The sequence below is a fragment of the Durio zibethinus genome, chromosome 20, assembly GCF_047325235.1.
Source record: "Durio zibethinus cultivar Kanyao isolate XHJ-2024 chromosome 20, ASM4732523v1, whole genome shotgun sequence".
Classification (NCBI taxonomy): Eukaryota; Viridiplantae; Streptophyta; class Magnoliopsida; order Malvales; family Malvaceae; genus Durio; species Durio zibethinus.
The window spans coordinates 5,953,756-6,025,634 of NC_143181.1; the positions used below are offsets into that span (position 1 = coordinate 5,953,756).

Below are 71,879 nucleotides of genomic sequence, written 5' to 3' on the forward strand. Positions count from 1 at the left end.
GGCTAAGATAATATAATCAGTAGATCTATATACCTATCGTGAGAGATGTGTTTCAAATCAAAGATGTAAATATCACAGTAGGGTTCTAAGACACTCTATTAAAACATGCAAGTAGTTTTATGATGAGGTGCAAAAGTTAATAACTTTTTACTAGATAAAGTTGTATGAAAAGACAGAAACCTTGAATACTGAAGTGGTTATGACAGACAAATGGGTGCCGAAGTTGATCATTATACTCTATGATGAGAAGTTGAAATTAGTTAAGGATAAATTTATTCCTAGGTCAGTGATCTTCAAAGTCTTAAGTCTATTCCCCTAACAAGGATGAAAAGGCTGTACCATAGAATTATGGTTGCAAAGTAACAATTTAAGGGTAAAAAAAAGTTATGCCTAAATTTGAAGCCACCAATATAACTAATGTAGGTGACATGACCAGAAGTAGAAGATGCTATACTCCAAAGGCACTAGAGAAAGTGAAGAATGAGAAAATAAAGGTAACAAAAAAACAAACTAAGCCAGAATTTATTCTAGAAAAAAACATCCCAAAGTATATACCACAAAAAGAAGCTTGCGAGTTTTTTAAGCTAATAAAGCATAGTGAATATTATGTGGTGGAGCAGCTAAACAAAATGTTGACCAAAATCTTTTTATTGTCACTATTACTAAATTTAAAACCACATCGTAACATTTTATTAAAGGTGTTAAATCAAGCTTTTGTAGCACATAATGTATCTAAAGAATATATGAATCACTTGGCAAGGAACCTAGTGGTACCACATTATATATCTTTTAGTAATAATGAGATTCTACCTAAAAGAAAAAGATGTACAAAGGCTTTTTATATCACTATTAAATACAAAAGTCATATAATAGCCAAAGTTCTTATTGATAATGGTTCGACTATTAATGTCATACCTATGTCTACTTTGACAAGATTACCCATTGATATGTCTCATATCAAAAGCAGTCATATGGTGATACAAACATTTGATTGGACTAGTCGTGAAATATTATGAGACATTAAGATACCCATGCAAATTGGACCATGTGTTTTCAATATAAAATTTTAAGTTATGGATATTTTTTCATCCTATAGCTATTTATTGGGAAGATTATAGATTCACACGATAGGTGTTATTAATTTCTCCTTACATCTAAATGTTAAATTCAATATAAAAGATCAATTGGTGATCATGGCCAAAAAACAGACTTACTGGTAACTCAACCTATAAATGCCCCATACGTAGAAGCTACAGAAGAGTCATTAAAATGCTCTTATCAATCTTTTGAACTTATTTACGCCATAGGTGGAGGACTTAAAGGGCACCAACCAAAGTTTAATAAAATCATGATAAGTCATATGATTAATAAAGTTTGAAATATTAGAGTTGGTTTAGGCAAAAGTTTGCAAAAGATAAAAGAACCATCAATAATTGAAGACAACAGTAGAAACCTGGGCTTATGATATGAAATGAAAGGAATACGAGATAACAAGAAGAAGGTAGAAAATATGCCAATGGTTGTCTTCCACTTGTATGAAACATTTAGTCTTAGAAGATATATATACCTAGGAGTTAAGGAAAGCATCGAAAAAGAAGCTTTCGCTGAGTTGTTTATCTAGATTGTAGGCAAGGATAGCCGAAAAAAAAGAAGTGTTGGTTTATCCATGCCCACCAAATTTTAAACTAAAGAAATGGAATGTCATTTAAATGCTTGCTATTTTTTATACTCTTTCAATGTAATTACAACTCTCAATTGCTTATGCCTAAGAGCATTAGGATGATCTCTTATGTATGAGCCTTTTATTATCCATTATTTCAATTAAAGATAAGAGCATGTATTTTATTCATTTCTTCTATTCAATCCATATTTTCATCAAAACATTTTACCAATATTTTTATTTTATTTAATTTCAGATCCCTAAATGAATATGAAGATAATCATGATAATGATTAAAGATTTAATTTTAAAAATTTAATTAATACTGATGATAGACAATGATTAGAAGATCTACTTTGAAAAATTATCGATGTGTTTACTTAGTCCTACCAAGATATACCTAGGCTCAGTACTAAGATAGTGGAACATAGGCTACCCCTAAAGCTTGAATGTAAACCAGTTCAATAAAAACTAAAAAGGATGAAACCAAAAATGTTGATAAAAATTAAAAAAAAAGTAAAAAATTAGTTTGATACTGACTTTCTACAAGTGGTCAAGTATTTTGAATGGGAGACTAATATAGTACATGTCTCCAAAAAAGATAAAAAAAGTACACATATGTGCGGATTATCGTGATTTGAATAAAGCTAGCCCGAAAGATAATTTTTTTTTCTTTCATATTGATACATTGGTAGACAATATGACTCAACATGCAAATTTCTTTTTATGGATGGATTATCTGGCTATAATTAAATAAATATGTCTCAAGATGACACGGAGAAAATTACCTTTATAACTATGTGAAAAACTTTTTATTATAAGGTTATGCCTTTTAGATTGAAAAATGCTGGGGTAACATATCAAAGGGCTATGTTGGTACTTTTTCATAATAGATGTAAAAAGATATTTAAGTGTATGTGGATAATATGATCACAAAATCTCAAAAAAAAGAGGACCATGTAGCTAACATCGAAAAATTGTTTGAAAGGTTAAAAAAATTTTAGTTCAAGTTGAATCTACCCAAATGTACGTTCAGAGCCAAGTCAGGGAAATTATTGGGTTTTGTAATTAGTGAAAAGGGAATAAAAGTCGAGCCATTCAGAATTTGTCCTAGCCAAGTACATTAAAGAAAGTTCGAGATTTATTAGGCAGATTAAACTACATCTCTCGATTTATTTCCTAATTTACTTTCAAATACGATCCTATCTTTAAACTCTTCTAAAAGAATAATCTCAATGAATGAAATGCAAAATGTTATAGGGCTTTTGATAAGGTTAAGCAATACTTATCAAATCTCTCAATAGTAGCACCACCTGTTTCGGAAAGACCATTGATTCTGTAAGTAGTGGTGCATAAGAAATCAATGGGATGTATACTAGGACAGTATGATGAATCTGACAAAAAAAAGAGCTATTTACTATTTAAGTAAGAAGTTTACAAAGTACGAGTCTAAGTATTCATCATTAGAAAAGATGTGTTGTGCTTTAGCTTAGATAACTAAAAGACTCAGGCAGTATATACTTTATCACACGACTTGATTTATAGCTAAACTAGACCTAATCAAGTATATCTTTGAAAATTCATTATTATTAGGAAGAATCACAAGATAACAAGTAATGCTTTCGAAATATGACATAGTGTATGTGAGCCAAAAGGCTATTAAAAAAAGTGCCATTATCTAATTTCTCGAGAATCGGGCTGTTGAAGATTATGAACCCATAAAACTTAATTTGTTAGATGAAAAATTAATGACCATCTTAGGATTAGAAATAGATAATGATGATAGAAAGTCATAGAGAATGTATTTTGATGGCGCTGCCAATGCTATTGGACATGAAATTGGGACTATTTTAATATCTCCAATAGAGCATTATTTTCCTGTTATAGTAAGATTGAACTTCATTTACACCAATAATGTGGCTGAATATAAGGCTTGTATTATGGGATTGCAAGCTGTTTTAGATAAAAATATCAAAATAGTAAAGGTGTTCAGGGATTCAGGTTTGGTTATCTATCAACTAAAGGGTGAATGGGAAATGAAAGATTCAAAACTTGTCTCATACTATAAATACATTTCGGAGTTATGCAAGTAGTTTGAAATAATTCAGTTTGAACATTTACCTTAAAAACAAAATTAGATTACAAATGCATTGGTCACTTTGGCTACGATGATACGAATTGGGAATAATGCTGAAAAATAGCCCATCAAGTTAGATATCAAGTATGTGCCAGTACATTGTGCCAATATGAAGGAGGTAAAAGATGGAAATCCTTAGTGTTATGACATTATACGATACCTAAGGAGTTAGCAATACCTGGATCAGGTAATGAAAAATGATAAGAGAGTCCTAAAGAGATTGGCTATGGGATTCTTCTTAAATGGTGATATTTTGTATAAGAAAAGTAAATATTAGATGTTATTACATTGTGTAAATGTCTTTACGGTAAAAAAAATTATTGAAGAGGTACACGATAATGTATGTGGAGCACATGTCAATGGGCACATGATGGCAAGATAAATTATGATACTATTGGTTAACAATGAAGAGCGATTACATTGATTATGCTAAAAAATACCATAAATGCCAAATCTATGCCAATAATAACCATGCTCCACCTACTGCATTGCATGTTTTGGCACCACCTTGGCCATTCTCTATGTGGGGGATGAATGTCATTGATATTATCACTCTAAAAGCATCAAACGGGAATAGATTCATTTTTATGATAATTGATTACTTCACTAAATTGGTCGAAGTAACTTTTTTTATAAATGTAACTCAATCAGTAGTCTATAAGTTTATCAAGAGAGAAATAGTTTACAAATATAAACTCCCCGAGAAAATCATCTCAGATAATACAAAGAATTTAAATAGCAAGATGATGTAAAAAATATATGTTCAATATAAGATTAAGCACCATAATTCAGCTCCATATTGCCTAAAGATGAATGAAGCAATAGAGGCTGCAAATAAGAATGTCAAAAGAATTTTGGAAAAGATGACTGAGACATATAAGGATTGGCACAAGAAATTACCTGTTTCTTTGCATGCTTATCGAATGCCAGTATGTACCTCCACCGAGGTAACTCCATTTTCCTTAGTTTAGGAGATAGAGACGTATTGCCAGTGGAAGTAGAATCATATATCTAAGAGTCCTAAGGGAAGTGGCATCAGAAGAAGATAAATGGATCCAAGATCGCTATGAGTAATTGAACTTCATTAAAGAAAAAAGATTAGCGATGCTCTGTCACAACCAATTATACCAAAAAAGAATTATGAGAGCTCAAGACAAAAAAGTCCAACCTTATCAATTTTGAAAAAAAGATTTGGTGTTAAAAAGAATTCTCCCAAGTGAACATAATGATAGAAAAAAATAGACTCCAAATTGGACATGATCATATATTATGAAAAAGACATTTTTAGCAAGAGCCCTAATTTTGTTAGAGATGGATGGAGATGACCTTTCTAATCCTATAAATTCTGATGTCATGAAAAAATACTTTGCTTAAATAACAAAAAAAATAACAAAAAAGAGTTTAAATTGAAAACTCTAAAGGGCTACTTAAACTAAATGGAGGTTTATCTAAGTTGAAAACCTATAAAGGCAACTTGGATAAGGAGGATATCGCATCATTCGAGAGGTGCACCAAAATCAGTGAATTTCAAAGAGTGCTGAAACGCTGAAAGCATTATATGGTTACGTTTTTTAAAAAATCCAAGATTTGTTATTATGATAATCTGATTGTTTGTTTTGGGGCATCACTATCCCAAATAGCCGTTTTTATATGCCTTTATTTTGTTCTTTTGTTGTCATCTGTAATTTAATTTTTATCCAAATAAATGATATTCATTTCATCCTATCTATGTCCCGTGTGCAATACTTGCCTTTCCCTTTTTATGCTTTGCCATGAATAGAAAAAATGCATAATTCACATCTTGTATTTTGAAATTAGGATAATGATTAATAATGGGGTAATATCATAAGAGATTATGTATTACTTTGAGAGAGTTGAAAAGGACAAAAGCCAAAGATGATAAAGTCATTGATTTTAAAATTCCCCTTGGGACTAAGATAAGTACTTATCCTAACTAATGAAAAATGGATAGTAATATCCTTGTGAGAAGTACACAGAAATGAGAATACAGAAGGAAGTCATGGGAACTTTAGTACCACAATTGAAGTTTCATGCATTTATATCATAGATAGGACATACACTTGCATCATTGCATTATTATCACTTATTTTTTATCTGATCGATCCAGATCATCTTTTTGACTCATAATTCAATCCCGATCACTTATTTTGATCTCGACTCAGTCCAAATTATCTTTTTAACTCATGGTTCAATCTCGGTCACTAATTTTAATCTCGCTCAATCCAGATCATTTTTTTGACTTATGGTTCGATCTCAATCATTCATCTTCGACCTAAACACAGTCCAAGTCAAATCATTTTTTGGACCCATGGTTTAATTTTTGATCATTTGTTCTTATCTCGGCTCGACCTAAAGCATTTTTTTGACTTACGATTTAATCCTGGTCACTCCTTCCGATCTTGGTTCGATCCAAATCATTTTTTTAATCGACGTTTCAATCTTGGTCACTTATTTTATTCTCAGTTTGGCTCAAATTATTTAAATTATTAGACTTGCAGCTCCGTCTTGATCATTTTCATTATTTTTGCTTACTGATTTGACTTTCGCTTTATCGGCCCTGACGGAATTGATGTCTAGGTCTTTGTATCTTCTTTGTTTAATAGGGATGTGTAAAGAGAAGCAACTATAGACACCCATATGTATCCAATCAACTATTTATTATTATTATTATTATTATTTCCTTTTTCTTAATTTGTGTTGAACAAGGAAATCAATTTGCATAATTAACTAGTCATTTATTTTGATCTTAGTTAGGCTCAGATTATTTAAATTATCAGACTTGTAGCTCAATCTTGGTCATTTTTGTTATTTTTGCTTACTAATTTGACTTTCGCTTTATGGGCCTAAATAGAATGTATGTCTAAGTCTTTACATCTTCTCAGTTTAATAAAGAGGTGTAAAAAGGAGCAACTATAGACACCTATATATATCCAATCAACTATTTTATTATTATTATTATTATTATTATTATTATTATTATTATTATTATTATTATTATTCCTTTCTTTTTCTTATTCTGTGTTGAAACAAGAAAATCAATTTGCATAATTAACGGATCTTTAATTTAGAATCGAATTAAAGGGCATTTCAATTAGACAAATTTGCAATACCTAGGCCTAAAATCACGTTGGATAAAATCCAATCCGAAGATTCAAGCCTAAATTGGTTCTGTTCGAGCCCTAAAATCTCTTCTAAGTTAGACTATAAATTGAACACATGGTCATAAAAAAAGGCAAAGTTTGGAGGGAGGAAATATTTTTGGGTTTCGAATTTCTGGATTTAAAGATTTTAGGTTTGAAGTTTCTAGGTTTGAAATTTCTATGTTTAAGTTTGAATTTCTAGGTTTGGAGTTGAATTTCTAAAAAATTTTTCAAAAATTTAGAAAAAATCTGGGCTTGGGTTTGAATGCTTGAAATTTTCGATTGAATTTTTCAGCAGAGTTTGAATTTTTTGATCAGATTCCGATAACGTTTTTTAGAAACTGATGAGTTACCCAGTTTTCGATGACTAGTTTGCAGTCAGAGGAAATTTTGGCTAGAGAGAAAAAAGAGTAAGGCTATCTAAGGAAAAACCAATCCTTTATCCTTTTATAAGGCCCCAATACGACGTCATTTCTAAAAACCCATGATCTGTGTGAACCTACTTAAGATCCGCGTCGCCCATAGAATAACTCGATTCAATCGCAGGTTTTTTTTTATTTTCATTTTTTTATATTTTTTTATTTTCATTTTTAAGCTTTTTCTTATTTTATTTTTATTTTTATTTTATTTATCATTATTGTTTTACTAATTTTAAATTGAAAAATTTTTTAGTTTTTAAATATTTTTGTAAAATTCCTTTTTATTTTTTATTTCTGAAAAAAAAAACTCTTTTCAAACAAATTCATTAATCCTACCAAACTATTAGAGGATTTTTCATGAATTTAAATTTTTATAAATTCTACCAAACTATTGGAGAATTTCATAAATTAAGTAATTAATAAAATACTTTGTATTTTATCCTAACAAACTATTGGAGTATTGCATATTAAGTTAAATTTTACCAAACTATTAGAAGATTTAATGAATTTTCTCAAAATTAAAATTTTATAAATATTTTACGATAAAATCTCACCAAACTATTGAGAGATCTGCATCAAAGTAAACCTTGTCAAACTATTGGAAGACTTTACTAATTATTTTCTTAAGAAAAATACATTAATAAATCCGACAAAGAAGACTTTTCAAGGTGGGACACTATTCTCCATGAATACTTTTAAGGTGAAAAAATTATCTTAAATTATCACTAAACATTAGAGTAATCTTAAGATCAATTTTCAATAGTAAATATTTTGGTAAATTATAAACATATCTAAGGTTTAGATAATTTGAAATCAAACGGGTATCATCCTTTGGATATGCGATGTGAGGGTGCTATAACTTTTTTTACGTGTAATTGTACTTCTGAATCTGAAATCTAATTTTGTGAATTAAAAGATACTATTTAAATATATCTAAGTTAATTTTGAGACTCCTCTTTAAATATGATAAATTTAATCAGGTGATCAATCACACTCAAATAAAAAAGATTTGTGGTAACTTTATCAATTCATATCTAGTGGTAGATCTATGAATCTATTCGTTATGACACTTACAATTATAAGTATTAAATATATGTATAATAAAACAAATAAATTAAGCATGTAATATTATTTTGACATGCAACAATTTAAAAAAATACATGAAAGATATAATATAAAAAAGGTTGGTTGAAAAAAAAAATGATTACAATTGAATATTTGTCAATTCACTTTTAATTATTATAATATTCATATATATTTTAAGCTTAAATCTATATGTTTATAAAAATATAGGGATGACAAACATATTTAAAATCATATATAATAAGTAAACCCAAGTTAAAAAGTTGTGAGGTTTAAATATAAATAATTTTTTTTTACGATATAATTAATAGATATATAAAATAAAAAATAATATATATAAATGTAATAAATTTTGACGGATAGTTTTTTAGTTATTTAATAGTGGGTTGTCCATTTTTTAAATTGATGAATTTGTGTTGAATCATACTCATAACTAAAAGATCTGAATAGAATTTAACCAAAAATTAAATTAAATAATTTTTTTTCTTTTCTATTTTTTGTATTTCACTCATATTCTTCTAAAAATTCTATTGATTGTAATTCAAAAATTAATTGATTAAATTTTGGAGCGTGAAGAGTTTAATTGAATCGAAATAAAATATTAAAAGTTTGATTGATTATAAAAAAAATATTAAAAACAAATGATTATTAAATTATAATTTAAGAATATTTTGCAGCCTTTATTAATAAACTCATTTTTTTTTCTGATGTTAGCATGAAACTTGCTTCTTCTTTTTTTTCTTTTAAGTTTCAATTGATGCAATTAAATTTGTTTTACAAAAAATAAGTTGCAATATCAGGATAGAGAAAGAGATTGTAGGCATTGCAATTTGAACTTTAGATTTATTAGATATTATCTTTTAAGAATAATCATATAAACTAATTAATTTAAATTCCAAATTTGATACTCAATTAAATTAAATTCATAATTGTAATTAAGGCAATGATTTGATACATGCCAGATTTAAATTTGTGTAAAGTTCGATTTTTTTTTCTTCATTATAAAAAGGAAAATGAATGTGATGCTATACATGCTAGATTTAGATTAGTGTAAAGTTCGAATTTCTTTTCTTCATTATAAAAAGGAATTTTTATAAAATGAATGTGATGCTTATATGTCATGAAGTGAGAAGACAATTTTCTACAGTTGGAAACTTGGAATGTTCGAATCAACAATCAAATTGAGAAAGAAAGGAAGAAAAATGTAACTAATCCATTCTTGTAACATATGAGGATGGATCCTTGAAGTAGCAAGATTTAAGACTAAAGATTTAAATCAAGAAAACGAACCAGAGCCTGGGGATGGGGCCATAGACCGCCCCTTTTTAAGTTTTTAGGCCACTTGCTTGTTCATGGCAGAAGTGTATCTATGTGCTAAGCGTCAAAAACTGATACAATTATTATTCTGTTTTCTAGTAGGTCGAGTAGGTACAAATGCCATGTTTGGTCGTTGTCACAGATATTGTCGACAAACATCCAAAGTTTGTTAATGATAGGTTTCAGCAATAGCAGAGTAGTAAGAAAATACTGGTGGTGATGACAATCCTCCCTTGACCTTTAATATAACAAAAGAGGATTTTAGTATATTTTTGCTACATCCTTGTTTTTTAATATTGGGGTTCTTGTTCAGGTTTAAGTACTTTTGGGGTGATGGAATTTCACGAGCTTTGATAACTATGGTTTACAGTGGAGATTAGAACCTGGAAAACCGTTTGGGCAATTGCGATGGTTCAAGTTCTGATGGGGCTCGGGCCGGATGATATTCCGGAAAAGGGTCAGGTTTGCTGTTGAAAGCCCCTGCCATAAATAACCCAAATTTAGAAAGACAAAAAGGCCGGCAAGATGAATCGCTGACCAAGTGGCCCTACAGAAGAACACAATGCACGTGACATGCTGATGTAACATTAATTATTTATCAATTATTATTATTATAATTATATATTTCCACTTCCGAAGCGCAGACGGTGCCCTATCATCTGTTCTGCTCCGACCTTTTTAGTTGTTCTGCAAATCAACTCCCTTTTTTTTTATTCTTGCAGGTTTCCATCACTTTCCTTAGAAAATAAAAAGAAATAAAAGTTTCCCTCATTACAGACAGAATGAAACCGACAGCCCCGATAACCAGTACTACAACCGCCACGGCATCTTCGACGACGATGATTGATATCCTTAAAACCCCAAAGTTCGTTAAATATACGGCCATTGCCGTCCTATCTGTTTCCCTCGTTTTCCTTGCCACTCACTTCTCCTCCTCTTCCTCCTCTTCTTTCTCGTCCTTCTCCTTCAATTACTCCTCACTACTATCGCAATTGCCGCCTCCGCTTTCACCTCCTCCACCGCCACCTCTACCACCTCCTCCTCCTCCTCCACCACCACCAACTCCTCCTCCACCGCCTCCCCCGGCGGTGCGAAGAACGGGGATAATCGATGAAACGGGAGCAATGTCGGATGAATTCTTTGTCGGAGAGTCAGACTCGAACTCCACGAATGCTTTTACAGAGTTCGGTGACGGCAACGAGGAAGGAATAGAGGAAGAAAAGGAAAATAAGAATAAGAATGATGGTGAAGTTAGGGTTAGGATTGAGAAATTTAAGGCATGTGAGGAGAGTAAAGTTGACTATATACCGTGTTTAGATAATGAGGAAGCAATTACGCTGTTCAATGAGAGTGAAAAGGGGGAAAAATATGAGAGGCATTGTCCTGGAAAAGATAAAATGTTGGGTTGTGTGATTCCGAGGCCGGAAGGGTACCGTAGGCCTATACCGTGGCCTCAGAGTCGTGATGAGGTAAGTTTTTGCCTGAAAAGTATTTGACTTTATCTATTTACCACTTGTTTAAAATTAGATTCTAGGCTCTGTAGTAAGAAAATTTGATGATTTTAACAAGGTGTATATGGAAGTTTGATTGGGGCTTGATTTCAGGTTTTGGGGTGTAAAGGTTGTTGTTGTCTTGTTGATAGGTGGTAGCTAAGAAGTTAAATGTCAAATGCATGCCCCAAGGGTTGGGGTTGAACCAGGTAGAGAAGAGGGGTTTAGTGAACTTGGTCGAGTGACTAAGGTTTGAGAGAGGAAATTTTCATGGACAGTATGTTTATGAAACAGGTTTTTTTTTTATTTTTTAAGTTTAGTGGAGTTTAGTAGCATAAAGTAGTAGTAGTCTTGGTACAAAATTATTAGGAGATTCTATTTTAATACTACCATTGGCTGGGTGATAACATCTCTCAGATGCATTAAGATTGCCGCTGAAGTTGTCTAAGAATAATCTAGTTGTCATATTTTCCTCAATGAGATGCAGTGCAGATTGATTTGGTGTGATGGGGAGCTTTGAGAGTATTAAAAGGATAATCGTCTTTGATTTATCTAAAACTTTTGAAATAGAAATAATGTAACTACTATTCTGATGAAAGATGATGGCTACAACACAATGAAATTGGTAGAGAAGGATCGGCTTAGACCTTCAAGCAAACATCTCTACTATCTGAATTGATTTCATGATTGATACTTTAATAGTGGTGAATTCATCAAATATGTGGCCATTGATTTCTTAATTATTATGCAAGTAATTTTCCTTCAACTGAGTTTTTTTGTCTGTTGGGGATATATCTTGACTTTGACCTGGAGGTGCACTTTGATTTGTAGCTTTTTTATTGTCCCATTTACCCAGAACAGAGACATTATGATATTTTAATATCCCTCTTCTAAGAATTTATAGTTTTAAAGTCTTATTTTTTGTATTTGCTCTCTGCCTATCTAGTTATCATTGTTGCTTCTATTATGAATGCAATTGGATACTAAAACCTTATTTGGTGCTATATCTCAAAATAACTGTTTTAACTTGTCAAATTTTCATTAAAGGTTTCTTTTGGCTAATTGTGAGTTATAATTGCAGGTTTGGTTCAGCAATGTACCACATACTCGTTTGGTTCAAGATAAAGGTGGGCAAAATTGGATATCAATAAAAAAAGATAAGTTCATTTTTCCAGGAGGTGGAACACAATTTATTCATGGTGCTGATCAATATTTGAATCGGATTTCACAGGTTGTCTGCTTTCACAACCCCTGCCTGGTAGTAGTACTTGTTTTTGGCATGGGATTGATAACCATTGCTTTGCATGCAGATGGTTCCTGAAATTTCTTTTGGCCACCATATCCGTGTTGCATTAGATATTGGTTGTGGAGTTGCCAGCTTTGGTGCCTTTCTTCTAAAATGCAATGTCACCACACTATCAATAGCACCGAAAGATGTTCATGAAAACCAAATTCAATTTGCACTAGAACGTGGAGTGCCTGCCATGGTTGCGGTATTTGCTACACATCGCTTGTTGTATCCAAGTCAGGCTTTTGACTTGATACATTGTTCAAGATGTAGAATTAATTGGACTCGTGATGGTACGCTTCTTTTTCTTTTACATATCCAATAAACAAATATTACATCTTCAAATATTTGAGAACTATTGGTATCAGATCAAGATTCAGTTCTCTATAATTGACTATTAAAACCTGATAATGAACTTTAAATTCTTTCAACAGCATTCTGATGTGGTTATTTGAGCCTATCTAAATCTTTCAATGGTTAGAATTGCATGCGTGCAGGTGTGTACCCGTACGTGCTCATGTGTGTGTTTGCATGCTTAGTAGGTTGAGTTATTAATTTTATCTATATGTATGTACATTTATGCTGCATGTTTTCCTTAGCTCTTTGATCTTGATGCTTCTTTCTATTTTTGCCTATGATGAAGATGGAATTTTGCTTCTCGAGGCCAACAGGATGCTTAGGGCTGGAGGATTTTTTGTATGGGCGGCGCAGCCTGTATATAAACATGAAGAGATTCTACAAGAGCAATGGAAAGGTAGCCATAGCCCCCCCATGTCATGTTTTTTATGGCCCTCTCTTTCACTCTTTCTCTTTTTTTATTTTTTATTTTTTATGGTGCTTGATATCCTGATACAGTGTTTTAGATGTTTTGAATACTTTGCATGGCTTAATCCATTTTAAAAAAAAAAAATTTTCAATTGCATGTATAAGACCTTGATCAGCTATGCCCTTCCTTCCACCATTATTGTCTTTCATTGTGTTCAAAATTAAGATTGATACCTTGCAATTGCTCAGATTCATTTGTAAGCTGATTTATCTACAGAAATGGAGGATCTTACTACTCGCATTTGCTGGGAACTAATAAAGAAGGAGGGATATATTGCCATATGGCAGAAGCCTTTAAACAATAGCTGTTATCTTAATCGCGATATCGGAGTGCTACCTCCACTCTGTGATCCTGATGATAATTCAGACAATGTTTGGTATGTCTTGCATCAATGCATACACTAAAAATCTTACATGAACGATTTCAATGTATTTGGCAGTGAACCAATGTTTGGGAGTCACTATTCCGCAATATTGTGTTAAAATGCTTTTCAGATCATGGCCCTGGTGTAGGGACGCACAGATAGTTTGATGTTTAGACTTTTGAAACCACCTTTACGTTAAAAAATCTGTGTGTTTTCTTTTACTTGGTGCGCTAAAAACCTGTAGCTTAATTTTTTTAATGAATTGTTGTCAAACATGTACCTGAAGTTTGTGCTTCAGAGAATAGAAAATATTTAACTTCTGTAGCCATTTACATTTTTACAAACCAGGAAGGAGACCTTCAAAAGTTAATCCAAGTGCTTAGACCAATCTCTTTCATTTTCATATAAATAGTTAAACCCAATAAATAAAGTACAACTAAGGATAGCGTAGAAGGAGAATTGAGAGATCCCTGTTTAAGACTTGGCAATTTAAAAATTGAGAGTGGGGAGGGTTTGTTTTTTTTTTTGGGTGGGGGGGGGGGGGGTTAGGAGAATTCACACCATTAGTTTGCTTAAGTCTCTAACAATTAAGTAAATAAAGATGCCGAAAGAGAAAAGCCATAGTCCCTGACAACCTTGAATGATATTCTTTTAGGGAGTATTTATAGCTGGGTGCCTTCTTGTCTCCATTTTTTTTGCATATATTCTCTGCTCCTTTAAACTTTGTTATGGCAGAAAAGCTTATGAAACTAAGCCAAAGTTAAACAGCTCATAACAAGTTGCAGTGTAATGATGTTTGCAGGGATGTTGATTTGAGGGCCTGCATCACTCAATTGCCAGTGAATGGCTATGGCTCTAATGTTAGCTTATGGCCTGTGCGTCTTCATTATCCACCTGACAGGCTCCAAAGCATAGAAATGGATGCCTACATATCCAGAAAGGAAATCTTTAGAGCAGAGTCAAAATACTGGAACGAGATAATAGACAGTTATGTACGTGCATTTCGCTGGAAAGATATGAAACTACGTAATGTGATGGACATGAGAGCTGGACTTGGAGGGTAACATCTTATGTACCATGCTACTGCATAGATTTTTCTGATATTAGAATGCTTTTTGTTTTGATAAGAATGGAAGAAATATATTGCATTATTTTGTAATTTTTGTTTATTTCAACTCTGACAGGTTTGCAGCAGCATTACACGATCTCCAGATTGATTGCTGGGTTATAAATGTTGTTCCTGTTAGTGGGTTCAACACCTTGCCTGTTATTTATGACCGTGGGCTTGTAGGTGTTATACATGACTGGTATAGATGATGTGCACTAACTCTAGTTTTCATATTCTTCTTCCAACATCACGTGCTTGGTGGTATTGTAGCATTTATCTAGATTCTATTTACCCTCGTACATAAAATATTTGAAGTTCCCAATTTGGGCCATGAATCCTACGGGCACATTAAGCGTATTGCTTATGAGACTGCAATGAAACTTTGCAGCTCAAATGACGTGCTTGACCTGGAGGAAACAATGGTAAAAAAATAACTAAATGTGGAAGGGATCCCATTTGATGTTAATATCAAATTTTCTACTCAGATATATTTTCTATAAGCCATGATGTTTGATTTGAGGAAGACAAAACCTTTCCTCGCTCTACACTTTCTAAAAGTTAAATACATTGGTTCCCCAAAAACTGGGTTTCTTTGAGCTTTGGCTTAAGGCTTAATCTGGGCTTAGCTAATCCACTTAGCACGTTCTGTAAATTAGCATGGGCAAGGATGAGGCTTGAACTAAGTCAAGCATTTGTCAAAAATAGAGCTTAGTAAAAGCAACGTTACCTTATGATTTTTTGGTTGGGAAAGTAAGAGGAACTGCCACCACGTTTATGTCAGAGTAATAATACTTGCACACTTTCACAATTGCTAATTTTGTCAAGGTTTGCACAGTCTCCCATTGGGGCGTTTATAGTTGTTCACTTATGACTGATGGTTTCTGAATGCTGTCAATTTCATCTGCAGAACTTCCACATGATTTTATCTTACTCTTGCATTAGATTTACTTTTTATTCTCAACTTTTTTTGCTCAGGTGTGAGCCATTTGATACTTATCCAAGAACATATGACCTATTGCATGCAGCAGGTCTTTTCTCTGTTGAGAAGAAGAGGTATTATTCATCCTTTTTCCTGCTTGTGCCCTAGCATTTGTTAATAATGAACATTCTTCAGGTACAGGTTGTCATGTTCCTTATCTGGTCGATGCAGGTGTAATATGTCAACCATCATGCTTGAGATGGATCGTATGCTGAGACCTGGTGGACGTGTATATATACGGGACTCGGTTTCTGTTATGGGTGAGCTTCAAGAAATAGCAACTGCAGTGGGATGGGTGCCTGCACTACACGAAACAGGTGAAGGTCCACATGCAAGCTGGAAAATTTTAATCTCTGAGAAACGCATGTGATGTGCTTATTGGATGAATATCAGTGAAAACAAGTTTTACCATACCAGTGTATCTTGCCCACCTTTTAGATATATGAAATCTCCCATAAAAGAAGCTGCAACTCAGTCTACATAATTTGGTGTAATCTTTTGTTTTATTTTAGTACCTAGGACATTGATAGGATGATACTGCTTTTGGATAGAACCTGTGGTAGAAGAATTTTTTTACCCCTTTTGCATTCTAAATGCGATTTGTACATTACAAAATTTGCCATTGAGTAAATTTGTCTTGAAATTGTCACTGCAACCTTTTATCTCCTTACTGGTCCTGATATTCCATGCACTCCCTCTCTAGTCTCTGCCCTCCTCTTTGGTTCTTGTTCCCCTTTCTAACACCATTTCCAGGCCAACTCAGAGAGTAACTTAGGTTTTGGACGATTTGTTTGGCGATTAAAGTTTTTATAATTTGCTTACGAGGCAATGGATACATTGAGATGTACATGGGATTTAATGATCTAATCCATGATTTTAAGTTTGACTTATTTATTTCGTTTCGGTAACAATCGTATTGTTAATACATTTTAGATATATCGAAACAAGATACATTTAAAAGTAATTTTTTATACCGAATTTGATATCAAATAATACAAGTTATTTTTATTGGTTTTAGTTAATTTTGATAAATTCGGATGAATTAATTTATTTTAGTCTATATGTGAATGTAAAACAAGTTTTATTATTTTTAATTTATTATTTTAATATTTGACTATTTTTAATTTAATAAAATAAAATGAATTAACAAAATAACCATTGAAAGTTGAATTTTTTTAAATTTTTTATTGTAAATTGTTTTTCTTTTATATTTTATTTTTCAAATCAAAATTCATAAATATTTCTATCTCTTTTAAAAAAATAATTGTGTTCCCTTTTTAAAGTTTAATAATCATAAAATCAAGATTATTTTTTTTCATCTTTTTATTTTTTTGACATTTATATAAAAAATATATTTATTTAAATATTATATGATCAAATTAAATGTTTAAAAATATCATGATAAATTGATAATATTATTTTTTATACTTTTAGATTTATTTATTTATTTATTAAAAATATTATATATTTATTTTATAAATTATTAATAATATTATTATATGCAAATTCGTATATATTTATAAATATATTTGTACTAAATCAAAAAAATCTGATATTAAATGCGAAATCAATCGAAATTAGCATATACCACATTTTTAAAAAAATCAAAACATTGTGCGATACGACACCCTTGCATAAAATCCTTCTAACGCCAACGAAGGCTACACTATAAAAGCATCTAAAAACCACTTCATTACTGTCATCTTAAAAATGATCCCAAATCATGATAACTTCCACAATTTAACCAAAACATTTTGTGGGTTAAAAGGAATAAAAGGCTCCATACTATGCATCCATTGTAATACAGATTTCTCCAACCAAAGATTATCGAACTTTTTTCCTTTGATATATACTAAAAGTTCATCCATTAGCAATGACCAAAAACTCATTATCCAAATGATGAACAAAACAATCTTTGATCACAGTTGACTATGATTTCATTGAAACACCCTTATGAGCAGCAGTATTAACCTGTTTGGAGAGATAAGCTTCATAAATTTCCACAACAAGTTGAGGATCCTTTTCCAAAAGTTCCATATACTCTTCCCTTTTTGTAAGCTTATACATGTTGTCTGTTATCAAACACAAAGCTGCATCAAGCAGGAGCTTGGCGCTGTGCTGGTGAGCAAAGGCATAGCTCATAAGTGAATTATCCCAGTTCAATTTGGATACCAGAAACTTTTCGCAAAATGCCTTGAGATGTTTGACCTGGTATTTTTCAGCCAAAACCAGAAGGTCACAAGCCATTTGCTCATCCAGCCATGCTTCCGCCGTGTACAAATAGTTTACAAAGGCACGGAGAGCATCGTATGATACATCACTGATCTTGATGGTTCCACTCCTGCTTTCTTCCATCTCATTCTCAAGCATTGCTTTGAACACTGGTGAACGATTCACCTGGTTTCACATCAAAACATAAATAGTTAAAAGAACGGAACAAATAATACTCCCTGAAAACACATTTTCCAATTTGGGTATATAGCAAGTGTGTTTTTTGAAGCAGCTTTCGATTTTAGCTACTATAAAATCTGAAATGCGTTTCTGAAAGCTAAAAGCCAAAGTTCCATATCAAAGCTTCTGAAAAAGAAAAAAGGGTAATGCAGAAATTAAAAAATTTTCCACACGGAAACGAAATTCATGGTCGCAATTTTCATTTTTTTAACATTAGAAATTTCAAAACTTTTGCATTTTAGATAAGAAATTAAAGCAATTCAAGCAAATGGGTAGTACCAAAACGGCTTTATGGGCGGGTACAGGCACAGGCGGCAAGCCCGGAGACCCGTCATCGGAAGCAACCAAAATGACGTCGGGAAAGAAGAGACCAGGCGAGAAGGAGCCACGGTGGGTGTGATCGAGCGGAGACCAAAAGCGTAAAAAGGCAACTTTGGATTTGAGATCTTCGATCTCTCGCTTCAGCTCTTCCTCGGTCTCGCTTGCCTCCTCGTAGCACTCTTTACACGTGCCGGCGTCACGTGATCCGTACTCTTCCTTGCACGATAAGCACCTCATGGTCTCGGTGTCGCTCTCGCTCTCCGTCTCGTAGTCGGATCGGGCCGCCTGGTGGCACCGGTGCCTTCGCATTTTTCTTTTACCTTTAGGCCCAATTGGAAGAAAAATGCAGCTCTTGCTACCGGCTGGGTTTTGGTTCTAATATAAGGTTTTAAAATTTTTTTTATTTAGTTTTTTTTTTTCTTTTTCCATTCGGTGAATTTGTTTTTCTTTTTTTATTATTATCTTTTGTTTTCAGTTAAGTTTTTATTTTTAATTTTTATTTAAAAAAGTAAAAATTAAATTAAAATTTATCAATGGAAAGGGGGACTTCTTTTTCAATAGTAATTTATATTTATAATTATTTAAATTTAAAAATTAATTTAATCAATTTCTAATAATCTTAAATATAAAAAATGTATATTATCAATTGGATTATGAATAATAGAATGTTAGGGTTTTAATTATTCCCTGATCTTCACATTTTCAAAATCCAATAAAAACCAATTAAATTTGGGTTTAAATTTTATTAAATAAAATTTTAACAAATAAAAATCATACAAAAAAAAAACATCGACAAGAGTAAAACTAATAAATTTAGAGCATGTCAATTGCTTAAATGAGTTTAAATTTGGAGCTGACAATTTGTTATATATATGTTCAGATTCATATTATTTGCATTTGAATATTTTTAAAAAAAGTTGTAATCTAGGATTAAGAAAAAAATTTTAAGTGTTGAAATTTAAACAATAAATTGATTATATTGATTAATTATTTAATTATTTGAAATTTAAATTATTTTAGATATCGATCACTTTAAATAAAATCAATTTTAAATCTATATTAAAGCATTTTCTAAAGCGATTATTTTTTCAATAATCTAAATTTACAATATTGAGAACCCTTATGGGTGGGAATATTAATCATTTAGAAGTTTGGAGAGATAAGCCTCATAAATTTCCACAACAAGTTGGTGATCCTTTTCCACAAATTCCTTATACTCTTCCCTTTGGGTAAGCATATTCATGTTGTCTAATATTATACGCAAAGCTGATTCAAGCAGTAGCTTCGCATTGTTGTGATGAGCTAAGGCATAGCGATTCAATGAATTCTCCCAATTCAATTTGGTTGATAGGAACTTCTGACAATAATCCTTGAGATGCTTCACCATGTATTTTTCAGCCAACACTAGAAGAGCACAGCCCATATTCTCATCTACCAATTCTTCGGCTGTGTACATGTAGTTTACAAACGCTCTGACAGCATCATTTGATGCATCACTTATCTTAATGGTGCCAGTTTTGCTTTCTTTCATCTCGTTCTCAAACATTGCTTTAAACACCGGGGATCGATCCGCCTGTTTTTACACTAAGATAAGCATTCATAAAATTAAATTTAAAAATAAACCAATCTCTTTTGTGATTTCTAATATTCTCATATATATATATATATATATTAATAACTCCGTAAAAAAAAAAAAAAACTTCAAACTCAGCTATATCCAATTTTTTTCCCGTGTAAGAAATTAAAAAGAAAAATAAAAGGAATTTAGTACCAAAATGGCCTTATGGGCATGAATGGGATCGGGAGGTGAGCCGGAAAAGTCATCACTGCAAGAAGTGACCAACATAACATCGGGGAAGAAAAGAGCGGGATGGGTGGAGTCATGGTGGGCGTCATCATCATTGGGCGGATACCAAAAGCTCAAGAAGGTGACTTTGGCCTTGAGATCATTGATCTCCCGATTATGCTGGTTCATGATTTTCACGTAGCAGTTTTCGCAAATGCATCTTTCACGTTCACGCCTCCTGCATAACATGCAGCTGAACACCATGTTGGTCTCGTCATAATAACTTCGGTACATTTTAAGGGAAGAAAATCGTGTTCTAATTAACCTGACATAGCCTAGTTTTTATAGTTTAGGATAGAAGGTTTTTAGGAATTTTTTTTTTCCTTACTTTTGGGAGATTCTATAATGAATAAGGACGTTTTTAGGTTTATTTCTCTTTCTCTCCTTTTTTTCTCGAAGGGATTCTATTACGAGTTCAGCAAGCTACGTAATTGAGGTAAAACAACCTCTTTGCATGTTGTATAGGAGTTTACAAAGAAAACACAAATGAACTTTTCTAACTTTTTCAAAAAGATTTCAGGTCTTCGACACAATCAAACAACTATTGTTATTCTTTTTAGAGTATCGAATACATCTCTCCTTTTAGTTTTCGCCTTCTTTTATCAAGTTCAAATTGATGAAAATATTTGGTTTTTAAAATATATATACATCTATATTATTAAATTTTTAGTCATTATATACATGGATAATTTTAAAACTTTTGTGTTATATCAGGAATTTGGGATGGTTCTTCTTAATTTTTGTCATACTACCCTATAAATTGATTTGTCTTAACCATTCACATAAAATTTTCTTTTACGTAGCTTTAACACCTTTGCTTATTGTCTTACAGTATTTTTTTTTTATCACCAAAGTTAGATTAGGATCACTTTATAAAAATTGAAAAAACAGTTAAAGTTTCATTTTCATTGAATTTGGAGTTTAACCTAAGTGATTCACCTACTTTTCTCTTAGGTGGAATCTGTAATATTGACGATGGCAATTTCCCTTCTCATATTCTTTAGGCTTCGACCTTTTTTTTTCTTTAACAAAAAGATTTTAATTTCATTCTTTTAAAGATATATTTAATTTTTCTTGTTTTGATTAAAAATATATTGATTAAATTTAACAATTGATTTATATATATAGTTTTAAATTATTTATTTGATGTATTTTGCTTCTTTATACTTTTTATATTTTTAAATTGATAAAACGTATAATTATGTATGAGCTTGTTATTTTTTATTGATATATTGCTTGTATATATCTTTAATATTAAATAAATATAAAGAAATGCCTCAAATAAAAATTATAATTTTAATTATCCTCTAAAATTAAATGTAAAAATCTGCTACTAACACGTTAAGTGTTAAAATATTTATTTAATAAGAACTTGGTTTATATGACCACCTTTAGAAAGGTGAAAATTAATAAATTTAAAATTCAAATTTTAACACTTACAACCAATAATGAAGTTCGAAATTTTACTTAAGGAAAGTTTAATCTGAATATACTAAATTATAAAAAGCAACAATAAAAATAATAATGATAATAGTAATAAAAAATCAAAACTTCTATATCTAGACATAATTATTAAAAATTTTACGATTATTTTTGAAGCAATTTCATATTTTGAAATATTTTGAAAGTCTTCAAAATATTTATTATTGAAAATGTCTCAACAACAAATTAGCTAAGTAGTAAAAATTTGTAAACTTTATCTAAGACACACAATTTTACAATTTTTTTTTTATTTGAATTGAGATCAAGCCCCCGTTGAGCTTAAAAGGCTTTGCCCCTAAACTCTTTACATATTTTTAAGTTACAACCTCCTATCATATATACAAAAAAAAATATTTGTGTAATGAATAATAATAATAATAATAATAATAATAATATATCCAAAGTTTGCTAATGATATGTTTCAGCAATAGCAGAGTAGTAAGAAAATACTGGTGGTGGTGTTGGTGGTGATGACAATCCTCCCTTGACCTTTAATATAACAAAAGAGGATTTTAGTATATTTTTGCTACATCCTTGTTTTTTAATATTGGGGTTCTTGTTCAGGTTTAAGTACTTTTGGGCTGATGGAATTTCACAAGCTTTGATAACTATGGTTTTCAGTGGAGATTAGAACTTGGAAAACCGTTGGGCAATTGCGCTGGTTCAAGTTCTGATGGGGCTCGGGCCAGATGATATTCCGGAAAAGGGTCAGGTTTGCTGTTGAAAGCGCCTGCCATAAATAACCCAAATTTAGAAAGACAAAAAGGCCGGCAAAATGAGTCGGTGACCAAGTGGCCCTACAGAAGAACGCAATGCACGTGACATGCTGATGTAACATTAATTATTTATCAATTATTATTATTATAATTATATATTTCCACTTCGGAAGCGCAGACGGTGCCCTATCATCTGTTCTGATCCGACCTTTTTAGTTCTTCTGCAAATCAACTCCCTCTTTTTTTTATTCTTGCAGGTTTTCCATCACTTTCCTTAGAAAATAAAAAGAAATAAAAGTTTCCCTCATTACAAACAGAATGAAACCGACAGCCCCGATAACCAGTACTACAACCGCCACGGCAGCTTCAACGACAACGATTGATATCCTTAAAACCCCAAAGTTCGTTAAATATACGGCCATTGCCGTCCTATCTGTTTCCCTCGTTTTCCTTGCCACTCACTTCTCCTCCTCTTCCTCCTCTTCTTTCTCTTCCTTCTCCTTCAATTACTCCTCACTACTATCGCAATTGTCGCCTCCGCTTTCACCTCCTCCACCGCCACCTCTACCACCTCCTCCTCCTCCTCCACCGCCTCCCCCGGCGGTGCGAAGAACGGGGATAATCGATGAAACGGGAGCAATGTCGGATGAATTCTTTGTCAGATAGTCAGACTCGAACTCCACGAATGCTTTTACAGAGTTCGGTGATGGCAACGAGGAAGGAATAGAGGAAGAAAAGGAAAATAAGAATAAGAATGATGGTGAAGGTAGGGTTACGATTGAGAAATTTAAGGTATGTGAGGAGAGTAAAGTTGACTATATACCTTGTTTAGATAATGAGGAAGCAATTACGCTGTTCAATGAGAGTGAAAAGGGGGAAAAATATGAGAGGCATTGTCCTGGAAAAGATAAAATGTTGGGTTGTGTGATTCCTAGGCCGGAAGGGTACCGGAGGCCTATACTGTGGCCTCAGAGTCGTGATGAGGTAAGTTTTTGCCTGAAAAGTATTTGACTTTATTTATTTACCACTTGTTTAAAATTAGATTCTAGGCTCTGTAGTAAGAAAATTTGATGATTTTAACAAGGTGTAGATGGAAGTTTGATTGGGGCTTGGTTTCAGGTTTTGGGGTGTGAAGGTTGTTGTTGTCTTGTTGATAGGTGGTAGCTAAGAAGTTAAATGTCAAATGCGTGCCCCAAGGGTTGGGGTTGAACCAGGTAGAGAAGAGGGGTTTAGTGAACTTGGTCAAGTGACTAAGGTTTGAGAGAGGAAATTTTCATGGACAGTATGTTTATGAAGCTGGTTTTTTTTTTTATTTTTTAAGTTTAGTGGAGTTTAGTAGCATAAAGTAGTAGTAGTCTTGGTACAAAATTATTAGGAGATTCTATTTTAATACTACCATTGGCTGGGTGATAACATCTCTCAGATGCATTAAGATTACCGCTGAAGTTGTCTAAGAATAATTCTAGTTGTCATATTTTCCTCAATGAGATGCAGTGCAGATTGATTTGGTGTGATGGGGAGCTTTGAGAGTATTAAAAGGATAATCGTCTTTGATTTATCTAAAACTTTTGAAATAGAAATAATGTAACTACTATTCTGATGAAAGATGATGGCTACAACACAATGAAATTGGTAGAGAAGGATCAGCTTAGACCTTCAAGCAAACATCTCTACTATCTGAATTGATTTCATGATTGATACTTTAATAGTGGTTGAATTCATCAAATATGTATCCGTTGATTTCTTAATTATTATGCAAGTAATTTTCCTTCAACTGAGTTCTTTTGTCTGTTGGGGATATATCTTGACTTTGACCTGGAGGTGCACTTTGATTTGTAACTTTGTTATTGTCCCTTTACCCAGAACAGAGACATTATGATATTTTAATATCCCTCTTCTAAGAATTTATAGTTTTAAAGTCTTCTTTTTTGTATTTGCTCTCTGCCTATCTAGTTATCATTGCTGCTTCTATTATGAATGCAGTTGGATACTAAAACCTTATTTGGTGCTATATCTCAAAATAACTATTTTAACTTGTCAAAATTTCATTAAAGGTTTCTTTTGGGTAATTGTGAGTTATAATTGCAGGTTTGGTTCAGCAATGTACCACATACTCGTTTGGTTCAAGATAAAGGTGGGCAAAATTGGATATCAATAAAAAAAGATAAGTTCATTTTTCCAGGAGGTGGAACACAATTTATTCATGGTGCTGATCAATATTTGAATCAGATTTCACAGGTTGTCTGCTTTCACAACCCCTGCCTGGTAGTAGTACTTGTTTTTGGCATGGGATTGATAACCATTGCTTTGCGTGCAGATGGTTCCTGAAATTTCTTTTGGCCACCATATCCGTGTTGCGTTAGATATTGGTTGTGGAGTTGCCAGCTTTGGTGCCTTTCTTCTAAAACGCAATGTCACCACACTATCAATAGCACCGAAAGATGTTCATGAAAGCCAAATTCAATTTGCACTAGAACGTGGAGTGCCTGCCATGGTTGCGGGATTTGCTACACATCGCTTGTTGTATCCAAGTCAGGCTTTTGACTTGATACATTGTTCAAGATGTAGAATTAATTGGACTCGTGAAGGTACGCTTCTTTTTCTTTTACATATCCAATAAACAAATATTACATCTTCAAATATTTGAGAACTATTGGTATCAGATCAAGATTCAGTTCTCTATAATTGACTATTAAAACCTGATAATGAACTTTTAATTCTTTCAACAGCATTCTGATGTGGTTATTTGAGCCTATCTAAATCTTTCAATGGTTAGAATTGCATGCGTGCAGGTGTGTACCCGTACGTGCTCATGTGTGTGTTTGCATGCTTAGTAGGTTGAGTTATTAATTTTATCTATATGTATGTACATTTATGCTGCATGCTTACCTTAGCTCTTTGATCTTGATGCTTCTTTCTATTTTTGCCTATGATGAAGATGGAATTTTGCTTCTCGAGGCCAACAGGATGCTTAGGGCTGGAGGATTTTTTGTATGGGCGGCGCAGCCCGTATATAAACATGAAGAGATTCTACAAGAGCAATGGAAAGGTAGCTGTAGGCCCCCCATGTCATGTTTTTTACGGCCCTCACTTTCACTCTTTCTCTTTTATTTTTTATTTTTTATTTTTTATGGTGCTTGATATCCTGATACAGTGTTTTAGATGTTTTGACTACTTTGCATGGCTTAATCCATTAAAAAAAAAAAAAAAATTTCAATTGCATGTATAAGACCTTGATCAGCTATGCCCTTCCTTCCACCATTATTGTCCTTCATTGTGTTCAAAATTAAGATTGATACCTTGCAATTGCTCAGATTCATTTGTAAGCTGATTTATCTACAGAAATGGATGATCTTACTACTCGCATTTGCTTGGAACTAATAAAGAAGGAGGGATATATTGCCATATGGCGGAAGCCTTTAAACAATAGCTGCTATCTTAATCGCGATATCGGAGTGCTACCTCCACTCTGTGATCGTGATGATAATTCAGACAATGTTTGGTATGTCTTGCTTCAATACATACAATAAAAATCTTACGTGAACGATTTCAATGTATTTGGCAGTGAACCAATGTTTGGGAGTCACTATTCCACAATATTCTGTTAAAATGCTTTTCAGATCATGGCCCTGGAGTAGGGACGCACAGATAGTTTGATGTTTAGACTTTTGAAACCACCTTTACCTTAAAAAATCTTTGTGTGTTTTCTTTTACTTGGTGCGCTAAAAACCTGTAGCTTAATGTTTTTAATGAATTGTTGTCAAACATGTACCTGAAGTTTGTGCTTCAGAGAATAGAAAATATTTAACTTCTGTAGCCATTTACATTTTTACAAACCAGGAAGGAGACCTTCAAAAGTTAATCCAAGTGCTTAGACCAATCTCTTTCATTTTCATATAAATAGTTAAACCCAATAAATAAAGTACAACAAAGGATAGCTTAGAAGGAGAATTGAGAGATCCCTGTTTAAGACTTGGCGATTTAAAAATTGAGAGTGGGGAGGTTTTTTTTTTTTTTTTTTGGGTGGGGGGGGGGGGGGGGGAATAGGAGAATTCACACCATTAGTTTGCTTAAGTCTCTAGCAATTAAGTAAATAAAGATGCCGAAAGAGAAAAGCCATAGTCCCTGACAACCTTGAATGATATTCTTTTAGGGAGTATTTATAGCTGGGTGCCTTCTTGTCTCCATTTTTTTTGCATATATTCTCTGCTCCTTTAAACTTTGTTATGGCAGAAAAGCTCATGAAACTAAGCCAAAGTTAAACAGCTCATAACAAGTTGCAGTGTAATGATGTTTGCAGGGATGTTGATTTGAGGGCCTGCATCACTCAATTGCCAGTGAATGGCTATGGCTCTAATGTTAGCTTATGGCCTGTACGTCTTCGTTATCCACCTGACAGGCTCCAAAGCATAGAAATGGATGCCTACATATCCAGAAAGGAAATCTTTAGAGCAGAGTCAAAATACTGGAACGAGATAATAGACAGTTATGTACGTGCATTCCGCTGGAAAGATATGAAACTACGTAATGTGATGGACATGAGAGCTGGACTTGGAGGGTAACATCTTATGTACCATGCTACTGCATAGATTTTTCTGATATTAGAATGCTTTTTGTTTTGATAAGAATGGAAGAAATATATTGCATTATTTTGTAATTTTTGGTTGGGAAAGTAAGAGGAACTGCCACCACGTTTATATCAGAGTAATAATACTTGCACACTTTCACAATTGCTAATTTTGTCAAGGTTTGCACAGTCTCCCATTGGGACGTTTATTGTTGTTCACTTATGACTGGTGGTTTCCGAATGCTGTCAATTTCATCTGTAGAACTTCCACATGATTTTATCTTACTCTTGCATTAGATTTACTTTTTATTCTCAACCTTTTTTGCTCAGGTGTGAGCCATTTGATACTTATCCAAGAACATATGACCTATTGCATGCAGCAGGTCTTTTCTCTGTTGAGAAGAAGAGGTATTATTCATCCTTTTTCCTGCTTGTGCCCTAGCATTTGTTTAATAATGAACATTCTTCAGGTACAGGTTGCCATGTTCCTTATCTGGTCGATGCAGGTGTAATATGTCAACCATCATGCTTGAGATGGATCGTATGCTGAGACCTGGTGGACTTGTATATATACGGGACTCGGTATCTGTTATGGGTGAGCTTCAAGAAATAGCAACTGCAATGGGATGGGTGCCTGCACTACACGAAACAGGTGAAGGTCCACATGCAAGCTGGAAAATTTTAATCTCTGAGAAACGCATGTAATGTGCTTATTGGATGAATATCAGTGAAAACAAGTTTTACCATACCAGTGTATCTTGCCCACCTTTTAGATATATGAAATCTCCCATAAAAGAAGCTGCAACTCAGTCTACATAATTCTGTGTAATCTTTTGTTTTATTTTAGTACCTAGGACATTGATAGGATGATACTGCTTTTGGATAGAACCTGTGTAGAAGAATTTTTTTACCCCTTCTGCATTCTAAATGCGATTTGTACATTACAAAATTTGCCATTGAGTAAATCTGTGTTGAAATTGTCACTGCAACCTTTTATCTCCTTACTGGTCCTAATATTCCATGCACTCCCTCTCTAGTCTCTGCCCTCCTCTTTGGTTCTTGTTCCCCTTTCTAACACCATTTCCAGGCCAACTCAGAGAGTAACTTAGGTTTTGGACGATTTGTTTGGCGATTAAAGTTTTTATAATTTGCTTGTGAGGCAATGGATACATTGAGATTTACATGGCATTTGATGATCTAAATCCATGATTTTAAGTTTGACTTATTAATTTCGTTTCGGTAACGATCATATTGTTAATACACTTTAGATATATCAAAACAAGATATGTTTAAAAATAATTTTTTATACCGAACTTGATATCAAGTAATATAGGTTATTTTTGTTGGTTTTAGTTAATTTTGATAAATTTGGATGGAATAATTTATTTAAGTCGGTATATGAATGTAAAATAAGTTTTATTATTTTTAATATTTGATTATTTTTAATTTAATAAAATAAAATAAATTAACAAAATAATCATTGAAAGTTGAATTTTTTTTTATTTTTTATTGTAACTTGTTTTTTTTTTTTATATTTTATTTTTCAAATTAAATTTCATAAGTATTTCTTTCTCTTTTAAAAAAACAATTGTGTTCTCTCTTTAAAGTTTAACAATCATAAAATTAAGGTTATTTTTTTCTATCTCTTTATTTTTTTGACATTTATATAAAAAAATATTTATTTAAATATTATATGATCAAATTAAATGTTTAAAAATATCATGACAAATTGATAATATTATTTTTTATACTTTTAGATTTATTTATTTATTTATTAAAAATATTATATATTTATTTTATAAACTATTAATAATATTATTATATACAAATTCATATATATATATTTATAAATATATTAGTATTAAATCAAAAAAATCTGATATAATATGCGGAATCAATCGAAATTAGCATATACCATATTTTTTAAAAAATCAAAACATTGTGCGATACGACACCCTTGCATAAAATCCTTCTAACATCAACGAAGGCTACACTATAAAAGCATCTAAAAACCACTTCATTACTGTCATCTTAAAAATGATCCCAAATCATGATAACTTCCACAATTTAACCAAAACATTTTGTGGGTTAAAAGGAATAAAAGGCTCCATACTATGCATCCATTGTAATACAGATTTCTCCAACCAAAGATTATCGAACTTTTTTCCTTTCATATATACTAAAAGTTCATCCATTAACAATGACGAAAAACTCATTATCCAAATGATGAACAAAACAATCTTTGATCACAGTTGACTATGATTTCATTGAAACATCCTTATGAGCAGCAGTATTAACCTGTTTGGAGAGATAAGCTTCATAAATTTCCACAAGAAGTCGAGGATGCTTTTCCAAAAGTTCCATAAACTCTTCCCTTTTTGTAAGCTTATACATATTGTCTGTTATCAAACACAAAGCTGCATCAAGCAGGAGCTTGGCGCTGTGCTGGTGAGCAAAGGCATAGCTCATAAGTGAATTATCCCAGTTCAATTTGGATACCAGAAACTTTTAGCAAAATGCCTTGAGATGTTTGACCCGGTATTTTTCAGCCAAAACCAGAAGGTCACAAGCCATTTGCTCATCCAGCCATGCTTCCGCCGTGTACAAATAGTTTACAAAGGCACGGAGAGCATCGTATGATACATCACTGATCTTGATGGTTCCACTCCTGCTTTCTTCCATCTCATTCTCAAGCATTGCTTTGAACACTGGTGAACGATTCACCTGGTTTCACATCAAAACATAAATAGTTAAAAGAATGGAACAAATAATGCTCCCTGAAAACACATTTTCCAATTTGGGTATGTAGCAAGTGTGTTTTTTGAAGCAGCTTTCGATTTTAGCTACTATAAAATCTGAAAATGCGTTTCTGAAAGCTAAAAGCCAAAGTTCCATATCAAAGCTTCTGAAAAAGGAAAAAGGTAATGCAGAAATTAAAAATATTTCCACACGGAAACGAAATTCATGGTCGCAATTTTCTTTTTTTTAACATCAGAAATTTCAAAACTTTTGCATTTTAGATAAGAAATTAAAGCAATTCAAGCAAACGGGTAGTACCAAAACGGCTTTATGGGCGGGTACAGGCACAGGCGGCAAGCCCGGAGACCCATCATCGGAAGCAACCAAAACGACGTCGGGAAAGAAGAGACCAGGCGAGAAGGAGTCACGGTGGGTGTGATCGAGCGGAGACCAAAATCGTAAAAAGGCAACTTTGGATATGAGATCTTCGATCTCTCGCTTCAGCTCTTCCTCGGTCTCGCTTGCCTCCTCGTAGCACTCTTTACACGTGCCGGCGTCACGTGATCCGTACTCTTCCTTGCACGATAAGCACCTCATGGTCTCGGTGTCGCTCTCGCTCTCCGTCTCGTAGTCGGATCGGGTCGCCTGGTGGCACCGGTGCCTTCGCATTTTTCTTTTACCTTTAGGCCCAATTGGAAGAAAATGCAGCTATTGCTACCGGCTGGGTTTTGGTTCTAATATAAGGTTTTAGAATTTTTTTTATTTAGTTTTTTTTTTCTTTTTCCATTCGGCGAATTTGTTTTTCTTTTTTTATTATTATCTTTTGTTTTGAGTTAAGTTTTTATTTTTAATTTTTATTTAAAAAAGTAAAAATTAAATTAAAAATTATCAATGGAAAGGGGGACCTCTTTTTCAATAGTAATTTATATTTATAATTATTTAAATTTAAAAATTAATTTAATCAATTTCTAAAATCTTAAACATAAAAAATTTATATTATCAATTGGATTATGAATAATAGAATGTTAGGGTTTTAATTATTCCCTGATCTTCACATTTTCAAAATCCAATAAAAACCAATTAAATTTGGGTTTAAATTTTATTAAATAAAATTTTAAAAAATAAAAATCATACAAAAAAAAAAGAAAAACATCGACAAGAGTAAAACTAATAAATTTATAGCATGTCAATTGCTTAAATGAGTTTAAATTTGGAACTGACAATTTGTTATATATATGTTTAGATTCATATTATTTGCATTTGAATTTTTTTAAAAAAAGTTGTAATCTAGGATTAAGAAAAAAAATTATAAGTGTTGAAATTTAAACAATAAATTGATTATATTGATTAATTATTTAATTATTTGAAATTTAAATTATTTTAGATATCGATCACTTTAAATAAAATCAATTTTAAATCTATATTAAAGCATTTTCTAAAGCGATTAATTTTTCAATAATCTAAATTTACAATTTTGAGAACCCTTATGGGTGGGAATATTAATCATTTAGAAGTTTGGAGAGATAAGCCTCATAAATTTCCACAACAAGTAGGGGATCCTTTTCCACAAATTCCTTATACTCTTCCCTTTGGGTAAGCATATTCATGTTGTTTAATATTATACGCAAAGCTGATTCAAGCAGTAGCTTCGCATTGTTGTGGTGAGCGAAGGCATAGCGATTCAATGAATTCTCCCAATTCAATTTGGTTGATAGGAACTTCTCACAATAATCCTTGAGATGCTTCACCATGTATTTTTCAGCCAACACTAGAAGAGCGCAGCCCATATTCTCATCTACCAATGCTTCGGCTGTGTACATGTAGTTTACAAACGCTCTGACAGCATCATTTGATGCATCATTTATCTTAATGGTGCCAGTTTTGCTTTCTTTCATCTCGTTCTCAAACATTTCTTTAAACACCGGGGATCGATCCGCCTGTTTTTACACTAAGATAAGCATTCATAAAATTAAATTTAAAAGTAAATTTAAAAATAAACCTATCTCTTTTGTGATTTCAAATATTCTCATATATATATATATTAATAACTCCATAAAAAAAAAAAAACTTCAAACTCAGCTATATCCAATTTTTTTCCCATGTAAGAAATTAAAAAGAAAAATAAAAGGAATTTAGTACCAAAATGGCCTTATGGGCATGAATGGGATCGGGAGGTGAGCCGGAAAAATCATCACTACAAGAAGTGACCAACATAACATCGGGGAAGAAAAGAGCGGGATGGGTGGAGTCATGGTGGGCGTCATCATCATTGGGCGGATACCAAAAGCTCAAGAAGGCGACTTTGGCCTTGAGATCATTGATCTCCCGATTATGCTGGTTCATGATTCTCACGTAGCAGTTTTCGCAAATGCATCTTTCACGTTCACGCCTCCTGCATAACATGCAGCTGAACACCATGTTGGTCTCGTCATAAGGCCGTCCCCACATTTTAAGGGAAGAAAATCGTGTTGTAATTAACCTGACATAGCCTAGTTTTTATAGTTTAGGATAGAAGGTTTTTAGGAATTTTCTTTTTCCTCACTTTTGGGAGATTCTATAATGAATAAGGACGTTTTTAGGTTTATTTCTCTTTCTCTCCTTTTTTTCTCAAAGGGATTCTATTACGAGTTTAGCAAGCTACGTAATTGAGGTAAAACAACCTCTTTGCATGTTGTATAGGAGTTTACAAAGAAAACACAAATGAACTTTTCTAACTTTTTCAAAAAGATTTCAGGTCTTCGACACAATCAAACAACTATTGTTATTCTTTTTAGAGTATCGAATACATCTCTCCTTTTAGTTTTCGCCTTCTTTTATCAAGTTCAAATTGATGAAAATATTTGGTTTTTAAAATATATATACATCTATATTATTAAATTTTTAGTCATTATATACATGGATAATTTTAAAACTTTTGTGTTATATCAGGAATTTGGGATGGTTCTTCTTAATTTTTGTCATACTACCCTATAAATTGATTTGTCTTAACCATTCACATAAAATTTTCTTTTACGTAGCTTTAACACCTTTGCTTATTGGCTTACAATATTTTTTTTTATCACCAAAGTTAGATTAGGATCACTTTATAAAAATTGAAAAAACAGTTAAAGTTTCATTTTCATTGAATTTGGAGTTTAATCTAAGTGATTCACCTACTTTTCTCCTAGGTGGAATCTGTAATATTGACGATGGCAATTTCCCTTCTCATATTCCTTAGGTTTCGACCTTCTTTTTTTTTTTTAACAAAAAGATTTTAATTTCATTCTTTGAAAGATATATTTAATTTTTCTTGTTTTGATTAAAAATATATTGATTAAATTTAACAATTGATTTATATATATAGTTTTAAATTATTTATTTGATGTATTTTGCTTCTTTATACTTTTTATATTTTTAAATTGATAAAACGTATAATTATGTATGAGCTTGTTATTTTTTATTGATATATTGCTTGTATATATCTTTAATATTAAATAAATATAAAGAAATGCCTCAAATAAAAATTATAATTTTAATTATCCTTTAAAATTAAATATGAAAATCTGCTACTAACACGTTAAGTGTTAAAGTATTTATTTAATAAGAACTTGGTTTATATAATCACCTTTAAAAATGTGAAATTCAATAAATTTAACATTCAAATCTTAACACTTGTAATCAGTAATAAAGTTCAAAATTTTACCTAAAGGAAGCTTAATCTGAATATACTAAATTATAAAAAGCAACAATAAAAATAATAATGATAATAGTAATAAAAAATCAAAACTTCTATATCTAGATATAATTATTAAAAATTTTACGATTATTTTTGAAGTAATTTCATATTTTGAAAGTCTTCAAAATATTTATTATTGAAAATGTCTCAACAACAAATTAGCTAAGTAGTAAAAATTTTTAAACTTTATCTAAGACACACAATTTTACATTTTTTTTTTTATTTGAATTGAGCTCAAGCCCCCATTGAGCTTAAAAGGCTTTGCCCCTAAACTCTTTACATATTTTTAAGTTACAACCTCCTATCATATATACAAAAAAAAATATTTGTGTAATGAATAATAATAACAATAATATATTAATATTAATATTAATAATAATATTATTATTAAAACTATCATCAAATGAATCTGATCTATATAAGTTTTTTTTTTTTTTCAATTTTTAATTCATCAGCACTAGTTCAAATTAATCAGGATTTTTAAATATTTTGCATTTAAGAATATTGAAATGTAATATAGCAAAACAACCAACTACATCAAATGCATATTTACTAAAATGATGAGTGTAAAAGCACATTGTAAAAGTGAAATAAAAGGCAAATAATAATAATAATAAGAAATGGTTGGTATCCTTTAAAAAAAATGGTTGGCACCAATTAGGGTTATATTTAAATTAAATTACTCAAACTTATTTGAATCTAATTCTTTCAGTCATTCAAATGTTCAATTTAATTGAAATCAATTTTGATTAATTTGAATAGCAATTAGAATACTTAACTTTTAATTAATATTGAACTTAAAAGCTTATGATTGTAATCACATACTAAAATTTTTAATCATTTTAAACATATATTTTTTGGATAAATATTTTAAATTATTACTTACAAAATTTACACAAAAGAATATAATTTAATCAATCAGTGTATGTGTATGACCAAATCCTATATATATATATATATATATATATATATTGAAGAGTATGAGCCTTAAAAAGAGCATTTTGATGTGAAAATTTATTCGAGATCAATAATATATTGTTCATAAATTGTATCCAACATGTATATGCCTCTAATTAGTTTCAATAAAACAGCTTTTAAAGTTGTTTATTATTTATATAATGAAGGTACGGATGTAGAGATTTTTTTGTTTTGACGAAAATAAGACATTGTTATTTATTATATTTTTAATTAATTTGTCATTTGATATTTAAATTAATTACTAAAAATTAAAATTTACCAAAGTTAATTCATTGAAAAACCTATCAATTTGGGTTTTCCCTATTGGCTAGAAAGCTAGGTTGAGATTCGAACAGGCCGACCACAAATTGACTGGAATTTGACCCTTTCTGGATTTTTTTCGGCCGAGCCAGTCTTTCTAAATCTGGATTTAGGCAACTCTTTTTGCCCATAACAAGGCCGCCACCTGTCAGTTCCTCCCACTATTAACCGGAATCATCCCGTCTCAGATCCGACCCAACTCAACAAACTGAACTACAAAAGTAAAACAAGTAAACTTGAAACTCTTCCGTAGTCATTTATTTTCAAATTTTGTTTTTTTTTTTTCTCAAAAAACACGGATAAGACGAGAAGTTGCAGAGCAAAGCCAAAGTTAGTTTCTCACGAAAATAACAGTAAAAGATTTTGTTTTCAAATTTTTAGGGTTTAAATTTCAGGTCTCAAATCTTCAACTCAGGTAAAGCTTCTTTATTCTTCCTCGTCGTCTTCTTTCCTTTTTTTTTTTTTTTTAGAATTTGTTCTTGTTTTTGTTATTTGCTGCTTGGTACTCGAGAAAATGTAGGGAGGGGAACAAGAGAAAACAACGAAGTTGTTTAAAGATTTGCACTTCTTATTTTTAACCTTCAAATGATTTAAAATTTACTAAATAGTGAAGTTCAGGTCAATTACTTTGCTTAATTTGGTTGAATTTTTTGTGTTCCTCATTTTTCCTGGAGCTAAAGAGTTGGGGAGGGTTTATTTAGAGTTCTATTTTCTTTTCGGCTTTTCCTTTGGTTTCTCGGCTGCCTAATGGAGGGTTTTTGGCTTGGATTTTTCGTTTAATCCGATGATTTTTAAAATGTTTTTGTGATAATTTTATGTGAATTTGGAAGATAATACTGGTTTATTACAGCGAATGTGAAATCCTAACTCTTTGGTGAAAGGCTTGGAAAACTAGGGTTTTTCTGTTTCGTGAATGGTGGAAATGGTTGTTGAGGAGGGGACAAGCAATGGTGAAGGAGCAGAGTGTGAGGAGGAGATTCAGTGCATCAAGAGTGAACCAGTGAGTAATGGGTGTGGATTTGAATTTGTGAATGATTCTGGTGATGGGAGTTCAGGGGCAAATGAGAGTTATCGAACATATAAGAGGCGGAGAACAAGTTCAAAGATTAAAATGCAAGATGGTGGGAGAGCTTCTACTGACCAGGTAGATTTCGATAAATGTGTCTAAATATGCACGCTTGTAGTTGTAAATGTTAACTATCTTTCTTTGTTGTACTAGTTAAATGTTAAGATGGGCTTATTATGTTTCTCTTCATCAATTCATGTTGCAAGATTTTTTTCGCTTTGAGTTAAAGAGTTTACTTGTTGTAGCTTTTGATTGTGGATAAAATATATTAACTTGTTTGCAATGAGATGGAAAGTGCTGCTTGAAGACTATCCTATGATTATGAGGAGAAGGTCTGACTGGGTCGTTGGGTACATAAAATACAATTTCGAGCTATTGTGTTGAGGTTAAAACTAGCTTGCGTAATATGATTTAAATATGCTTGTTTTTAATCTAGGAGTTTACAACAATGGATAGTTCTTACTTGTTGATGGTATTTGGATTTTGGAAAGTTGTGTTTTTTGTGGTGGCTTTGTTCATTGGATGAAGGTGATTCTTTTTTAAATCTTTTTTTTTTAACAATGCAATTGTTAGAAACTGCTTGCAAGAGAAATTGATTCTACAAATATTCTTAAAAGTTGGCCTTGGCCTCGGGTATAGTTCTTTAATGATTCAAGAATATGTGTATCTCACTAGAAGTTGTAAAGGTTTCAGCATCAGAAATGAATATGTTAAATTCTTCTCTTATGGTCACATTGGGAGTGTATTTCTTTCATATCTATCAGATGAACTGGAGCTGATGTATTTGAGAATTTTAATCCTGTATCACAAGGATAGTCTTTTTGACAAGTTTCATGCTTTTATTACTTATTTATCCCATTTGTTTTATGAAAAAAAAAAAGTTCTCTTCAGCATGATCGAATTCCTACATTATGATTGTTACCCCCTTTAGGTAATGAATGGATAATGATTTAGTGAACCAAGATATGTAGTGTATGCCAGCCTGCTGAAGAACACATGGATGATGCAAAATGGAAAGGTTTCTAATTATCTAAAGCAAGATTTGATAATTTTTGCACCACACTATGGTACACAACATGCATATTTTCATCTGTTCTTTAGCAATGCAATTGATACTGTGAATGGGTTTTTTTAATTACATTTGATGTTATTTTATTGATTTTTGGTTGCTATATGGCATTTTGAGTAATCAACAATATTTTAAATTTGTATCATATGTGCGGTTGAAATTTTTCATCTGTACATGGCTTGTGACTGACTCATTCTGGAAAAATCCTTTTATATAGGGATCCTAGATCTTGTGATTGTGAAGCTGGGATTTCCTTCATTAGGGTTAGTGTGAGGTTTAGTGAGGGAATTCTTGATTGTAAGGACAGGATGGACAGATGTTGTTTGAACTTAAGATTTTATTTTATTTTTGTTATATTTTACGGGGGCTAACTGTTGTCATCTCAAGTTCTTTTGCACATTCAATGTTAGGGGCCTGGTATGGTTAATTGATTTGTATTTCATTTATGAAAGATATTTAGTTCTATGATTCATCTGGTTCAGCTAATGAAAGGTGTACTTACTCTTTCTCTTTGTGAAATATTTGTTGTTATATGATTTGTCTAATTGAATTGGTGAAAGATGCACGTTTGTCCTTTTCTGTGAGTTCCATATGTGCTGACATGTTCTTGTCTTTGTTGTTCTTTTATCCAAAGAACATTTGGTTTCTTACAGACTGTAGAAGTACTATTTTACATGCTAATGGATGCTAATTTTTGTGAGCAGGTTGCTCTTCCTGGGACATATCATTGTGCTTCTTTGAATGATTCAAATTATTGTCTACAGAGGAAGTGGAGAAATGTTGTATTGGAGCAAATGCATCAGTTATTAAGTGGTGATGAAGGTGGTATAAAGCATTGCATTCAAGATGCACTTTTATTTCATCGAGAAAATGGTTGTAATGTGACAGTTAAGGTTTGTGCTGTTATCTGAACACTACAAGGTCTATGATGTCTTGCGGTGATCTTTTATTTTTCCCTGTCCATTTCCTTTATGATATATCGGAAATGTTTATTTTCTGATTCTTCTACAGGATTTTGATGCTTCTCACGAAGATAGACAGAAATACTCTTCGCATGCAGGGCGAATTCCTAATGGAGCTAAGCATACCGCTGAGGGGATGGAGGTTGTTTTATCTAATGTGTCTTATAAGGAGTCAAATCCTCAGACTACCACTGAGATGTGTCAGCGTGTTTTCTTTGATGTTATAATTTCTGAAAAGTTTACATATCTGTGCAAGCTTCTGTCTGACAATTTCCAAGGGATCAAGCTTGACAGCCTTTTTCATGTAACTCTCATAAACTCAAGGATGAAAGACGGAGTTTATGAGCATTCACCTATGCTTTTCTCATCAGATATTCAGCAGGTAATTTATGTAACCATTTCCATTTGCATGCATGGCTTGAATAGAGTTGCTTAGTTTAAAGCTAAAGATGTTACATTGAGTGCTTAGTTTTTTCTGAGGACAAAGGTACTGATAGGTTAAATAGCTCTTGCCATTTTTTTAGGTTTTTATTTTTTTTGCTTTAAAACAAGATTGAAGAGTTCAAATGTAGTTTATTTTCAATGAAAATGACTGTTGAAGTTTTAAAAAATGAACGAAAGGAACTTATAAGAGCGTTAGGGGGAGTACTAAGTTTACTCTTTGTCAACAGCTTTAATTTAGAGACATTCCCATCTTAGTCATGGTTAATTATGGTTTCCATATCCTATATTTCTTATGATCATAATGAGGAAACCACCTGAATTGAATCAACCTTCTTCCCAACTACCCTCTCTTCTCATTTTCGTTAAATTCTCTTTGATGCATAGAAGGGGCAGCCGTGTTTCTGAAAAAAAAAAAAAAAACATTATTAAAATAAGAATGCTGTGGAAGAGGTGCAAACTCCAACCCCCCCCCCCCCCCCCCCTTTTCCAACAACACAGTAGTTAGTGAGGGAAGGGTTGTTCTGGGGGGTGAGGAAGGTTGCAGAAGGGGAAAGAAATTAAGGAAATTGCCATGTTATTGAAAGTTGAAACAGAATTTCCCCTCTACCAAGATTTCTTATAATCTTCGAACGGTTAAAATTTTATATGCTCAATTTTTTGTTACATTTAGAGCTTTTATTTTGTTTGACTCTAGGCCCTAAGCTAGATGTTGTTAGATTCTATGATCACTGAATTTGTTTGGCTATGCAAAGGATATCCAACTAAAATATCTTGGTTTTGGTCAACTTCTGTGCTTGTTTTTTCTTACTATAGTATATTCTAGGAGTGAAGATGTATGCTTCATCTACCACTCTTTATTTTAGATTGATGCGTACAAGCATATCATTACTGAGAGCATGGATGGATGTGGGACTTTAAATCAATTATTTTCTTCGTATTTGGCAAATTTACAATTATATTGAATGATTTGAGAATCTGCTGTTTACCCATATAGGCTTTTACTAAATCTGTCCAGATTGAAATCTCAATGTACAGGACCTTTTGATTTTTTAAGGGTACTTTGTTACAATTGTACATGCATCGATAATATGCCCTTTTTTAACTTCAGATGAAAGCATAGCGATCAAGAGTATCTCACCACTGTTTTCCATAGAGTTTACCTGCAAGACTATTTTTTACAGAGGAGGACCAATGCCCCCTTAAACAACAGCAACTAAACTAATCTAGGATAACGTACACCCAGTATGCCTGTTAATAGAAAGAAACGTCAGCTCCTGAGGAATTTGGTGTATTTCAACTCCTCTTGGCTGTGTAAGACTTCCATTATTGAGCTAGTCTGCAATAAAATTTTTCTGTCTTGTAATATAGGAAAGTCTCCAGGAGTGGTCGGTGTTTAGGACATCTCTTTGATGGTTTTAATGATAGGGAAGAGTGAATGTTGAACTGGGGTGCCTTTCTTGATCATTAGAATGGAGCTCAAGAAGTCTTGATTTAATCTCCACTTGGTGCACAAGGCTTTTGAACCTGAGCTACCTCAGCTATAGTGGTTGATTTACCTTGACAATCATCATTTTCTGATTCTAGTCTCTCTGAGTGCTTTTCATTCCGACAACTTGAACCAATTGCTGTTGTGCGGTTAAAATTCTGCTTTTAGTTTCATTCATCTTACACTGCTGATGGTCATAAGGAGCTTAGCTGAAAATTAGACTCAATGAATTGCAATTCATGTTGATTGCTTAGAAGTTAGACGAGGAGGTCTTAATAAGAAGAATGCTTAAAGTTGTGTATTTATCTTTTTGAAAGAAAATTAAATTTTTTATTCCAGTTGTATGCATAAGGTCTAAATTCCTTATTAGAATTGATCTTTGATTATCAGGATTTTTTCTCTCTTGTTTCTAGTTGATTATGCTTGTGTATACATGGTGTATTTGTTGAACATTCTCTCTTGTTTTGTTGAATATTACAAGATACTTGGTTTTCCATAATTTGTTGTTGAATGCAATAGACATGCACAAGCTACATTTAATCCTATTCTGCTAGGTTTAGGGCCATATTTTTTGAAACAATGGTAGATATTAAGTCCTCGTTCATCTCTTATGATACCCTTACTTTTCTTTCTTTCTTGTGTCAAACTATTCTCTGTTCTTGTGCTTCTCTAGACCTTACTGGCACATCTCCAAAGAATCTATCTCGTTATACCTTACTGTTGATTCTTTCTTCCTCTATCAAATTATTCTTTTTGTTCCTGTGCTTCACTAGAATCAAATTGCACATCTGCAAACAGTCTATTTCGTTCTTAGGTGGTTCTCAAACTATCTTTATTTGATTTGTTTTGTACCATTAAGAATTGTGTATCTTGTTAGAAGAAACTCAAAGCAGTGGATTATAATATATTTTAATATACATGCTACATTACATGCAGATCCAGTTCTTTTTGTCATCTCTTATCATATAACATATATCTTAATGTAAATGACTCCTGTAGGTATGGAGAAAACTTCAAGAAATAGGAACTGAAATTGTATCCCTTGCAAAGAGCCTCTCAAACATATCAAGCACTTCCTACAGTGGACAAGTGAGTTAAAGATCATGCTCTGTGCTACTCGTCATTGGAATTTTTGAAATTTGCTTAAAAAATAAATTACGTTGATAATGAGTATCTTGTTATGATTTCCTTGTGATGCTTTTCTTCAACCTTTCAGGTCGGTTGTTCTTGTGGTGCTGTTGAAGAGGAGAAACATGAGGTAAACATTCATGAATTAGCTTGTAGTATGCATTGGCATGCTTGTATCAGCAAAATGCATTACTGTATCTTCAGACTTCAGTTACTGGTGCATTCTAACTGTGTTAGGTAGTTAGTATCAAAAAAGAAAGAACTATATTAGGTAGTTTTGGGTGCATTTGGTGCTTCAGAGTTTGGATAAAGTTAATTTAGGATAAAACTTTTGAATTTCCACTGCTCTTATATTTTGACAGCTTTCAAAGGAAGTCCTGCATTGCTTAGAATTGATGGGTGTGTTTTAGGATTCTTAAATATAGAAATCTTTTTCTTCACTTTGGGACTTAAAAATTGTCAACTGGGGCCTCTATTACTCTGGTTTTTCTTCTTTAAACACTCTAATGGTGTGGGGAATTTAAGTAAACCTTACTGTTTTTCATGCTGGCTAGTTGGTTGCCTTCTATCCTGCATGTATTTATGATTTGGTGGGATCAGGCAGGTTTTGTGTTGGCACCTAGTAGTCGTGTTCTGTCCTGCTTTGCCATTTGTATTTAGTATTTGTAGAATATTTTTTTATGGATATTTGAATTTAGCATGCATCTCGATTTTAAGGCAATACGCGGATTCTTACCTGAACTGTTTCTCTAGTTTTTCATTTGTATTACCTGCAAGTGATCTCTGTTTATATGTTAAGATTCTGCTTTAAAGGTTTAGTTCATACCTGAGAAATATTCTGAATTTTGTTCAATGAAATACAGTTCTGTACTCGAGAATCGGAATCTCTTGTTAAACCAGAGCCAACTGAAGCTTGTGGTTTGTATAAAGTTTGCACTTGCAGGCATTGTGGAGAGAAGGCAGATGGGAAGAATTGTTTAGTTTGTGATTCATGCGAGGAAATGTACCATGTTGCCTGTATTGAACCTGCTGTGAAGGAGATTCCTCCAAAAAGTTGGTATTGTTCCAGATGTAATGCTGATGGAATAGGATCTCCGCATGAAAACTGTGTGATATGTGAGAGATTGAATGCCTCCAGGACTCTCAACAATAATGTTGCGGATGAAAAGTATAATGCACATCGGGAAACATTCACTGAATTGGAAGAAAATTCAAACTGTAGTGTCTATAATGGGCTTCAGTTATCACCAGGGAACAAAAACTCGCATGTTTGTAAAAATTGTGGAAGTTATGTTAAAAAAGGTGAGAAGTTAAGGAGTTGCGAGCATCCCTACTGCCCCAATAAATATTATCATGTGAGGTGCCTGACAATGAAGCAGTTAAAATCATATTGTTCCCGCTGGTACTGCCCTTCCTGTCTGTGTAGAACTTGCCTCGTTGACAAAGATGATGATAAGATTGTTTTATGTGATGGCTGTGATGCTGCATACCACATTTATTGCATGAAACCACCACGAGCTACAATTCCAAGAGGGAAATGGTTTTGCAGAAAATGTGATGCTGGGATCCAGCGAATACGCAGAGCTAAAAGGGCCTATAAGAATCTGGAAAATAAGCTGAAAATGAAAGGCATAGGAGGTAAAATGGCATATGATAATCTGGAAATGAGTCCAAATCATAGAGACAAAGAGGAGTCGGATAAAAGTAGAGGTGGAGTGGACATGCTTCTAACTGCTGCTAGTACTCTACATTTTGAGGAGAAGTTGAATGCTATTCAGATGAAGAGTTAGAAATAGCCTGCACTTTGAGGACATTGCAAGATTCAGATTTCATGCTATAATGCCTTTGCTTTTTTTTTTTTAATGGTAACTCGGAGTGACAACTTATTTTCACTTCATTTTTTCGGCCGGGAAACATATATTTTGGTAGGTTGTAAACTTCATTAGGTTTTACTGGCATTTGGATACATAGGTACGAGCAAGACATGATTCTGAAGGCTGTATATTTTTTGTTTGGCACTGCCAAATGCGTAACTTTCGTCTTGATCATGGGGACCGGAAGCTGTTAGATCTGTTTGATGAAAGTCATCCATTAACGGGGAATGTTGAAGCAATGTTAGTTTGTACTACGAGAATACATAGTTTAGAGGAGGTTTATCAGAAGCAATTGTTTCTCAGCAATGTTGTATGATGTGGAGAAAACTCTGACCAACAACCTGTGTTCTAGGGATGAAAAAAGTCGAGGATAATTTTCCTTTTGCTATTCTTTGGTGCATCATTTTTCCTTCCTCATGACAGGCTGAGTTGGCTGTATGCTGTTTCATTAATCTTTGTCCTTATTTTCTTACCCTGATCTATCTATTTTGTTAACAAGAAAAATCAATTGAAAGAGATTTTGGGTTTTGTTTTTTTGTAATGAATAATGTTGTAGTTTGAGGGTAAAAAAAGTTATTAATATTGAGATTTAAATTTTAAATATATTAAATATTTAAAAAAAAATAAAATTTCATGATTAAATTTTTAGTTCAAATTTGCAAGTTAGGTACCATTAACATTACTTTTAATAAATGTCATCCCCTCATTCGTAACTCTTTTATCTCTCAACTCTAATTGAGTTGTAACCTTCTATAAGTGTAGTAATTATGACAGTTTCGGATGGCACAAAATTTGCATAACCGTACCTTATTTTCCATGAATTTAAGAACTTTAACATGGTCATTAACCCCGCCTAAAAGGATCAAAATCAGAAACTAATGGAGCGACCAACGCAATAGGTTAGCAGCAAATTCAACCCCACTTCGAGCATCAGGGTTCTTGGAAAGAGCTGTCATTGCTTATGGGGATTGCCCTTCCGTTGTGTACAATGACTCGATCTACACGTGGTCGCATATCCACTGTCGATCATTACAAGTCGCATCATCACTGTCGTCCATGGGGATCGCGACAGTTAACGTTGTATCTGTCGTGGCACCCAATGTCCCTGCCACGTATGAGCTTCATTTTGCTGTTCCCATGTGTGGGGCCATCCTCAATAAACATCAACATTCGCCTTTATGCTCGCACTGTCTCGATCATCCTTTGTCACGGTGAATCAAAGCTCGTCTTTGTGGACCATCAATTTGTTTCTCTTGTTCTTGAAGCTATAGCCTTGTTCCAATCAAATTCGGATGTCCCATTACTCGTCCTTACCAATAATAATTAGCTCTCCCCATCATCCACCGTTAATAATTTCAGTGACACCTACGAAAACATGGTGGAGAAAGGTGATCCTGATTTCAAGTGGGTCGGCCCAGAAAGTGAGTGGGACCCAATGGTATTGAACTACACGTCGGGCACCACATCATCACCAAAAGATGTTGTGCATTGCCACGGGAATATCCAGTAATACCATTAGTTCTCTATTGATTGGTCCCTCCCACATAATCCTGTATTTTTGTGGATCCTCCTGATGTTTCATGCCAATGGATGTTGTTACACGTGTGGCCTGGCCACAGTAGGTGGGGCCAATGTTTGCCTTCTAAAATTTGATACATCTATAATCGATAACATAATAAAACGACACAATGTTACCCATATTTGTGGGCGCCCGTGGCTCTTAATATGATGGTATCGAATTCTCTAACAAATGACCATTTGGAGAGACCGGTCAATTCCTTGTAGCAGGGGTTCCAGTGCCAGCACGATTGCTGTTGCGGCCTGAGTCATTAGTTTTTAGAGTGAGTCACTGCTATGGGTTAACTGAAACAGCTGGGTTCGTCTTGTCGTGTGCATGGAAACCACAATGGAATCCGTTGGCTGCATCAGAGAGAGCCGGGTTAAGAGCTAGGCAAGGGGTGAGAACAATTGGGTTGATGTAAATGGATGTGGTGGATCATGAGGGAGAAACTAGTGTAAAAAAGGATGGTTTATCGCTCGGAGATGTAGTGGTCAAAGGTGGGCCTCTAATGCTTGGTTACCTGAAGGACCTAATAGTTAGGTTCTGAATTTCATGTAAATATGATATAATATATATGTAAATATTTAAATTTAAATTTATAAGGTATTTTTTATAAAATAAAATCGTGAGATTTTTAGGTTAAAGTGAACAATACCTCGTAAGTTAGATGTGAATCTCTACAAATTATATTGTAACGATCCTAATCTCACATTAAAAGAATGTGTAGATATAATATGATATAATATATATGTAGATATTTAAAGTCAAATATGTAAAATTCTTTTTGTGAAACAAAACTGTAAAATCTTCGAGTCAAAACGGATAATGTTGAGTGTGAATCTCAACAAATGGTATAAGAACGGTCATCAGTTGACAAAAATTAAATGCTACATCGTGGGAGTTACCACTCGTAGGTTGAATGCAAGTCTCTACAAATGATATCAGAGTAGTTACCAATCTGTTCGTGAGAGTTACTAAGTACTACATGGTGATGAGTCACCTCTAAAATTTTAATGTTTAGTGTGATCTTGATTTAGACTTGACTTACAGGGATGTCAAGTTTTAAAAGTTGAGAGATTATAATACCTCTAATCTTACGTTGAAAGAATGTGATGATATGGTATAATATATATATATATATATAGATCTAAACCCAAATATGTGAGGTATCTTTTTATAGGACAAAACTGTGAAACTTTTATATCAAAACGATTAATATCTCGCAGGTTAAGTGCGGATCTCCACAGCTACATCTTCATGCATGCCAGAGGATGGCTGATTTTATACAAGAAATGTTGCTGTTGTTAATCCTTATGGCTATTTGGAGTTTAAAGATGGTTCAAAAGATGTGGTTATTAGCGGGGAGAGAACATAAACAGTGCTGAAGTCGAGTTTGTTTTGTACTTGAATCCGGCTATTAAAGAGGTCGCTGTAATGGAGAGATCCGATGGGTTTTGGGGTGAGACGCCTTATGCTTTTGTAAGTTTAAAGGATGGTTTGACTAAAAAACCTATGGAGAAAGAGATAATAGACTTTTGCAGGGCCAATCTCCTACATTAGTTATATGGCACCTAAAACTGTGGTGTTCAAGAAGGAGCTTCCTAAGACATCAATTGGGAAAGTTAAAAAGTTTGTGCTCAGGGAAATTACCAAGGCTATAGGCTAGGATTGTTTTAAGCGCATGAGCTTCAAGTTGGACAATATAATCATAGTAACTAAGGCCAGAAAAAACTCTTGTAAGAATCATGGTTGTCTTCAAATATGCACAACTTAATACTATTAACCTTTATTTATTTATTTATTTTGTAAAAGAGATCCTAGTATGAGTGCAAGAATTAAAATTTGAATTTAAGAGTCATTATAAGTTGGTTGAGTTAAACTAAACTCTGGGTTTTCTTTATATTTCTCTTTTCTTGTCATTTAGTTTTTCTTAAAGATAATCGGAAGCTAACAAATGGATGTTCTAACAATGTATACATGCTCTTGGGAGAATTTATCTGTAAATTGGGTCGTAGTTAAAATTTAACAAAGATTTTTAGGAACCATGAAATAACATCCCTTGCATAAGTTTTCACAAAGCCATAATAATTCTCAATTAAATACTAGCAGAGGTAATTCTCAAAACACCATTCCTCCTATCAGTAACAATTGCTGTTTGTGTAAAATCAGGAGGCCTCATTCTTATTAGCTAGCATATAATGATTTTAATCAATGTTTGGGCTTGATGAATGAAGCTGCTTCTTCTCTTTATAAGATGTAATGCAGTTTTCCTATCATCTTTGTTAGGAAAATGAGGTCCAGCCTCATGTAATTAGTTTTGGACCAATCAAAGGCCATATGCCTTGGTCTTTCTTTTTATACAGAGCTTTAGCTACTTAATAAAAAGAGGTGGAGTTGTTTTAAGGTGGTGTCGCAAAACCAAGAAAAGAAAAAAGAAAAGCCAAAAGTATAGAGAGAAAAGGGAAAAAGGAGAGTTAGTTGAACGAAAGTTGATCTGTGGTTCGATTAAGTTGAAATTTTGTCAACGGGTTTATGATTCAGAGTTCTACATTCTAATGGTGAAGATCGGATTTGAAGCTCTCTAAGAACAAATCTAATTTGTATTTACTGAGTCACCTATTTGATGAAATTATCCAATTGTCTCCTCTAGTTGTTGATTAGCTCTAGTTTTAGCTAGAAAAAATTTTTGCATATCCATTATTTGATAGTGGAGATTTTTCTAGTGGTTCATAGCTTTTTCTTCTACACTGGAGTGTTTTTCATGTAAATCTTAGTATGCTTTATTTTTTCTGCGTTGTTAATTGTTGCTTGTTGTCTATTACCATGGATTTATTTTGATATATTGTTTTTACGTTGTTGCGTTTATTGCTTTAGGCCTAACAAGTGGTATCAAAAGCCAATGTTATGACAGGTTCGAGTCCCACTGATGTTACTGGAAGGGAGATTGTTGGCAGATTGAATGTTAACTGCGTCTATCAACTCTATGTACTCAAACATCGGTATTAAATGGTTCAACTTGGATGTAATGAGTCTATGATAATATACAAAAGTGAAACACCCAAGTGGACGATATGTTGAGTTAGCTTAGAGTGTAAGCTTAAGGGAGTATTGAGGCAACCTAGGTGACAAGGTTGAGTGCCGTGGCTTGGCCCAAAAGCGTCCATTAGAGATATAAGGTTGTCTGACCCAAAAGAGGTATTGATAAGACTTACTTGCATGAAGGAGTCGAAGTGAAACTTGATTAGAACTCACAAGTGAACGGGAGAGATTTTTGACATATGGTTCACATGTGAGTAAAAATCTCACATCATTAGAAAATATGAATGAGATGTCCTATATATGCATGAAAGACCCAATAACCTAATAGCTTAGGCTTTTAAGCTTAAGTGATATCCAACATGTATGTATGAGTTCTTTAGTGTGCTCTCATAGGCTCTCTAGTGTGCTCTCATAGGCTCCAAGTGTGATTTATCTCCCCAACAAGTGGTATCAGAGCGAGGGTTATTTTGAGACAACGATACAAAAGTAACTTAAGACAGAAGTAAATTTTATTTAAGATCATAGAGGGTGATACAGGTTCTATGATAAAATCAAATTATTCAATTTGGAAGCCTATGATAGAAGATCATTTATACTACAAAGATTTGTATAAATCGGTATTAGGTAATTCGACTAAACTAGTATATATGAAAGATGAAAACTAGTAGGAATTAGGCAAAAAGATGCTGACTACAATAAAAAATAGATTGATATTAACGTGTTCCATCATTTAGCGTAGGAGACAGATACTCACAATGTTTATGAAAAATTGGTAGCATTGTATGAGAGAAAAACATGTATGAATAAAGATATGCTTGTTAAAAAGCTTACAACTTTATAGTACAGGGATGGATGGTCTGTTATAGAGCACTTAAGTTATTTTCAAAATATATTTAATCGAATGACTAGTATGGAGCTTAAGATGGATAATGAAATGAAAGTATTATTTTTTTTAGGTTCATTATTAGACAGCTGAAATACTCTAGTTGTGACTATTCTTAATTTAGCTCATGATTACAATGTGACATTGGAGATGATAAATGATAGTATGCTTAATGAAAAAGCAAGGTGAAAAGATGTAGACCTTGGGAATCAAGCTTTGGTAGTAGAGAATAGAGGTAAAAACATCGATAGAGGTCAGAACTCAAAAGGTCGTAGTAAGTCTAAATATAGATCCAAGTCCAGAGATAAAGTGAAGTGTTTTCATTATGGTAAAACATGTCATATAAAATGAACATGTAAAATCTTGAAGCAATAACGAAAAGATGAGAAAAGCAAGAGTTCAGATTATGGTAATGTTGCAACAATGAATTCAGATAAATATTCAATTACTTTAATTTGTACACATGATGATTGTAATCATATTGGTAATTTCGGCATTGAGTGGATAGTTGACACAGGAGCGGCATATCATTGTGTTCATAAGAGAGAGTTGTTTACAACTTACAAAGCATGAGACTTTGGTTGCACTAAGATAAGAAATAAAAGTGTATCACAGATTGTTGGGATTGGTGATATTGTTGTACAAACTAGTACAAGCTGCATGTTGACTTTGAGAGATGTCAGACACATTTCGGATATGAAAATGAACTTGCTTGCTATTAATGTTCTTGATAAAAAAAGATATGAGAGTCGACAAAAGAATGGGCAATGAAAGCTTTTCAAAGGATTTACGATAATTATAAGGGAAAAATTATACTGCATAATGTATAAGACATGGATGCAATTGAATAACAACCAGATAAATGTCGTTGAGGATGATGCTTCAGTAAACTTATGGCATAAAAAACTAATACACATGAGTGAAAATGGGTTATAGGTTTTGGCAAAACAGTCTTTCATTTCCTTGACCAAATGTATATCTCTTTATTCATGTGATTATTATTTTTTTGGTAAGCATTGTAAAGTTTCTTTTCATAAGAGTTCTCAGAGAAAAGAAAATAGATTGTAATTGATTTATTCTGACGTATATGATTCTACTGAGATTGAGTTATTAGGTGGTAGTAGGTATTTTGTTACTTTTATTGATGATACTTCAAATAAGACTTAGGTATATATGTTGAAAAATAAAAGCCAGGTATTGTAGTATTTTAAAAAATTTTATATCATGGTGGAAAAGATGACAGAGTTTTCTTTAAAGTGTATTTGGACTGATAATAATGGGAAATACACATTAAAAAATTTTGAAAAGTATTGTTTAATGCATGAGATCAGACATGAAATGACAGAACTTAAAACACTATAACATAATGGTGTAGTTGAAAGGATGAACTACACCATTATGAAAAAAGTCAGATGTATGTTGAGAATGACAAAATTAATAAAGTGATTCGGGGGTGAAGCAGTTAACACAGCTTGTTATTTTCTTAACAGATCACCATCAGTTCTTTTGGGCTTTGACATTTCAAAAAGAGTATGGACAGGAAAAGATGCTTTATACTCTCATTTGAAAGCTTTCAGGTGTAAAGCATTCATGCATGTGCTGAAAGAACAGAGGTCAAAGCTTGATAGTAAAGTCACACAATGTGTGTTTGTATGATATGATGATGAGGAAAATGACTACAGGATATGGGATCTAGTGAAGAAAAAGACAGTCAGAAGTAGAGATGTGGTCTTTCATGAAAAAAAAACCATAGTGGACTTTAAGAAAAATGAGAAGACTACACGAGTTACTATTGAATGTGATATTTCAACACCAACAGGGGTTCCACAAAAAAGAGCCACAGATGGTGGAAATGAGTAAGAAACAAAACTTAGAGATATGAATGAGCTAGCTACAGTTAGTGATGAGCCAGATGTAATTAGTTTTGAGCAGGAAAAGCAATCATCTTTACCTAAAAGTATTGAACAAGGGGAGCTATCTTTGATATCAGGTGGTGTAAAATTTCAACCTAAAAGATTTACTAAAGAGCACAAGCCATCTACTAGGTATCAAAGTTTAAATTTTATTTTAGTTACCAGTAAGGGAGAGCCAAAGAGTTTTCAAGATGTTCAGACTACTCCGGATAAAGAGCACTGGTTAAAAGTAATGAAAGAAGAGATGGAGTCATTGCAAAAAAATGATACTTATGATCTTATTAAACTTTTGAAAGGAAAAAAGCCGTTGAAAAATAAATGGGTGTTCAAGTTGAGAAAAGATGGTGATAAGCTAGTGAGGTACAAAGCTCATTGGTGGTAAAAGGTTTTTCTTAGAAACTAGGTATCGATTTTGATGAGATTTTTGCTTCAATTGTGAACATAAATTTCGTTCGAGTGGTACTAGGATTAGCAGATAGTTTGGATCTTGAGCTTAAGCAACTTAATGTTAAAACTACATTCTTGCATGATGACTTGTAGGAAGACATTTAAATGAATCAACCTGAAGGTTTTGAAGTAAAAGGGAAAGAGCACTTAGTTTATAAATTGAAAAAAAAGCTTGTATGGCTTGAAATAAGCTCCACAACAGTGGTATAAGAAGTTTGATTCTTTTATGGTGAACCACAGCTATAAAAGAACGATAATGGATCCTTGTGTGTATGTTAGAAAATTCTCTAATGATAACTTCGTTATTCTCTTATTTTATGTTGATGATATATTGATTATGGGACAAGATGTTGGTATAGTTTACAGGTTGAAAGAATAATTGTCTAAGTCTTTTGATGTGAAAGATTTAGTCCAGCAAAACAGATTCTCGGTATAGATATTATTCAAGATAAGAGAACTAGAAAGCTATGGTTGTCACAAGAAAAATATGTTGAATGGGTACTTAGTAGATTCAACAAGCAACATATTAAATCAGTTAGCAGTCTATTTACCAATAATTTCTAACTTAGTAAGAAATCTTGTCCAGTGTCCAATGAAGAGTAACTAGCTATGTCTAGTATTCTTTATTCTTTTGTAGTCGATTTTTTAATGTATCTTATGATTTGTACACAGCCTGACATTGCTAATGCAATTGGTGTAGTGAGTAGATTTCTTTCTAATTTGAGAAAGGTTCATTGAGAAGAAGTGAAATAGATTTTCAAATATTTGAGGGGCACTTCAAAAATATACTTGAGTTATGGAGTTTCACAATTAGTTCTAGAAAGGTTTATTGATGCTGATATGACAGGTAATTTTGATGGTAAAAAATCTACTTCAGGGTATTTGTTCACTTTTATAGGAGGAGTTGTGTCTTGATAGTCTAAGTTGTAAAAGTGTGTTGCTTTGTCAACTATAGAGGTTGAGTATATTTCAGCAACTGAAGCAAGTAAAGAAATGGATGAAACATTTTTTTCTTGAATTGGGATTGAATAAGAAAGAATATGTGATGTTTTGCGATAGCCAAAATGCTTTAAATTTAAGTAAGAATGTCATGTACCATACTAGAATAAAGCACATTGATGTTAGATATCACTGGCCATGTACAGTGACTGAGGAACAGCAAATGCTATTGAAAAAAGTACATACTGATGAGAATGTAGCAGATATGTTGACTAAGATACTTCTCAGAGAAAAGCTTGAGCTCTGCAGTAACTTGATCAGAATAAGTTCCTTGGTCAAGGTAAGTTCCAAATGAAACTGTTAAGATAATAAATCTCCTCCTAATGGGACTGGAGGGGGAGATTGTTAGAAAAATGGGGTCCAGCCCCATGTAATTGGTTTTGGACCAATCAAAGGCCATGGGCTTTGGTCTTTTTTTTTATACAAAGCCCTAGCTACTTAATAAAAAGAGGTGTGACTATTTTAAAGTGATGTCGCAAAACCAAGAAAAGAAAGAAGAAAAGCCAGAAAAATAAAGAGAAAAGGGAGAAGAGAGAGTTGGTTGAACGGAAGTCGATCTGTAGTTCAATTGAGCTGAAATTTTATCAACAGGTTTACGATTCAGAGTTTTACATTCTAAATGATGAAGATCGGGTTTGAAGCTTTCTAGGAACAAATCCAAAGTATATTTGTTAAGTCACCTATTTGGTGAAATTTCTCCAATTATCTCTCTCTAATAGTTAATTAGCTCTAGTTTTAGCTATAAAAGAACTTTGTATATCCATTATTTGATAGTAAAAATTTTTTTAGTAATTCGTGATTTTTTCCTCTACATTGGATGATTTTTTACGTAAATCTTGATGTGCTTTATTTTTTATGCATTGTTGATTGTTGATTGTTGTCTATTATTATAAATTTATTGCGATATATTACTTTTACATTATTATGTTTATTACTTCAGACCTAACAATCTTATCAAATCAGGCTGCAAAAAGATAAGACTTTAGTAAACCCGAACACATCATACCTGAAAACAATGTGGAAAGAGATAAAACTAGGAAATGTCTATCAAGTATAAATAGATTTCACTGAGGCCTCGTGGAAAAAACTCAAGATAAAAGCCCCACTTTACTTGCTCAAGTTCATACTTTAAAGAGGTAATTACCTCCTGGTACTTTGTGATAAGTGACTTCTCATCCATAATCTAAACAGTAAAAGAAAACTGATGACATGGCAGCCCCACAAAGTTTCTTTGAACACTACAAATGAACAGTAAGTCTAGAATTTACATTATTCTGTGAAGCCCTGAACCTTGATTTCTACATGCTTGCTTCGATGGGCAAACTTTAATGTGTTGTGTGTTTATTCGCTGTTGCTAGATGTAAGTTTCACTGTGCATATGAGCTGCAACAAAGTTGAGAATTTACATCCAAAAGTAGATGTTAATCCAACTGGAAGTTTGTCAAGAACTAAGACATCAATCTCCCCTTTTGATTTTCTTTGCAACTATTCATTTTAACACAAAAACCGAAAAAAAAGATTGTGGAGTTTATCAATTCCAATTTGCCATGACATGACATTACTTAATTTGAGAGCAGCATCAATGACACGTTATTCAGCATTTGACAATAATAATAGTCAAGACAAATAATGTCAAAAAGTATATACTACAAAGGAGAATGACAATCTATATAGCTGGAAAATTTCACTTTCATACTGTGAATTTGCTGCTTGCATATAATTTTTCAAAGCTGTCAATCAAACAAATAAATGCCGGGGCGGTATGGCTGGACCCCAAATCAGAAATTGGTCTAGCAACTGGCTGTTATCATTCTTCCTATAAGACCCAGATTCAAAATGTCTTGGGCTGTCCCCACCTGCTTATCCAAACCAACACACACCCCACTAAGCTACAGTCAATTTATCATACTTCCTATATATATGTATTATCCTCAAGTTTGTTATGCATTACTCTTAAATTTCCTCTTCAAATACTGGCTAAACATTTACTATAAGTATTCCACATAAATATGACGAAGATGGAGCTGAACCTGGTCGAAGAACTTGGTGGTGAAGCTGAAAAAGCACATAGATTCAAAGTCAAGAAGTGGGGCGTTATTCCACCTAAGCGGAGATCAGTGAAGAGGATGATGTTCGATAAATTTATCGAATCTGTCTCTTCCGTTTTTCACGCCTGCTGCCATCCTGCTAGCTCCCAAGCAACATTAACTTCGCAGCCTAAGAATTGTGGTTCGATGGCAGGGGAAATGCTAAAGATGGCGCCTTATGGGAAGGCCAAAAATATGAGCATTTTCCCTAGAAAAGATCATCTTTTGGCCATTGATCGCCAGAATGATCCATCACCCTACTAGCCAATATGTAGAACTATTAGTAACTATGTGCATATATGCTATAGGCTATTATAGAGTACAGTTGTTTTAATGTTGGTTCCTCTGATTCCAAACAGATAAGATAAGAGGTTTATCTATGACTGCTATTCAAGAAGAAGCAAAAGTTGCAGCTGGTTTTGTAGAGGGAAAGTGGTACTTGCTAGTGGCAACTTGCCCCTAAATTATAAAAGATGTTGCTGGAAATTCAAATAGCTAGGCCATGTGGTACCATCTTCCCTGACTCAACAAGCAGGACTTTGCCAAGCTGCTGACACTTGGGTTTTGACGGGGAGAAAAAAAATCTAAGGTCACATATGGCATAGAATTTATCTGGTTCCAATACCAAAATCTCAATCATTTCTTCTATAGCTATTCTGAACGGATCGAGTACTCCATCTAGGCTCAACTCCCGGGGCATTGAAGTCCACAAAATATCATATGTTCTTTGTTTACAGCTTCTCTAAGCCAATATAGCAGATATTACTCCAGAGTCCTCCGTGCGTGCATTGCTACATAGAACATGGGACCCTGGAAGTTAGTGTTTGAATGATTAAATGAAATCTCAGTTATCCAAAAAGTATAGTCGTTTTAGTTTCAGTTTCACTTTTCTTTACAGCTGTGATGTTTCATAACTGATGCATGAATTAGCTTAGTCAAATTCCTAACGACTGCAAGTTGGAAAGGATTAAAATGAAATTTAATAAAGGAGAAAGTGACAGGAACAAGAATCATTTTCAAAGTAAGGAATGGATGTGCGATCAATTTCCACTTGGGATATTTTTTAAGTTTGCAAAGACGTTGCACGAGGTGATGGCGATTTGACATGACCAGGACAAAACCCAAACTGATGTTTATTGCAAGCTTAATCCAAAATCAACAATCGTACTCATTTTCCTTCTCTCAATCATGAAATATGTTTTCATCTTTTGATACCCAATCATGATTTCAAGTACACTCGAAAATTTTCTCTTTTTCATGCATTTTCTTGATAGCTGAATGAATTAATCCTTGATAATATGTCTTTTTATGTATTTTTTTTCTAGCAATCTAGCTACACTTAGGGGGGAAAATGGTGTTTAGTATTATTATGTTTTGGTGAAATATAAATCAATGAACAGGGGTGAACTTATTGAAAGTTAAAGGCTTGAAGCCCATGCCAAAATTTTCATGCCCTCTTTGTCAGCAGATTAATAGTTAGATTCTTGAATTTATAGTAACATAGTGCAATGGACACCAAATCATGGAGAGATTCATTAAAAGGCCATTACTCTTTTGCTTTTTACTTTACCTCTAGGGCACTTTCAAGTAACTTTCCGATGACCTTTTTTTTTTTTTAATTTTGAATTTTTAATCTTATCATTATATTTATCTAGTTGAAGAAAGACATGTCAAGTAATTCAACCGTTAATAGCCATTATCAATGATTTTCTTTTTTTTTTTTTTTTTTTTTTTTGCTTTCTTCATATATAAGAAATTCAGGAAGCTTCCATAGTCATGAAAAAAATTCCATATTCAAAGGTCTTATAAGAATAATTCTGCAGTCCTTGCCTTTGACATATATAGTTGAATGGTAAATTATATTCATCATAGAAAAGTTGAAAAGCGAAAGGCCTTTTTTTTTTTTTTCTGTTTAAATCAATATTAAAAAATATTATGATTAATTTTTTCTATTTAAATCAATATACATATATATATGTATATATATGTATGTATATATATATATATGTGTGTATATATATATAAAGTAAAGCATCCAAATTCGAACCTTTACGATCTTCTGTTGGTAGGTGATTTATAAGTTTGAAAAAATCTCAAAAGATCAATAAATCTCTTTATATGTTGGCGGTTTATCCTAATCTTAGAGATTAGATAATCTCTCTTCTCTTAAATTTTTTTTGAAAAAAAAAATTATGATTATCAATGAAAACCAAAATGACCCACAATTTGGAGTGAGGATTACTTTTAACTCAGAGGAGAAGAAATTAAAGAAAGGTAGATTATTGAATATTAATATGGTATATTCCACCCTGCCCTTGTTCATAGTACTCATTATATTTACTAGTGTAATTTAATGTCTTTGGCATAGGATTGCCCCTCATATTTGTAATCTTCTATATGTTCCAAAGACAATCATAGAAGAGATTCGATATGGTCCTTTCTAGCTTGATGATAATTTCTTTCTTTCCCCTTTTAGTTTACTGGCTTCATAATTTCGAAGTACTAAATCCCCTACTTGAAAATACTTGTTATTAACTCTGAGCATTGCAGTTTTTGACAACCTGTTTGGGCCTTAGTAGCCATTCTTACTTCAAATTTCTTGTAGTAGATTTAAATTTGCTCTCAATACTTCTTCATTCATCTAGGATTAAAATGTGCTATCCTCAACATGTTTATACCCATCTCAATTGGTATGACAGTCTCTATCCCTTAAGTTAGAGTAAACGAGGTTTCGTCTATCACCGAATGGTCAATAGTTCTGATTGTCCAAAGTATTCCAAGATTTTTCTTAACTCAAGCTCCTTTTGCCTCGTCAATATATTTTTTTACAGGACGATTAAGATCTTTTAGTTTATCGACTCTAATCTTTTAATTTTGATCTTTTAACTCTTATCATTATATCAATCTAGTTAAAGAAAGACATATCAACTAATCCAATCATCGATAGCCATTATCAATTACTCTCTTTGTTTTGTGTTTTTTTCATATATAGGAAATTCAAGAAAAAAAATTCAAAATTCAAAGGTCTAATAAGAATAATTGTGCAGTCTTTGCCTTTGACATATGTAGTTGAATGGTAAATTATATTTCATCATAGAAATGTCGACAAGCAAAGGGCTTTTTTTTTTTTTTTTTTTTTTCTATTTAAATCAATATATATAGGAGCAAAAGACAAAATTATGGTTATCAATGAAAACTAAAATGACCACAATTTGCAGTGTGGATTACTTTTAACTTAGAGGAGAAGGAATTAAAGAAAGGCAGATTATTGAATATTATGGTATATTCCACCTTTTCTCTTGTTCATAGTATTCATCATATATACTTCTTATATAATTTAATGTCTGATCACCCTTTTGAATTTTGATCAAAGTCATGATCGTTTACAATTTATGACATGACCGGGCCCTTCTATTGCTTGCATCCTTGTGATTTTCTGATTGGTATTTTGTAACTCTCAAAGTGCTAGTTATCACCAATTTTATATATATAAATGATACATTGCATTGTAAATTAAACTTACCTATAAATTGGATCGGATGATACCTTTAAATATTTATTGAGACATAATCCGGTATTCCGGTTTGTTCATTAAAGTTCATTTAGATTTATTTAATTTAAATTTATTATTAACATATTATAAAAGTATTTTAATATTTATATATATAGGGAAATTGATACCAACACTAAATCCTGGGTATAAAAACCTGCGGATTTTGCAATTCCGTAAATATAATGCAAATTGGATGATGGGTTAGGAGTGTTTCATTTACAATTTTTTTGCTATAATTTTTTAATTATCCAATCATAATAAAAAATTATATAGGGGTTCATTTATAGATGTGAATTCTATATACATTTTTTATGAACTTTACATAATTTTGAATTATTATTTATTAATTGTAATACAATAATTATAAAGTGATATAATCTTTAGTAGACTCAGTGGAGAGAGATGGAACGATAATGGAACATAAAATTTATTTTTTCTTCCTGATTTTTGGTCTCTTTCTGTTATTTAATCAATAGGTGTGGCCATGGCCACCATCGACTTTGGGGCCACAAACTAAAGGCAAGCTAGCTGCATCTTCATGCATATACTAGGATCAGGAAGAGAACTTCAACAGCACAACATTCTCCATGTCAATGGCACACCTGATGAACTATATTTTTCAGCTTTTGAATTCAGTTAATTAATTGGCTTTGTTCTTGAATTTTCTGCATTCAATAATCACCAACTTTTTTTCTGTCTTTTTTTTTACTGTTCCAATTCTAAATCATTAAGGATAGAGACTTCAAATTCCCCTTCTGATTAGTTGCCATGAATAATATATATATATATATATGTATATATATTCATGATCATTATGCTATACTATATTTTATTGATTAGTTTGAGGTTAGTGCAGGTTGCTTTAATTTCTTTGGGTTTCATTGGAAACTTCATGAGTAGAAATTTCCATGAATTTTCCTAATCATCCCCACCATGCACTAAAACTCAAGATTAAGACCTCAATGTATTATTTTTATTATAGAAAGCAAAAGTTGGGTGTGCTACACAAGAAGTCTGGCATTCTCAGGGTTTGAATAAGGGGAAATTGGACTATTGCGGTGGCTTTCAATGGATCCCTATTTTGTTGCTTTTATACTGGGTTTAGTTGTCAAAGCTTTCTTGACTTTGGAGTTGGCTTAACTACTTTTTTCTTGGCTTTTCCATCAGTGATGCCAAAAGGTTTCTTCAAAACTAACTTTTCTATTCCAATGCTGAAAATGAATACTCAATGATGCAGATGGCTGGAAGACATGTTAGGAAATTTGATTTCCTCTGTAAACCAAAATTGGGTTATTAATTAATTTCTTGGGTAAAGGAACAGCCCTATCCTCCGATTAACACGATTTCCTGTGATTTGATTTTCCATGATGAACCTCCGTTCGAGTTGAAATAAGATCCCTGTCCTCTTGTTTCCAAATAAAAAATCATTTTCTGTAATCGTGTCAAGAAAATCAAATCACCCTGTTATTTCAACCTAACATTAAGAATGATCCATCATTAGACATTTCAACTCAAAGACATTTCAGTTCCACTTTGGACATAAACTGAAAACTTCTAGGTAAATGCACCAATCCTTCCAAATTGAAAGAAGTGACAAATTCTTGGCTTAGGACCCCACCAAGTCATCACCAAACAACAATTAATCACCAATCTTTCACCTATCCATGGAACACCAGGGACAAATTCTCCAATCCAGCTCTTCATTTAGGCCAATATTTTTGAGGATGATATAACTCAACATCAACTTGTTTTCTGCTTTACAACTAAGTTTGAAGTTACTATTATTGCTGTAGATGAACTAAGATTATAATTTGCAATTTGCATAATGGTCATTCAACTTATTCGAATTGGTAAGTATACATCTAATCTTTTTTCACTTTAATCATTCCATGAATCATACTTATGTATTTCACTGTTGGGAACTTTGCATTTCAACATTTGAGGGCGTCCAAATCTTCCAATACCTTTTTCTTTTTCTACTCTAAAAGAGAAAATATGTTAAGAAAGGAAGAGGGCAAGCTCTGACAATATAAGCCCATTCAACTCTTGGTACAATATTAAATACACATATAACTGCACTACGAGCATGGTGATGTTTCTATTCCCTCATTTTTCCTGTGCTTAGAAATATTCAGCTGAAAGTTTCCATGCTTTTTCAAATCAACCCCCCTAGTTAATTTTCCATTATCACTATGATAATTAGTTTCTAAATGCAAATAACAAATGGAAATTAAGGGAAGGACACAAATCTTCTTGTTAAATAAAAAAAATGTGGAATTATTTTACCCTATCTCCTATTATTCCTTTCTCACTTTCCATCTAGAGGTAGTATTTGATTTCAATTTTTAACCCATGTTTGTTGAAAATGGCAATCAATGGTTCTTTTTATTCTTTGATTTAGACCATGCATTACGTACGATTTCCATCGTAATTATCTTTTCTTAATTTCCATAGTAATTTGGGTCGGGAATTGTCAGCAGAAATTAATAGAATTTGCCCTCAACTAATACCTAAAAGAAAAAAAAAAAAAAAAAAAGGAAAACAGAATCTATTAAACTGGTCAAGTAGCTCTAGATTTTTTTTTTCTTTTTTCTCCAATGAAATATTGGGCTAAACTGAAACGCCCAATTAAAAGAAAGAAGAGTCAAAGTATTGTTTATTCGACCTTCCTCAACCCACATAGGGAGGAAGAAATGGATGTGGAAATGAAAATGCACCCACTTACAGTCAATAGAAAGGGAGGAGGAGCAGAAAGAGTCAGTGCAGCAGCAGAGACAAGGTTCAATGCAAAGAATGGAAATGTGTTTCCAAAGAAGAAGAAGCTTGTGAAGAAGATGATGCTTGAATTGCATGGCTAAGTTTTTTTCTTCATCAAAAACCCCCACAAAACCCAAATGCAAAATGTCAAGAATTGTTAAAAAATAACATTCACATTATCCCATGGGCATAGCCATCAGCATAGCTTGGTTACCCATCAATGATCAATTTCATATAAAAGAACTCGTTCTGTTCTTGTTGTTTATGTTTCAACTTTAGGTCTTCATAAATACAACAGCTTTTATATTGGTGCTGTCTTGAAATGGAATGATCGGGGTTTTCGTTGCTTTAATATATTCATGACTAAAAATATAAATAATATATTAATATTTATAAATTATTTTAATTCAATTTAAATAAAATTTAAATTCAACTGATTAATTACATTTCAGTACATTATACAGGAAACTTTTGGTAAATTTTCCACGACTAGAGTTTTTATTATAGTAAATATTTAGTACTTGCTTTTTCATTTATTTAATAATTTTGTCTCAATCAAATCAAATACGATCATCAACAGATCTAACTGTAAAGAGTACAGATTACAGGATTTCGGGCACAGCACTGGCTTGCCAGCCACCTCAAAATTTAAATTGACTTTGCGGTTTCGACCTGTAAAAGTGAATTTTCTTTCTGTTAACCTTACACAATTATTGATCAGAACAGAGTGAGAAATGAACTTTTGAACAGAGCTGCTTCACTGCTATATGAATAAAACATCTGGAATTGTCTGTCAGATTTTGATCAAGTACTAATTAAAATTCTGTGAACCTGGCATCCAACGGAGGTAAAAACTTAGTAAAGTTTTACAAGTAAAATTTATAAAGCTTTTATTAAAAATAAATAAATTAATAAATTAAAAGCTTTCAATATATAAATCAATCATATAAAATTTGAAAAAATTTTGTTAAATTAATTAAATAAATATTTTTTAAAAATTTTTAATATTAAAAAATATAGATCAAATTTAAATTATAAATAATTATTTTATATGTTATTAATTTTATATTAAATTTTATTGATTTATCAATTTAAATTTTTTATTTATAAATTTTTAATAAAAATTTTTTTGAATTTCATCTTTCCAGTGATTGGCGGCTTCAGCAGCATCTCATTCTCCCACGTGAAAGGACAGAAAATTAATTAGTAGGTAATCCTTTGCACGCAAACTTTGATTTTGGTGGGGTTTGGACAAAACCAAAGCCGTTTTTTGTCAAATCGAAGAGACCGCCACTGCCCAATCTATATGTCATGAAATACCTTTGTCACTTTCATGGTGCTGGACGCAACGAATCTCCGAATCTGCTGTTGATTTGATAGCTATAAAGCGTTTAGTTCGAAAAAAAATAAGATTTTTATTGAAATTTTATTTTTTAGTTTAATTTATCAAATATAATTTTTATGATTTTTTAAAGATTTTTTTACAGTATTAGAATAGAAAAAATTGCCCTAAATTATAAATAATTTTCTTTTTGAAAATTTTTAACATTTCTATGAAATATAAAATTTATCTCATTTCTGTCTTACATAAATGGTTTTTATAATTTATTTTGCTTTTTAATATAAAAAATTATATAATAAATATAGATCCAAATTACCATACACAAAATATTTCAAATCTCTGACACCTGACAATAATTATATTTAAATTATTTTTCAAAACCTTATAGCTTTAATAAAGATAATGTTTTTAATATTTAAAACTTAAATTTTTAATGAAAATATATTATAAAATTTAATTTTTTTTCCTAACTCTTAGATTTTAATATAGACTACATTTTTAAAATTAAAAGCATAGTCTTTAACACAATAAAAATTATATTATTGTTCAAAAAGCGTAGTTTACCCTTTAAATATAAAGATTACTATTGAATCTAAAAATGTAATCTATTATTAATATAAACTACATTTAGAAGACAAAACATCGTTAATAACATTACCCTTCTATAAAACTTAACTTTCTCATTCCTTTCAATCCACCCCATCTCTTATTTTTTTCAACTTTGCATCTGGATGAATAATTAAGTGGTGTAGGCGTGATTATAAGGGTCAATGAAGAAGTAATTTTGGGAGTGACAATAACAGTAGAAGAGAAGGTGACTAATCGTGATATTGCAGAGTGTATTGTAGCAGTTAGAGCTACAAACCTCTTTGGCAAAGCATGAATTTTCTCTAAAATTCCCTATGAACTAGGTGGAGGAATAGCCCACTTTTATTCATGAGACCAGAGATTTTGGGGTAGTGACTGTGGGGTGAGGAGACCTGTGTGAGTTGCTATGGTGGTGTAGATGATTGATGTTGAGCTCCAATTGAGAGTTTGTTTTTGTTGATGTTTTATGGGGAGCTTGGTTTTAGAAATTTTTGTGATGGATAGACGATATTTTTGAATATAAACAATGTGATTATGGACAATGATTGTTATTAATAAATATTATTTATATTTAAATAAACAACAATTATTATTAATACACATCGTCTATTGTAAAATTTTGTATTTGAAAATTTAATATTTTACACACTTAATTTATTAAATTAACAAGATATATAAAGATATAAATTAAATGAATTAAACCATTTATAAGTTAAATAAATATAAATATTATGAAAATATTAAATAAATTAATTATTTATGTATTAAATAAATATATTAAAAATATTAAATAAATAATTTTATAAATATCGAATTTTATTTATGTATCATAAAAAAATAATATAATAAAAAATTTATTAAATAATTATAAATTCTATGAACCAAACACAAAACTCTTCGATTTTCCTTGAATATAACCTTTTTTCTTAATAATTTACCTTTCCAACATAAAAAAATCTGCGTACTACAAGCCCCCTAATACTTGCAAACATCACATGAAAGTGATTATACCCAAGCAAAGAAAGGTAAGAAAAAGCCGGTTCTGGTGCGCCTCCAGTGTGACGTATGAGGGTGAACTCAGCATCAACTACGTGTCTTCGACACATTCAATGGAAGCTTCTTATCCGAGTTCTGATAGCAACGTTTTATTCTTAGTGGCCACCATTTTTCTTTTGTTTTTTTTAAGCAATGGAAACCCTGTTTAAGACGGGGCCAAAAACGTGAATAAATAGAATGGTAGTAAAAGAAGTGAGCGGTACGTGCTGAGTCTGAGAAGCAGAGATGGCAGTAAAAGGATCCAAAGTTGAAGCAGAGGGACAGCCAGCTGGGACTGGTACAGTGTCAAAATTCGACAAAAAGAATGGAAGTGTGTACCCAAAGAAAAGGCCAAAGATGTTGAAGACGGTGCTGCAGCTCCTGTTTGCGTGTTTCTGTTCTTCTTGTAATTGTAAATGATACATCGAAAATGTCGAATCGAGAAAGTTCTGTAAGAGCTGAAATTCTGATGCTCCCATGACCGAACTTTTTTTTTAAGTTTAATAAAATTTCAGTCTTCTTCCATTCCTGTTTCAAGTTTTGATGATTTAAAAGCTTATATACTGTTAGACGTGGTTTGCTTCTCTGCCGTTTCTATTGCCGCAAAATTGTGCTAATTGCGATTCAGTGATTTTTTTTTTTTCTCACTTCAGTTCAGAACAAATTGCAAGATCGGAATGTTAGAATAATTATCAAAAAATCCAACACCAAACAAGTAAACACATATGTAAGTATTAGATTTTTTTCCCTCTTGCTTAATGTTCACGCCCTTTGTATAGAAACCTTTAAGAAAAATTTTCAAGATATAATCATGTAGGGATCCTTTATGAAAACTATTTGTCAAACTGATTTTATGTACTACATTAGTATTCTTTAAAAAATTTTTACGTATATTAAGAAAGAAATTTCGACTTTTATGTACTTATGTAATATTATAAATCCAATTTTTATATTATTGATGTCTCATCTTTTTATTATAAAAAATAAAAAATTTTAAAAATATAAAATAAAAGTATATGGTGTTTAAAAAATGAAAAAAGAATTTGATTTTGGGACATAAAAAAAGGGATGGAAGGAGTCTAATACTAATAGAAATAAAATTAATTGTGGCTTCTTGCATTGAGAAAAGAGAAATTGGTAGGAAAGTAGTTATATCAATTATGTGCCTACTTGATTGATTAATAAAAAAACGAAGAAAATGATATTATCTTATAGAATAAAATTGAATGCAATAGTACTGAATTAAAATAGTTCTACAAAATCAAATTCATTATTAAAGTTTCAAACTAAAAACAAAACAAATTATACAAAATTTAGAGAATACTAAAACAGGGATTTCCAGGAAATCAGGAATTTTCAGGTCGCTCTTGCTACCCGTGGGCCGGGATTAACCAAACTAACCTCGACCCAAGCTCCCACTTACCTCTGAGGCTCATGAAACTCTCAATAGGGCACAGTACTTCGTGTGTGAATGCAGTCGCAGCCCAATCTATCTTCCAGCAATCTTTGTTGCAGTTGAGTCGAGCCGTTACTCCGTGTTTGTACAGTCGAACCGTGTCGTCTGAGCTAAGCTTTATTTTTTTTTGTAAATTTTTGTTTTTGTTTTATTTTATTTTATAATTGATTTATTTTATTTTTATTACTTTTATCTTATGTTATTTATTTAAATTCAATTGATTTTAATTTGTTGTGTTATTTATTTATTATTACTTTTATTTGTATATTTGTGTAAAATTTATTTATTGATATTTCTAAAAAATATTTTCAAAAAATAAATTCATTAATCCTACCAAATTATTAGAGAACTTTCATGAGTTTAAAATTTTTTAAATTATAAATTCTATCAAATGATTAGAGAATACCTTAATAATTTCTTTTAAAAATATAAAAAACTTCAATCCTACTAAATGATTGAAGAATTTTAATTTTAAATTATGAATTTTGTTAAACGATTGAAGAATTTTATGATAAATTTTTAAAAAGATAATTTTTCATTCCTACTAAATGATTAGAGGATTTAAATTTCAAATTATGAATTATACCAAACGATTAGAGAATTTCATAATAAATTTTTTTAAAAAATAAATTATTTTTAATTAACCAAATGATTGGATGATTCAAATCTCGAATTAAGTACTAACAAATGATTTTAGCACTTAATAAATTTTTGAAAAAAATAAATTTTTAATCTTATCAAATTATTAGAGAATTCAAATTTTTGTTAAATCTTACTAATTTATTGAAAAATTTAATGATCCTTTTTTTTTCATTTTCATAAAAAAAAGTTTTCAAATAAAAATCTTGTAAAACAATTAGGAGATATACATCGATATAAAATCCTATCAAATGATTAGAAGATTTTATTGTTTGTTTTTAAAAATAACTTCTTGAAAAGCATATTAATCAATCCAACGCCAAAACCTTTCAGAGTGGGATACAAGTCTCCATGAATACTCTTAAGATGAAAAAATTATTTTAATTTACTACTAAACGATTTGAGTAATTTTAAGATCAATTTTTAATATTAAATTAACTTGGTAAAATTACAAACACATTTTGAGGCTTGGACAATATAAAATCAAATTAGTATTATTATTTGGATGAACGTTATAAAGGTGTCATAACTTTTCTCACATATAATCGTACTCTCAGACCTAGATCTGATTTCATAGACTGGAATCTACCTTTTAAAGATACTTAAGCCAAATTTAGGACTTCTCTTTAAAATGAGACAAGTTCTTTTAGGTGACCAATCGCACCTAAATAAAAAAAACTAGTGGCGACTCCTAAAGTCATATCTAAAGATAGGTTTATGGATATATATTATGACAATCATCAATGGCGAAAGCATGCTCACCTTATTCCTATTACCTCAATTGGTTTTTTAGGATAATCTTATTGATTACGTCTATATCTTTTCTTCGAAAGCAAGGAATATGGTCAAATCTAGGCTTTCCACCCTTAGATCCCTTATCGGTTAACTTGCTTATTTGAACCTTAACTACTAATGCTGAGTTAGCTAAATCTTTACCCCCTTCTTTATTTTCTTTCAAGCTTTACAAGACATTGATGTTACTTATGCTTACTTTAATTTATTGTATCCTTCTCTCCACAAAAACCTAATAAGGGTCTGAAATTGATCCAAGGAATATAGTGCCTTCTCCTCTTCCTCTACTTTCACAACAACATTTTTTAATTAATCAATTATCTTGTCAAATTCATTTATATGCTTCATAAGCTCTTCATTCTCCTTTTATATTCAAGCAATATAAATTTGGCCTAAGCTACAACTTATTAGGAAGATGATTTTTTTTATCAAATAAACCTTCTCCAATTTTTTCTATAACTTTGGAGCGGACTCCTCATCAATGCGTAATTGAACACAATATCCTTCATACAAAGTTGAATATGCTAACTCATATTGCCTCCAACTTTACTTATGCACTATTCTTCATGTCATCATGTTACGCTTTCTTTTCCCCTAGCAAAGGTTGCATCAAGCCTTACTGCATAAGAAAATCTTCCATCCTTTCTATCTCTATGTTGAATATATCTTAGTCTAATGAACTTGAAACTCTAATGCCATTTGTTGGAAAAAAATCCACAAAAAAAACAAAGAAAAGAATAAAAAAGAAATAAAGCAAATAGAAAACATACAAAATTTACGTGGTTTAGCCACTTGCCTAATTCACGAATAAATAATTCTTCAATTATTAACAAATTGAAATATAATAAGATATTTCTCAATGGTTTCTCAAACCAACCCACAAGCACACTATACAATAGCCTCACATGAACAACTACTTAAACCCAACCTAGCTCCATTAAAGTGAAAAATAAAGTTACAAGGTGTTTCCCTTTAAATTTAACTAGTGATCGGGGCTCAGCTTCTCTCGGTCTGTTATATTAATTTTTAGTATTTTATTGAATTAATAATTAATTGAGTTAGAAGTTAGAGTAATATGTGCAATTAACATAAAATAATAATTTAAAAAAATTAACATGAAGCTTTCTTAAAAGCAACTGTAAAACCAAGCACAAAATGTTGATTTATTAGAAGTCAAAAAGTGCACTGAACTCAGTGTGGGGTCATTGCTACAGTTCCAAATGACACACATAAGGGAAATGAGTCTCTTGAACCTATTATTTGAAAAACAAGGGCCTAATTATTGTTAAAAGAATAAAATAAATCATTGTATTTTTCATCCTTATTTGCCAACTACTGGTTATCTTCTAAGTTCTAAGGTCAGTATTAGCTAGAACCATATATATACTTTCAAGGGATGAGTATTAAATCAATATTCCAATGTTTTTCCCATGTAAAAAAAGTCAAAACTCTTTCCCATGTGGCTAGCTATAAATGTCTGCAAAAAAGAAAAATAGGCCATTTTTAGAGATCAATTCTACATAAAAAAATGATATTTAACAATGCAAAACTATCAAATAGATAAGTATAACCCAAAATAAACTAAAAAGAAGAAACAAATGTTAGTTACTCTCATAATAACATATTGGAAAGGGGGTGGGATGCTGATCAAGATGGATAATCAATTATTGAATCCAATATTAGAACAACACTTTTGCTTTTTCAAAAACTACATTCCCATTGCAACAAAATATTGAAAAGTTATTAAAAGCCCTTTGATTTATATTTATTATCCTTTCATTTTATGAAACATTGCAAAAACTTTAAGTCATATATTATGTTAATTCTAGTTTTTAACAAAAACAGCAATTCAATTGGCTATATACTTTAAGATGGTTGATTACTAAAGCTACAAGGCAGATAGACAACTTTTACAATCACTAATTCAAAATCATATTTTAATTCAAAGGAAGCTATCAAAGTTACCAAATTGCTAATAACCACCACCACTAATTAATTTTGTTTTTTGGAGAATAAAAAGCTTTCATAGACTAAAAGCCTAAAGTAGAATAAAGAAAAGTTAGGCAATAGGAAAAGTAACAATGAGTTAAGAATGCAGAAGTTGCTAACATTCCCCAACTGGCATAAATAGAAGCAATAGTAGAGTTTATTGAGAACTTTGGATACTAAGAAACCTACTACTAACTATAGTGACAATCTTCAAAGTTTCTGATGATCTTGAAGATGAAGATTCTTATAGACCATAAAGACCATATGAAGTAATTATTTAGAATTATGCATGCTCAATTTCATGTTAAAGATCGATTTCCTCAAGTTTTCTTCCTTATTCAATCAACAATGAGCTTCATCTAGTATAAATATTTACAAAGGAAAAATGCTAACCATTTTTTTAAGTAGCTAGGTTCACTGATATATAAGGCTGTCCGTATACATATTGAATAATTTCTATTGTTACTCTAAAGGAAAATCAAATTACTTTTGGATGGAATTTTATGTAGCATGCAACAAGTTTACACTGGTAAAATATTACATCAAGATGTCATACCATAAGGAATCTGGACAATTAGAGCATGAACTCAAAGCAATTCAGGATCTATTTCAATAAAGGTAAGAGAAATTTCAAATCGTGAAGTCTAAAGGTTCCTTGTTTGATATCTAATGTCATAACGTACAAATCTGTGGACGTACCACTAAACATGGATTAAAGGAGCTGCCACCAATCTTTTTTGTGAAAGTATAATTAGCGACCTAACATAATTTGTCCCATTTAAAAAAAAGTCCCAAGATTAACTTAGATATCTTTAAATAATAGATTCTAGTTTACAAAATCAGATTTTAAGTTTGAAAGTGTGGTTACACGTGAGGAAGGTTATAGCACCCTCACAGCGCCTATCCAAAGGATGGTATTAGTTTGATTTCAAATTATCCAAGCCTTAATCATATTTATAATTTATCAAAATATTTAATATTAAAAATTGATCTTAAAATTACTTGAATAGTTTGGTAGTAATTTAAGAGAATTCTCTTACCTCAAAAATATTTATAAAGACTAGTGTCCCATTCTAAAGTGGCTATGTCGTTGGATTCATTTAAATTTTAGTTAAAGAAATAATTGATAAAATCTTTCAATAGTTTGGTAAGATTTATTTCAATGTAAATCTCCTAATAGTTTGGTGAGATTTTATTGTGAAATTTATTTTAAAAAAATTTATTAAACCTTCCAATAGTTTGGTAAGATTTAATTTAATATAGATCTTCCAATAGTTTGGTGAGATTTTATTGTAAAATTTATTTTAAGAAAATTTATTAAATTTTCCAATAGTTTGATAAGATTTAATTTCAAATACAAATCCTTCACTAGTTTTGTAGGATTAAAAAATATTTTTTTGAAAATTCTTTTTTTTTTGTAATTTGAAAAGAAAAAAATCCATTAAAATAGACAAAAATTACCCTACAAAAATTATCTTCTAAATAATATAAATATAATGCAATAATATAATATATTAATCATGCAAATAATATGAATTATCATGCAATAATGCGAATAATGAATCATGTAAATAAATATCACATGCAAATAAATTAAAGATATAAAAATCATGCCAAAAAAAAATAATAAAAGAATAAAATAAATAGATAAATAAATAATAAAAATATGTAAAAATTAAATAAAAAATAAAAGCAGTACAAAACAAATACAACCAGGTCAGGTTACTATGGATCTCACATAGGTCAAGATCCTGGGTCAACGGATCCTCTTCTTTTTTAGCACCAAAACAGCACCATTTCAACATCTAATAAAAACCTCAAAAATCAGCCATTTCCTTCATTTTTTACTTCTCTCTCAACAGACTTTTTTTCCCATTTTCCCTAAAAATTCAATAAAAAAAAGACTGCCTAGCAAACCCAAAATTTTGTTAAACATCACCATACAAAGATAAGAATTGATACTGCCTTTCACTATCATCAAGCTGCCGCACATCACCACTGTTTCTAGTCACCAATCGATTGTGCACTGTCGCAAGTTGCCACCGATGCTAGAAGCTTCCTTTAAATCTTTCAATGCTTTTTTCACCGATTGAAGCCCCGCTACAAAAATTCCCAATCAAGAACCAAAGAGTTTCACTACCCAAATCATGGCTACCAAAATTTTTTTATTTTTGCTAAGTTTTTGTTGTGAATTGAGTTAGATTTCTGGGTTTGGGTTTGCGAAGTTTTTGTTTTGCTATGGATGGTGATGCCGCTAGGTTCTAGATTTTCTTCTTGATGAGTTTGATTGATGACTTGGGGGGTAGGTGGGACTTGATACTCCCTCTAATTTGCACGGCTAAATGGATGTTGAATGTTACCAAATTGCTTGAAAGCTTATTGCCAAAAAATGGTTGCTTAATGATCCTTGTTCCACTGAATTCATTCCTTAATTATTTTTCTGCCTCATTTTAACTACTTATAAGGATTAAATCCTTTTAGTTTGGAAAGAATCAATTGAATGGATGTGATTTGATTTCTGGTGATTTTATTTTGCATGAATTAAGCCTAAGATTATTAAATTATGAACTTCCAAATTTGATCTAGGATCTATATCCATAAATTTCCTTTTTCACAATAATCCCATTTTTGTTTCCCCTTTTTTTAACTTTTTTTTCTAAAAAAAACATTAAATAAAAAATCAAATCAAATCAAACTTAAAGAATTCTATAAGAGCCAAAGCTTCACAATCAAGCCTAATTTACGATCGAAAACTTGTCTTTCATCCTAAAAAAATCTCATACAAAATAAGATATTTACAGTTGCCCTTTTTTATACAGTTTTTATAAAATAGAAATTATGCAGAGACAAAAGATATCCATTTTGTTCAGGTTTGAAAACTCAAATCGAAATTCAAAGTTAAAATGATTTGGACAAAGTTAGATTAGAATGTGAAAATGATTGAATTGAATCAACGTCGAAAGTGAATGGGTGTGCCAAAATGAAGATGAGCGAGATTGAGACGTGAGTTAAAAAATTAAAAGGATTTGGATTGAGCCAAGATCGAAACGAATGACCAGGGCTGACTTATGAGTCAGAATAGCAAAATGATCTAGATTGAGTCAAGGTCAAAACAGGTAACTAAGACTAAACTTCAACTCAAAAAAATAAAATGATTTAGACTGAGCTAAGATCAAAATATGTGATCGAAATTGAATTGCAGTAAAAAACATAAAATGATCTAGATTGAGCTGAGATAAAAACAAATAATTGGTATTGAATCACATGCAAAAAAAAAAATGATCTGGACCGAGTTAAGATTGAAACAAGTGATCAAGATTGAATCGCATGTTTGAAAAAAATGATATGGACTGAACCGAGATTAAAATGAGTGACCGAGATTAAACCACGAGTCCAAAAAATAAAATGATCTGAATCGAGCTGAGGTCAAAATGAGTGACTGAAATTGAATCGCAGGTTGAAAAAAATAAAATTCAAAATTTCAGCTTAAAATCCAAAGATTCACAATTTCAAAATTCAAAAGATTCAATAATAGAAGTTGAAGAATCCCAATATTCCAAGTTTTGGCAAAATGCATAAAAATTTTAAAATTAACAAAAAGTTAAGATTCACAAAGGTTTATAAGAATTTCAAGTTTCCAAGAATTTTCAAGTTTGTAAGGATTCACAAAATGTATTTAAAGATTAGCATTCAAAAGATTTAAAGTTTTAAATAAACAAATTCATGGATTCACATAAAAATTTTCAAGGTTCATCTCTAGAATTCAAAAATTCTCATTCGAAAAATTTTAGGTCACATTCAAAAAAGCTCATTTAAACCAAGGC

The 71,879-nt window shown here is 31.9% G+C and overlaps 4 protein-coding genes and 4 pseudogenes across 10 annotated transcripts; 4 read left to right on the forward strand and 4 right to left on the reverse strand.

Annotated features, from left to right (window-relative positions):
• Positions 1–10,425: 10,425 nt before the first annotated feature.
• On the forward strand, positions 10,426–16,484 carry LOC111315669 (putative methyltransferase PMT10). Its single transcript, XM_089749492.1, has 9 exons — positions 10,426–11,245; positions 12,348–12,497; positions 12,577–12,847; positions 13,198–13,308; positions 13,597–13,756; positions 14,547–14,804; positions 14,929–15,051; positions 15,828–15,905; positions 16,003–16,484. The coding sequence occupies exons 1-9, from the start codon at positions 10,559–10,561 to the stop codon at positions 16,199–16,201; spliced, it is 2,037 nt and encodes a 678-aa protein (XP_089605618.1). The 5' UTR covers positions 10,426–10,558; the 3' UTR covers positions 16,202–16,484.
• Positions 16,485–17,391: 907 nt separating this feature from the next.
• Positions 17,392–18,966, reverse strand: LOC111315670 (BTB/POZ domain-containing protein At4g08455-like). The gene is made up of 2 exons (XM_089749493.1): positions 18,562–18,966; positions 17,392–18,228 (listed from the first exon to the last, which is right to left on the reverse strand). The coding sequence occupies exons 1-2, from the start codon at positions 18,910–18,912 to the stop codon at positions 17,761–17,763; spliced, it is 819 nt and encodes a 272-aa protein (XP_089605619.1). The 5' UTR covers positions 18,913–18,966; the 3' UTR covers positions 17,392–17,760.
• Positions 18,967–19,738: 772 nt separating this feature from the next.
• Positions 19,739–20,653, reverse strand: LOC149513079 (BTB/POZ domain-containing protein At4g08455 pseudogene; annotated as a pseudogene). The gene is made up of 2 exons (XR_016330697.1): positions 20,375–20,653; positions 19,739–20,176 (listed from the first exon to the last, which is right to left on the reverse strand). The product of XR_016330697.1 is annotated as a BTB/POZ domain-containing protein At4g08455 pseudogene (transcript).
• Positions 20,654–22,830: 2,177 nt separating this feature from the next.
• Positions 22,831–28,203, forward strand: LOC149513080 (putative methyltransferase PMT10). Of its 2 annotated transcripts, none has more exons than XM_089749496.1 (8): positions 22,831–23,631; positions 24,736–24,885; positions 24,965–25,235; positions 25,586–25,696; positions 25,990–26,149; positions 26,948–27,205; positions 27,545–27,622; positions 27,685–28,203. In XM_089749496.1, the coding sequence occupies exons 1-8, from the start codon at positions 23,560–23,562 to the stop codon at positions 27,917–27,919; spliced, it is 1,335 nt and encodes a 444-aa protein (XP_089605622.1). In that variant the 5' UTR covers positions 22,831–23,559; the 3' UTR covers positions 27,920–28,203. The 2 variants fall into 2 exon arrangements, with proteins under 2 accessions (XP_089605622.1, XP_089605620.1); XM_089749494.1 differs by having other exon boundaries at positions 23,328–23,631; positions 27,721–28,066.
• Positions 28,204–29,363: 1,160 nt separating this feature from the next.
• LOC149513081 (BTB/POZ domain-containing protein At4g08455-like) lies at positions 29,364–30,673 on the reverse strand (annotated as a pseudogene). The gene is made up of 2 exons (XR_016330760.1): positions 30,272–30,673; positions 29,364–29,938 (listed from the first exon to the last, which is right to left on the reverse strand). The product of XR_016330760.1 is annotated as a BTB/POZ domain-containing protein At4g08455-like (transcript).
• Positions 30,674–31,452: 779 nt separating this feature from the next.
• Positions 31,453–32,401, reverse strand: LOC111315145 (BTB/POZ domain-containing protein At4g08455 pseudogene; annotated as a pseudogene).
• Positions 32,402–34,965: 2,564 nt separating this feature from the next.
• Positions 34,966–43,511, forward strand: LOC111315671 (PHD finger protein EHD3-like). 4 transcript variants are annotated; one of them, XM_022917573.2, is made up of 7 exons: positions 34,967–35,361; positions 35,797–36,090; positions 37,786–37,974; positions 38,093–38,425; positions 40,973–41,062; positions 41,190–41,231; positions 41,965–43,511. In XM_022917573.2, exons 2-7 carry the CDS (start codon positions 35,860–35,862, stop codon positions 42,889–42,891), a joined length of 1,812 nt encoding a protein of 603 aa, XP_022773308.2. In that variant the 5' UTR covers positions 34,967–35,361; positions 35,797–35,859; the 3' UTR covers positions 42,892–43,511. The 4 variants fall into 4 exon arrangements, with proteins under 4 accessions (XP_089605623.1, XP_022773308.2, XP_022773310.2 ...); XM_022917575.2 differs by having other exon boundaries at positions 35,828–36,090; XM_022917576.2 differs by having other exon boundaries at positions 35,842–36,090.
• LOC111315146 (2-methylpropanoate--CoA ligase CCL4 pseudogene) lies at positions 43,127–46,840 on the forward strand (annotated as a pseudogene).
• Positions 46,841–71,879: the final 25,039 nt, after the last annotated feature.

Excerpts from the sequence above, each read along its gene's own strand:
- LOC111315669 (XM_089749492.1), top strand. The coding sequence starts at position 10,559 with ATGAAACCGACAGCCCCGATAACCAGTACTACAACCGCCACGGCATCT. Across the intron at positions 12,498-12,576 it reads ATTTGAATCGGATTTCACAG|ATGGTTCCTGAAATTTCTTT; the intron begins GTTGTCTGCTTT and ends CTTTGCATGCAG. Across the intron at positions 12,848-13,197 it reads AATTAATTGGACTCGTGATG|ATGGAATTTTGCTTCTCGAG; the intron begins GTACGCTTCTTT and ends CCTATGATGAAG.
- LOC111315670 (XM_089749493.1), bottom strand. The coding sequence starts at position 18,912 with ATGCGAAGGCACCGGTGCCACCAGGCGGCCCGATCCGACTACGAGACG. Across the intron at positions 18,229-18,561 it reads CCGCCCATAAAGCCGTTTTG|GTGAATCGTTCACCAGTGTT; the intron begins GTACTACCCATT and ends ATGTGAAACCAG.
- LOC149513080 (XM_089749496.1), top strand. The coding sequence starts at position 23,560 with ATGTTGGGTTGTGTGATTCCTAGGCCGGAAGGGTACCGGAGGCCTATA. Across the intron at positions 25,236-25,585 it reads AATTAATTGGACTCGTGAAG|ATGGAATTTTGCTTCTCGAG; the intron begins GTACGCTTCTTT and ends CCTATGATGAAG. Across the intron at positions 27,206-27,544 it reads ATGAGAGCTGGACTTGGAGG|GTGTGAGCCATTTGATACTT; the intron begins GTAACATCTTAT and ends TTTTTTGCTCAG.
- LOC111315671 (XM_022917573.2), top strand. The coding sequence starts at position 35,860 with ATGGTGGAAATGGTTGTTGAGGAGGGGACAAGCAATGGTGAAGGAGCA. Across the intron at positions 36,091-37,785 it reads GGAGAGCTTCTACTGACCAG|GTTGCTCTTCCTGGGACATA; the intron begins GTAGATTTCGAT and ends TTTTGTGAGCAG. Across the intron at positions 41,063-41,189 it reads GCACTTCCTACAGTGGACAA|GTCGGTTGTTCTTGTGGTGC; the intron begins GTGAGTTAAAGA and ends TCAACCTTTCAG.